Genomic DNA, 72,089 nt, shown 5'->3' with positions numbered 1-72,089 from the left:
TGACTCTCTCCAGAGCTGTGTTAGTCTCTTGCTTTCATGAGCACCCTAGCAAGCCACAAAGCCGAAAAAAATTAAATCATAAAGTGAAAAACAAAACAACTATCTCCGGCTTACTGCCGTAATCTTGAAATGGCAGATGGGCTCCCCATGATGGGCCATCTTCTGAGGTCAGCCCTGGAACCTGGGAGACTGGTGGCAAGGTGGCCACACCACCACCTCACCCTGTTACCTCTGAGTAAATTCAGAACAGAAGATGCAGCTGAGGAAATTCATTTGCATTTGCTGTTTGTTTATTGAGTGACTAGTAAGGGACCGTGCTAAATGCTGGGAACTAAAGACAACAGATATGGAGTTTCCAGCTTCAGAGAGGCCAAAGATTTTTTTTCTCTTCCTTTTTTTTTTTTGAGATGGAGGCTCGCTCTGTTACTCAGGCTGGAGTGCAGTGGCATGATCTCAGCTCACTACAACCTCTGTCTCCCAGATTCAAGCGATTCTCCTGCTTCAGCCTCCAGAGTAGCTGGGATTACAGGCATAGGCTATAAAGCCCATCTAATTTTTGTATTTTTAGTAGAGATGGGGTGTCACCATGTTGGCCAGGCTCGTCTTAAACTCCTGACCTCAAGTGATCCATTTGCCTCAGCCTCCCAAAATGCTGGGATTGTAGGCATGAGCCACTGCGCCTGGTCGGCCACGGATATTTTTAAGCCAGTAACAGGGTTTCTTACACTGTTTTCCTTAATAATTATGTGTATTTACACACCACTTCTGCTGAATCTATTAATTAACCATTCGATATTTATTCTGTTGTGAAGCATTACTTTTCACCCCTCCTTTTGTCATTTCTTATCCTATAACCAGAATTAATATGTTCCGTGCTCTTTTGGCCATTATTATAGCTCCCATTTTGTCTTCATTCTTACCTGTTGATTTGCTTAAGATTTGCTAAAATTTCAGAAGACATGAAGCCATACCAAAGGCTTTGCTTGCTGGGGGTGGTATCCGCTGCTTATTTCTGACTTTGGGATATAGTCTTGTTATTATCCTTTGGTTGTGAAGATCACCAAAGGAGAAAGCAACGTCTGGGACTGACTCTCTCGTCCTTACCCAGAAGACGGCATCATGGTCTCTCCTGTGCTCCGATGCTGTCTATCCAAACCCAAACATCACTGCTCTTCCTTGCTGTTCTGCCATTTGTAAACATCGAAGTCATTTTGGGGCTACTTTTATTTTTCATTCACTTGTCAGATACTTCCTTCACTTTTTCAACCAACATTAATTAAACGCCTGGGGCCTGGTGATGAATAAACAGACACTTCTGCCCTGTGGATCTTAAAATCTCAGGAGTTCTGAGCTATCCTTGTACTTGACTGTGGTCAGACAGTCAAGTCAAAGGTCATAAGCAGATCCTTTAGATATGTGTTACCATCTATGTATTGTTACCCCCCAGCCTTTAGTGAAGGAGGTTTTATATATTACTTTGGTTAAAAAGGGGCATTTGCACTTCTTTTCAAAAAAGAAAATTATATAAATTTTCTATGATTATTTTGTTTCCTTGGTCAGAAGCCTTTGCTGCCTGGTAAAGAAACCAAATGCTTTTTCTTGGCTTTTGAGTCTCTTCCCAGTCTAATCTCAACCTAATTAATCCAGCCTCTCTCTTTGCTGCCCCTCCTGGCTCTGTCTGTCTTCTGTGATCTGGCCACTGAAACCTATCTCTGTATCTTTGTATATGCTATTGCCTCTGGGTCTGTAAAAACTGTATGCAGTCTTCATTGCTTTCTGTACTCCCTCTTCTCTCCTCTCTCTCTCTCTGTGTAGATCTCTCATACAATGCTTCGTACTGTCCTAAACATAGCTTCTCATTCTTCATGTCCTATACCAGACTGGAAGCTCCCCAAAGGCAGGATTCATGTCTTCTTCAAAAACTTTGTATACATAAAATATCTCCTGGCACATCTCAGTGAGGTTACACGAACGTTTTCCAAATACAGCTAAGCTTACCACCTCATTGACTTTCCAAGTATGATTCCCATAGCTTTGGGATGACCTCCTACAGGTCATCCCAAAAAATGCTGCCGAAGCCTTTATTTTCTTCAGAGATCATTCTTTGAGTGGAAAATCCAGTTCCAACATAAAGACTTTTTCACATTCCTCTAGTTGGATCCCAGTGTTTTCTTTTGAGAACACCGAAGAGCATTATTAATATCTTTATTGTACCATTACTTTCTACTTTGTAATAAAGTTATTTGGGTACATAACTTATTACCACTACCAGATATGAAATACCTGGAACGCAGATGGTGATGGTATATAGCTTATGTCTCTCATGTAATAAAACATAAAAGTACAATGCCTATTACATACTTGGTGGACAACAAATGCTAATGGAAGGGTTAAATAAATGAATTAATGCATGGATATATTCACAAGCTACTTCAGTTTTAAAATCAACTTTTAGCATGTCACATTTTAGCAAGCAGGTCTATATACTTTTTAATTGGATATCCTCTTTCTTCTCTTAAAGGAGAAGAGACTAATGGATGAGATAAAAGTTTGCTTGGACTCGACACATTCTTTGAAACACCTCTCTTGGACTCTCACTTAAATTGCTTTTAACTACTCACAAGATCCTGGTTTCAGTAACGTCTGACCACCAGGAACATTAGAGTTATGAAGGTTACAAGTATTCTATAAAATATACAATTAAAAACAGAGAGCAAAGCAAAGGGATCCATGAAAGAATGGCGGTAGCATGAACAAGTCAACACAGCAGGCACGTTCCTATGAGCTAATCGCAAAGCAGTTGTCAAGCAAGGATGTTTATTTTAAAATCTTATGGGTCACTTTGACATGTAGGAAGTGTGTGGGGATTTATGCTTAGTTTGGGTCACTCAAGCCAATGGTACTATTTGTTAGACAGGCACATGGGACTCTGCTAAACACTGTGACTGAAAGGGGAATGATTAACAACATTTTTGAGCTTTTTCAGGAAGTAATTTTATTCACATTTCAAGAACCACAGGCCATTCCAGAATCAGAGTTCTCCTTTTCTTGTTTCTATTAGATTTATTCTTTGGCCCTATTTTGGCCCTATTTTAAAATCACCTAAAAACACTTTTAACTACTGAAAGTGTCTCATCTCAGGTCGCTTACAGAGTCCCCATTGATCTGGCATTACCAGGGGTTAGAAGCTTGGAACTGGACCTACATACGCTTCCATCTCTCATCTAACTTTTAAAAATGTTCTTTATTTCTTCTGTTTTCACCAAGAATTTAGAGGAACAAATCTTCTTTATTGTCTTAAAACTGAGAAGCTCAATCAATGGATTTGTCATAGAAGGTCAGGAGGAAGAAGAGGAAACTGGATAAAATTCAATGAAGAGGGGAAAAGGAGAATGAAAGAAAACTGAGAATGTTTTTCTCTGATTAGGAGAGACCTGTGCTCACAGATGGGGCATTCCTTAATGCACTTCGTTATTTACAGTATCTCGTCAAACAGGTGAAAAGTTGAAAGTATTGGATTAGGAAGAGGTGAGATGTGTTCTTAGTGGAAGAAACTTAGACTAATGGAAGAATAAGGCCGAATAAAAACTAGATAAATGAACATGATGGCCAAGGAGAGGTCCTGTCCAGCTTCCTCAAGCAGGTCCCTCCTCTCCCCGGGGCAAACTGTCTTTGCACGGTGTTACGAGTGATGCAGCCCCGATTACTGAAATGCAGCTGCGTGTGCACAGAAATTCATTTGTGGTCAGATAATCCAAGCTCAGTCACTATTTTAGAATAACTCATTAGTAATTGTATAAAAGTGTTAATACACCAGCTCTTACTGCTGAGTTGAGAAAAGACCCTCACTTTGTAAAAGTTTCATTCTTTCTTGCCAAATTTAATTATTCTACTGTTTTACCATACTTTATTTTTATAGCCCACAGTTACTAGCATAAACTCAATGAAAGAATCTTTATTACCCTAAATCCTTATTCCTCAAATTTCTACACCTGTTTGTAAATAATCTATGTCCATTTGCATTGTGCAGTAAACTTATAGTATTTCTAACATTATATTTGTAAACCAAGTTAGAAAAAAACCCCATCGAATTGAAACAAGTTATATTGAAAGCAGGCAGTTTAATTCAGTCCTTTCCAAATGTCACAGTCTTGTGGTTATTATTATTTATTCCTACTTTTTCTGGAATACTTAACTATCCCCCTTCACTCATTGCTCTCATCCAGTCCTTGGGAGTTTACTCTTAAAAACAGGTATTGATGATACCCTAGATACAATTTTGATGTGTCCAAAGGTAAAGAAAATCAGAGGTGAAGCTCATGCATTGGTTTCCTATTTTTCACCAGCAGGCTCAGGGCACAGATTCTTAAAGCAGGAAGAAAAACGAAGTCTGAAACTACCCAGGGTAATAATGTGGAATGCCATCTCCTTTGTGGGACAGAAAACTGAACAGATAGATCATGTTGCAATTAGGAAAATATTTTCCTTACTTAATGGGTATAGGCTAAAGAATCTCAGAAAATCATTGGTGCATGTGGTGTGTGTGTGTACATGTGCATGTGTGTGTCTGCATGCTCATGCATGTTGTACATGTGTGTATGCACCTGCATGTGTGTTTGTATGCTTGTGTATGCATGTTAGAACCAATGGGTTTCTTCAGAAGATATAGACAAATTATTAGGAAATATTCTCACTTTACACTGGCATGGAGAGGAGATCCTTAGAAGAGATTAGCTATACATGACAAAGTACAGTTTAGATCACTCAAGTACAGACACCTCCTGCACTCAGCATCTCTCAGCCACCACTGGAAGATACTGTATTTGCATAAAGGGTATAGGAGTCCTGTGAGTTTCCTTCTTGGGGAAAAACAATTTGGAGGGTTGGAGAAATTTGAACTTCTTTGTAAAAGTTTCATTTGGCCTTTGAGAGGAACCACGCTTATTCTGGTGTGCTTTTCCATACATTAAGTTCCCTTAGCTACCTCCCAAGCCTATAGTAGAGGCTATGAAACACCATGACGTATGAAAGTGAAGCCTGGGCAGACAAAGCAAGAGGTTTCCACGTGTGGTAGGCAAAGACAGCGTTGGGCTGCTACTCTTGAAAGATGTCTCCTCTGTGTGTCCCACAACACCTCTATCACGGCACATGACTGCCCACTGAGGGGTTTCAGAAATGACCAGCGGCATGGGCAACAGTGATCCTAAGCCCTCTATGAGGTTCGGGAAAGAACACAGAACAACAACAACAAAAACCTAAAAAAACACCCAGTAGGGAGAACACTCAAGGGCTGATGTGAAACAAGCTGCTTCTTCCCGTGTGCACCAGAAGGCACTTTGGTGGTGATGGGGGTGATGAGGCCAAACTGGGCTATAGAATAACAGCCCTTACCACACGTCACGTGCTCACCTCTCTTCTGCTGCTGAACTGTAAGCTCCTGAAGAACCAGTTAGGGTCGTTTGTTTATCACACTATCTGAGTGCTCAAACCGTAGTAGGAACCCAATAAATATTTGTTTTCTAAACTATTGAATTTTGTTGAAATAGAAAAATTGAAATGTAAGCATGTTTCCAAGCAGTTAAAGGTGTGGAAAAGAAGACAATGTTTTTCTGGATAAATTCCCATGGACAATACTGGCTAGAATGACGACAGCAACATTGACATTGTGTTTTCTGTTCTATTCTCTCTTTTTTCCTTCAACAGCCCTTATGAAAAGATTCCTGTTTAGTGATACACATACAGGCGTGTGCATGGACAGGCGCATGCACACACATTCATTATCTTTTAGGGGTCTAATTCAGGCCATCTGCTCTTTCATAAAAAGTGATAGCTTTTAGATTCCTTTAATGTTTCTACTTATAAAGGATCATAGGTCTGTATAATAATTAGTCTTTTCCTACTAATTGGTGACAACTTGAATCTCCTTTTATCTGAGCATCAAAATGTTTTAAATATTAACTAAGCTTTACGGCCTCTCGGTATGATGTGTGCCGTGTGTCTGTGGTGGAGCTGGGTCAGCTGGCCAAGGGGAGCGGGCCAGCCAGGGGCCAGGGAGGGATGGCAGGGCCTGTCATGGGCAGCATCACACACAGGTCACGGGCAGCTCAGACCCAAAGCCAGTGGAAGCTGGCTGCTTCTGAACTTTGGAATTCCACTGTATTTAAAAACGGGTTTGACTCTAAACAATGCGACTGCCCAATTAGACTTTCAAAAGTCAAGTCAGTCAAACAACTCATCTGACATTTCACTAATAACGATCAGTGGAGTCAGGCAGAGGAACCTCGCCATGGATGTGGGTAGACCACTTCAGCAAAGGCACGATTTTGAAGGGATTCACACCACGTGCTTCATTTAAATGTTAAATGAGCTGAGCATCATTCTGGGGAATTGATCTATATGATAGCTGTCTGTGCTTGTAGGAGTGGGATATTTGTATAGTAAAATTTGTTTATTATATGTATTTATAACTTATTGTATTAAATTATTTAAATTTATTTACTATATAATGGATTTCATTAATCCATTTAAATTATATATGTTAGTGTCAGTATTAAAATTATTTAATGACCATGTAATTGCATTATTATATTAATTAATATACTGTAATTATTATATAATTAATTGAGGTAATTATGTAATTATATGATTAATATCATTGTTATATTTAGTTAACATATTCTATTTATATATTATATATTAAAATGAAGTCATTATAATAGCAATTCTTTTTTAAAAATTTAAATTTGTATATTGCTTTTTAAGTTTATAAACCGGAGTGATACCCACATCAACTATGAAGCAGTTCAGGTAAATCCAGAAATTAACATGAACTGGGATCCGCAGGACCCTGGAGGGCTATGTGATGAGGGGGGAGCTTGTCATGAGCATGACCGGAGGTTCCACCCCCTCCAGTCGCTTTACCCTTTCAAGGACACGTGCTTTTCCCATAGAGCCACGTTGTTCCTGACCCTGGGAACCAGCTATCCCTGGCAGTAGCACCTGTTGAAAATCGTGCTACTTCAGGAACAGTGAAATGCCAATCAATAGGAGACCCCATTGATCCTACACTGGCTGCGGATGTCAGATTTGCCAGCACCCTTCGAAAGTCTGCAACCTGCTTCCCTTGTCTTCAGGGTGAGGACATCGGGCCTGCCTGCAGGGCCCTTCCTTGAAAAGGCCACCACTGAGGCGAATTTTGAACAGATCTGCTGAAAGGCAAGTGTGTGGTGTGAGAGTCACGAACTGACTCATGATCACTAGTTAACAGTTTATCAGGTACTAGTCTGAAATCACAGAGCAAAGTTCTAGAGAAGACTGCAAAGGCCAGGGTGTGGGGAGAAAGGGTCAGGGAAAATAGAACTGGAAGGCCCTTTGTGGACGGATGGAGCTCAGGTGGACTAGTCAGATGTGGGAGGCCAAGGGGCAGAAACTGCAGAAAAGGAGCAGAATGAAAAAGGGGGCGATGCAGGAGAAGCCGGCTGGGAAGCGTGCCTGCTGTCCTGCAGCGTGGCTGGATGGGAGCCAGTGTGGGGCTCTCTCTAGGCGTCCTCCGTGACCTCCTTCTGCAAAGGACCTGGCGGGACTGCCCGCCTGTGTGTTCAGCTAGTATCCTCTCTCACTTCTCATCTGGCCATGACTGCACTAAGTGAGACTCAAAATGCGTGACTTAGCCACAAAAAAGCAGAGGTGCAAGGTGCACACAGGGAAGAGAATTCTCATAGCAATGCCAGCGCATTCCAAATAGAGGGGGCATGTGACATTTATAATTTGTGGGTGGGAAAACAAGTTCCGAACAAGAAAACAAAGGTAAGTGATAGAAGCTGCAGCAGAACTGAGAATTATCACTCCCCATCCACTCAGTGACAACGTCTTTAAACAAGTCGATTGTTGCATTGCAAAGGAATGCTGTGGAGAAACACAAATAATGCTTTGTTTTGGTTTTATAGTTTGAAAGGTTATTATTTAAGCTTCAAACATGATCCCCAATTTACAGAGAGAATGATCAATGATTTATGTTTTTATTTCAAACTCATACACCATGACCTGACCCCCGCTGTCCTGACCCCTCCCAGCACACAAGTTGTGTAGCAAGGCTCCCAGACGTTGAAGTCCCAGTTCCAGTGTCTCCTGGACTGATGAGGCAAGCATGTAAGTTGCTTGGATTAGTGCCTGCCTGTTAATGAGTGTTCAATCAGCGTTAGTGAATTATCACCGTTATTCTGGTTCCTGAACTGGCTGTGCAGATTCACTCCAGTCAGTGGGCCCAGTGACTCTCTGTTATGCCTGCTTCTGTTGAAGCACACTTTGACGGAAGCCAGAGGCCTGCAGTAAGCGGGCATTTTTGAAATACTGTGTTTACACTGTCAGGACCTTGGTATTTCGTTGTTACTGTTTGCTTTTGTTTTTAAGTGCATTTTACTGACTCTGAAAACAGTGAGCCACACAGGAGGAGAAATTCCAAAAACAGATGTTTTGACCACATAAAAATATTTTAAAATGTGAAAATATAAAGTTTAAAAAATTAACTGCTGAAAATAATAGCCAACAAGTCAATCATCTCAATGTGTGAAAGAACCTTTTAGATCAATGAGAAGTTAAAATAGGCAAAAGAGTGGAAAACAGGTCACAGAAAAGGATATCAATTGGCCAACGAGTCTATAAACTTATTCATCTTTACTAGCACCACAACAATGCAAACTTTGAAAGTTACTCCTTTTCGTCTATTAAATGTTGAAAACATGGTAATGCTCGTGATGCACATCAAATGTCAACAATCCATAGAAGAGTCAAATATACAGCAAGGAATGTTCATATGCTTGGAGATTTTTGCTTTATTCATTTATTTTTTGGTTTAAATAGTTTCATGTTTTAATTAATGAATTTTTAAAGTTACATACAAATTAAAAAATAGTCTAATGTCTCCCCTGGTGAAGCCTCCACTCCATTTCTTTTACTTTTCAATGGTATCTATTTGCAACTCCTTCAGCTGTTTTTTTTTTTTAGTTTATTTTCATATTTCTAAATCATATGTATATACTCTTAGCAGATGCACCATCTACAGACTTTATCTACTGACTTTTTATTTATGATAGGTGAAGATTTTAATAAAAAAAACTTTCTTCTTCTTCCCCCATACTCCAAAATATAGTTTTATCATCATTTTATGGTTAAATTTATTGTCAGCTTTTTCATTATCATGACCACGAATATGTTGTTTAGTGCTGAGCCAAATACAGTACTGTATTTGTGCTTTCTATCTCCTGCAAATTTTAGTGTTTCCTTGGAGTCACTAATTCCTTCTTTTTCACATTTGGTTAGTTTTTTTGTGAATCTCTGGCTGAGTATTCCCTCTATGATTTGCCACATAACCTGTCAGCTTTGTTTCTTCCAGAAGATACCCCTCTTGATCTAACTTTGGCCCCAAACCTTGAGCCATCTACCTCCCACTCCATTCTGGGATGCTTGTCTTCTGGTCTGGCTGGCATAGCAGTTTCCCTGGGACTTGCTTTTGTAGTCATCCAGTAATTCCTCTTCTGAGTTTGTTCCCATGTTATTTTCTTTCTGGGTTTATTTTATTGTTTGAGCACAGAACTTTTTTCCATAGCATAGAAAGTAAATGTTATGAGATTATACAAGTCTGGAAGTGTTTTCATTTCCTCTTTTATTAAAAGGTAATTTCACTGGGTGTAGAAATCCAAGTCAAGAAGCGTGATGCCACTTTTTGATTCTTATTATTTGTCATGTTACCGATTTGGCTCAGTCTGTCTCTCCTTCTCAACGCCTTTAGGAATATTTCTTTATGTTCAGTGTTTATTCTTTATTCCAACATTGTGCTTAGTACACAGAGGGCCTTTTTCATCTTGATTGTCATATCCTTCAGTCTGAGATTTAAAAAAAATTCCATGTACTTTAAAAAAAGTCTTCCTGTACTTCTCATTGACCTAAAAGGATCTTTTACACATTAGTTGGATATAAGTCCTTGTGCATTAATTTTCTATTTTTCTCATCCTGTCAGATTGTCCATTTTCTTGAGCTTTTTTCCTACTTCTTAAGAGATTACCTTGATTTATCTTACAACCTTTCCATCTAATTTTTATTTCAGTTACTGATTTTTTTATTTATAAGAGCTTATATTCACTGATTATTCCCTTTTTAATGTATCGTGTCTACATTTTCATCAATGCAATATTTTTCCTTTTCTCTGTGAGACTATTAATTAAATTTTCTTTATAATTTTCTTCTTACACTGACTTCCCACTATTTCCATTTGGTTCCATTTTGACTTTTACATCTTTTATTCTGTCTTCTTTAGGATAGAGGCTGTCTTCAAATGTGCAGTTCATTCCTTAACACTATAAAATATTGTATTAACATTAGTTTAAATAAAACCGAAGTATGGCAGTAAATAGTCCTAGCAGGATGGTTAAGAGCACAGCTCCTAGGGCAAGACTGTCTCAATTTAAATTCCACTTACCAGCCATACAGTCATAAGCATGTTTCTCAACCTCTCTATGTCTCTGTTTCCTGGTCTTTAGAGCAAGGCTAACGATAGTGCTTATAGGATTGTTGTGAAATTTAAATCATTGACTCTATCTAATGCTTAGAACAATTTCTCACACATAGAAAGCTCTCATGAAATCTTAGCTAATACTATTATTATTTTCTATTAGGTTATGTTTGGGCATCCAGTCCTGATAACTATGCAGTAAGTGAGGGTATTGTTAGGCTAAGAAATTTCAAGAGAATGATGGCCAGAAACTGTTGTATGAAGAATGGAGAAGAGAACCATGAATGTTTAGCCTGAAGAAGGAAAAATGGATTGACAAGGAAATATGATATTAATTTTTAGATAATAAATATATATTTTCCCACATAACTCCTCTCTTGTCTGGTTATAAACTTTGATAGTTTTATTAAAATGTATAAGACGGCACTCCTAGTTATGCTGGAAACAAAAGGGGCCAAGCGAAATAATATCAGGAGAGAGAAGAATTTGGAAAGCAAAACGATGTTAGAGCCTGAATGAGATGGCTGACTCAGTGTCCATCATCCTTACACCACATTCCACAATGACAAGAGAGGGCTTTTGTGGGTTTCCAATTGCAGCTGTGACAAACCACACACTTACTGGCTTGCACAATATACGTCTATTAACTTGCAGTTCCATAGGTCAGAAGTCTGACTGGACTAAAATCAAGGTGCCAACAGGGCTTTGTTTCTTCTGGATTCTCTATGGCAGAATCTATGTTCCTGTCTTTTCTGGCTTCTAGAAGCCATGTATATTCCTTGGCTCATGACCCATCTTCTATCTTCAAAGCCAACGCAGCAGCATCTTCAAATCTCTCTTTCTGACTCTGACATTCCTGTCTCTGTCTGTATGGGGGGTGTGCTGGAAATTGGAAGAGAAGACTCTTCTTATCCTCACAGCAGAGCCAACATGATGTTGAGTAACATCCAAGATGATGTTCTAGTTCAAGTCCATGGGTCATTAGAGGATCAAGCCCACAGGGCAGCCAGGAACCAGAGGAAAAGGAAACAAGGAGAAGAGGAAAAGGCGGCTAAGAAGAAAGGAAGAAAAGAAATTCTTCTCTCCGAGTAGAATCAGCTTTCCTGGCAAGGCTACTGCATATGCTGCAAACAACCCCAAGATGCCCCCCAGAAATAGATGCATGGTAAGAAGAAGGATTCCAGGAATTGCCCACAGTGTCCTCGGGAAAATGGAGGGCAGCTGCTAAAATGTCAGTGTTGGAGTGTCTGAGGCCTGGGGTAGATTACAGATACATAATTTTAAACATATATAATTATTAAAAGCAGTAAGTGATGATTATGGCTGCATTTTCCTACAGATCACACCAATGAAGAAGACAAAAACCTCACAAACTTCATTTTCAGTGAAATAAAAAAAAAACCATGATTTGTAATTTCCAGTATATGTGAAGAGCCTTTCAAAGGCATCTGAGATTGGGCAGAAGAAGAGGAAGAAGACAAGGGATGTCTGCAAAAAAATAGCAGACCAGAGGAGGCAGGTCTCAGAAAATATCAGCAAAAGAATATTTCTTGAAGGAGAAGAACTTGAAGTTAAAAAAAATCTGTATGTCTTCTCTGTAACAAAGAGTGTCAGACTTGGTGAGCAAGGCCAATAGCAGAGTCCCCTATTGGACACAAAGAAGTAGAAAAAATGGGTTACACTAAGAAGCAAGAGAGGAGCCATATTTGTGGGAAGCAGTGTGGAGCTGCGGCAGCATAAACAGAGAGAAACTGCAGGCAATGAATCCTAGAGGCAACCTTATAGGAAGTCATTCGGGCCGTTCTCTCCTACTTTCCACACATAAGAATCTCCCACAAATAACTACGTAAAAAAACCTGATTTTTTTGATGATGAATAATGAAAGTTTTCATAGCACTGATACAAAACTGTTATAAGAGAAAAAAGTGGGAAAACATAATGAAATCTAAAATCAGATAAATGTCACTAACCAAAAAATAAGTGTGCCTAATCAGAAAATGACGATTTTCCAAAAAAGATGAAAATTATGTAGAAATATTTGTCAATGCCTTGAGAGAGTTAAAACTGTAATTGTCTCTAGAAATGAAGACTAGAAAGAAGAAATGAAAGAGCCTATGGGCAGAGATATTAGACATAACAGGAAACCAAAAATGTTAGAAAAAAATCCTTAGAAATAAAGATTATATATAACTCCTCCTAAGAGGTATGGGTTTAGAATTCACTAATTCAGTGTTCATGGTGATTTGACAGAACATAACTGCTGCAAATGATGAGAACGCGCTGTGTGTGTATACCTATGCATGTGGATACGTGTCTATACAAGTATCTTTGCCCCTGTTTTCCTGTAAATCACTACTACAAACACAATAGTAGGCCTTGTTTAAGAAGAGAGTCTCAGTAGTTCTTTCAGAAGGTTATCAAGGGCATTTTGAGCTGACAGTAGGTCTTTCTGGACTATCATACCTACAGTTTCAACTGAGGTTTGTTTGAGGTTAATTTAAATATATTAATCCCAGCCCTCTGTTCAACTACTGCTTGTTTATGAGATTTGTGTAAACCCTTGAGAGATTTACTCATTACTTAATTTAGTTTGCAATATGTTAATTTTATTCATGTTATGTTTATTACCACAGTACCTGCATGCCAAGCAGATAAGAATTTCCAAAATACTAGTGGTTAACACTGTAATGCAATAAAGTCATTGCTCCATAGAAGTAAAGAAAAAGGTAGGTGCCAGATGCAAACAAGAAGACAAGAAGAACTTCTTGCAATGAAGGAGCAGTTTCATGGATAATCTGTGCTTTGTGGCTCTCAATACCAATTGTTGTCAAAGTGAGTATTGCTTTAGGAAAACAATACTCATGCTACCTTTGCCAAAGCATCCAAAAGCAGCTGTGAAAATGATCAGACAGCTCAGAGGATCTCTGTTTGCCAGGTAAAATTTCTGGAGGTCTCTCTCCAGCCCCTTTCTTCTAGTTGTGCCAACTCCCACCCTATCCTTAGCTTAGTTCAAATAAAGAATGGATTTCCTCTTTTTATCTACCCTCCCCTCCCAGCCCTTATTTTTATTCTTCCTGATACCTTTTTTTGGTATTCATTCACTCATTTAGTAAACATTTGCTGAACACTACTAGGTGTGAGGCACTGTCCTGAGGACACAGTAATGAAAAAGGCAGAAAGTGTTCTATGCACATGGAGTCTCCATTCTAAAGGGAGAAGACATATAATAAACAAGTAAAATGACTAAATAACTACTAAAATATCAAATATAAACTTGTTTAATAGAGAGAATTAAAGTTAGGTGTTGTGCAATAGCAAATACGTGAAATCAGCCCAAATGCTTATCAATGATAGACTGGATAGAGAAAACGTGGTACATATACACCATGAAATACTATGTAGCCATAAAAAGGAATGAGATCACATCCTTTACAGGGACATGAATGGAGCTAGACGCCATTATCCTCAGCAAACTAATGCAGGAACAGAAAACCAAACACTGCATGTTCTCACTTATAAGTGGGAGCTTAGCAATGAGAACACATGGACACAGGGAGGGGAACAACACACACTGGGGCCTGTCAGGGAGTAGGGTAGGGAGAGGGAGAGCGTTAGGAAAAATAGCTAATGGATGCTGGTGCTTAGTACCTAGGTGATGGGTTGATAGGTGCAGCAAACCACCATGGCACATGTTTAGCTATATAACAAAACTGCACATCCTGTACATATACCCTGGAACTTAAAATAAAAATACAAATTAAAATTAAGTAAATAAATAAATAAAGTTAGGTGTTGTGATGGAGAATGGCTGAGAAGCTATTAATACTTTAGATCGGGTGATCAGGACAGACATCGGAGGAGATAGCATTTTCTTTTATGTTGCAATTTTATTTTTATTGAATTCAAATTTCTTCCTAGTTTCCATTTTTATTTCTGCTTTGAACCATGCATTATTTATAAATATGTTATCTAGTTTACACATAATTTGGGACTTTCCAGAAATATGTCAGTTATTGATTTTTAATTTAATTCCATTTGGTAAAGAACATACTTTGTATGACTTTAATTCTTACAGATTTATTTAGACTTTTTAAATGGTTTCATGGCACAGAATATCTTCTGTTTTGATAAATATTCTGTGTACAACTAAAAAATGTGTATTCTGTTCATTTGGGGTGGACTGCACTATGAATATTGATTGGGACAAGCTGGTTGATAGTATTGTTCAAGTTTTTTATATCTTTACTGATTTTCACTCTCTTTGTTTTATTAATTATTGAGAGAGGGATAGTGAAATCAATGAGTATAATTGTGGATTGTGTATTTCTTTTGTGTTTTGCTTCTTTTAGTTCATGTATTTTTAAACTTTGCTATTAAATACATCAATATTTGGGAAAGTTTTGTGCTCTGAATAAATTGAGTTTTTTATTATTACAAAATAGCTTTCCTTTACTGGTTAAAATTCTTTGCTCTGATACCTTTTTTATGATAATAATGTCTCTTCATTTAATTTTTATTTTTGTTAGCATGCTGTATTTTTTCCCATCCTTTTACTTTTAACATATTTGTTTCTTTATATATTAAGTAATTTTATTGTAAGTGGCATGTAGTTGGAACTTGCTCTTTTATCCAATCTGACAATCTCTGCCTTTTAAATTGAATATTTTGGCCAATTACATTTAGTTTCATTATTAAAATAATTAGATATCAATCTATCATCTTCGAATATTTTTAAATTTGTTCCATCTGTTCTTTGTTTCCCTTTTATTATTTTTTCTGCCGTCTTTTAGTTTGAGTATATTTTATTAATCTATTTTCTCTTCTCTGTTTTCCTTTGTTTATCCTCCTTTATTACCATTTACCTTCAAGTGATACACAATTTCATCTATATTACATGAAAGAAGATTTCTTTACCATTACAAGTGCTCTTCGTTCCTTTGTATAGAACTATATTTCCATCTGGTATCGTTTTCTTTCTGCCTAAACATCTTCCTTCTTCCATTCACATTTCTTGTACTGTGGATCCCATGGTGAAGATCAACTGTTGGACTGACGTTCTACTGCTCTAGACAGCTTTTGCAAGTCTGCAAAGGTCTTTATTTCACCTGCTTTTTAAAAAGATATTTTCACCCCTGGTGATAGAAATCTGGGTTGACGGTTTTGTTTTGCTTGTTAGTTTTTCAGCACTTTAAGATGCTACATCACTGTCTTCTCACTTACCTCATTTCCAACAAGAATTTTGCTGTGCTCCTTAAGTTTGTTCCTCCGTAATTAACCTGTCCTTTCCCTCTGGCTGCTTATAAAAATGTCTATTTAGAACTGGTTTTGAATAATTTTGTTACGCTGCTACTTGATGTAGTTTTCTTCATGTTTCTTGTGCCTGGGTTCTTTGAGCTTCTTGTACCTGTGAATTTGTAGTTATTATTAAAATTGGAACATTTCCAATCATTTCAGTTGTTCCACAGTTCACAGTTCCATTTTTTAAAAAAATATTTTTCCTTATGTGTTTTATTAGTAGTTTTTTATTACTGTATCTGCAAATTTATTCATGCTTTTTTTCTCAAAATACCTAAGCTGCCATTACTCTCACCTAGTGTATTTCTGTCTTAGCCATTAGAGCTTTTAATCTCTCAAAATTACATCTTTTTATATCATCTATGTCTCCATTTAACTTTTTATACATACAGAATATAGTTATAACAGTGTTCTTGATGTTAATTATAACATATCTGGGTCTTATAGTTCTGGATAAATTTCAATTAATTGATTCTTAAATTCTTATTACAATTTGTATTTTTCTGCTTGTTTCTTTCTATTTCTGTTCATCTTTGATTGCATGCCAGTCAGACATTGTGAATTTTATTCTCTTTCGTGCTATGTTTCTATTCCAAAAAATATTTTTAAGTTTTTGTTCGAGGGTTCAGGTAAGTACATGAAAATGATTTCTTTCTTTCAGGTCTTTGTTTTAATATTTGTTAGATGGGCCAGAACAGTGTTTATAATAAGACTAATTATTTCCAATTCCTGTGGCAAGACTATTGTGAGTAGTCTCATAATTTATGACATTTTCCAGTCTGACTTTAGGGAAGAGGCACTATACTTATCCATGTGTTAATGGTTGTACTGTTCCTGCTCTATGTATTAGTAACCACAATTACTTTTGCACCAACCTAATATATCATTATATTGTTCACTAACTTCCAGAATAGAATGTAATGATTTGTAGTAAATTTAACAAGTTTTGAAAACATCATCATAAGTTTTTTTGTTTGTTTGTTCTTTGAAACAGGGTCTCACTCTGTGGCCCAGGCTGGAGCACAGTGGTGTGATCTTGGCTCACTGCAACCTCCAGCTCCCAGGCTCAAGTGATTCTCCTGCCTCAGCCTCCCGAGTAGCAGGAATTACAGGTGTGCATCACCACTCCCTTCTAATTTTTGTATTTTTAGTAGAGACGGGGATTTCGCCATTTTGTCCAGGCTGGTCTTGAACTCCTAACCTCAAGTGATCCACATGCCTCAACCTCCCAAAGTGCTGGGATAAATCACTCCCGGCCGATAAATTAGTTTCAGATCATTTCCACCACTCTAATAGGATTCTTTATGCCCATTCACTGTTAATCCTTGTTTCTTGCCCTAGGCAAATACTAATCTACTTTACTATAGATTACTGCAAAGAACATTCATGTGTGAGTTTGTGTGAATGTGTGTTTTCATGTCTCTGGGGTAAATAACTAAGAGTGGAATTGATGAGTAATATTACAAATTTATATTTAACTTTTGAAGAAACTGCCAAACAGTTTCCCATTGTGGCTGCAATTCTCACTAACAATATGTGTGGGGAGTATTTCTTCACATCCTTGCCAACATGTTTAAGAAATTATAAGTCTTTAAGAAAAATTGTAGCCATTCTTGCGGGTGTGAAATGGTCTCGTCTCGTGGTTTTAGTTTGTGTTTCCCTAATGCAATGTTGATCATCTTTTCATGTATTTATTAACTATTCAGATTTTTTCTATGGTGAAATGTCTACAGAAATCTTTTGCCTATTTTTTATTGGAGTGTTTTTCTTCATATTATTGAGATGTAAGAGGTTTTATTTGTATAGTCTGAATACAGGTATCTTGCAAGGGAGGTGTTTTGCAAATATTCCTTTCTAGTCTGTTCCTTGTTTTTCTATTTTCTTAAGTGTTATTTGAAGACCAAAAATTTTGAATTTTCAATGAGATCTAATTTATCCATTCTGCTAATACAAATACACTTTGATGGTTTCTCTCTCGAGCGCAATTAGTTTCCTTACACAAATATACTTTAACAAACACCCAAGGGAGACCCTACAGAGATCTCTTGGGTTCTTTCTCTGAACAACTCTCTTCTCTAGAAATTTGTCCTATGAGTCTGGCTGCTATATTCTCTCCTGAATTTCACTTTGTCTCCCAACTCAGGGTGTCATCTGGGCTCCTTCTGGGTTCCTGCTCTCTACACTATGGCCTGGAAACTCTCTTTTGGCAGTCAGCTGGATCTGTCAGAGAGCCCAATTTATTCATTCCTGGTCTCTCAAGAAACTCTTCCTTTGTTTCCTGATGTCTAGTTTTTTAAAAAACTGTTTTAAATATATTTTTCTGTACTTTAACTTACTTTTTCATTGTTTACGATGAGAAAATACATCCCGTTCCTGCAACTCTATCTTGGCCAACAGTGGAAGTTATATCACAGAGATGACACTTAGGCTGAGACCTCAATGTCAGAAGGTGTAAGAGCTACTACAAGAAGCTAAAGTGAACTCTAGGCTCTGAAAGGTAAGAAGGCCCTATTCCTAGCTTAGGAAGTTTTAACTTGTCAGAAGAAAGATCCTTGGTGGGAACAAGTTTGATATGCTTTAGAAACAGACCAAAAGGCTAGAGCGGCTGAATCTCAGTGTTGGGGAGAAGATGAGATAGGAAAAGTGAGTGGAGTAAGGTCACATAGAGGTTTATAACTGAAGCGAGGTACTTGGATCCTAAGTGGAGTGCAATGGGATGCCATTGGAATCTGGCCCCCAACCCAGATGTGATCCTTGACCCTCCCCACCCCTTTGGTTTCAGTGGACCTCTGGGCTCCCTCTTGGCCCTTTGACTTTGGTCTTCTTTATGATGTTCATCTTTCTTCACCTTCCCTTGGCATATCCTCCCTATGGCCTTGATAATAAAAGGCAATCTCTCATCTCTCTCCTTCTTAGAGAACACTAAAAAGGTTAGGTCACAATCAAAACACTTCCTGTTCTTACCCTCGAGGTACACACAAGTATATATGCACCATGACGGTGAGAGTGTGTATTTAGAAAAACAACAGAATGAAGACAAAGATAATTGAGGAAATCCATTTTTCCACTATCAGTCTCCAAAGAAGCATTTCCATGGAGAAGAGAAGTGTAAAAGACTACCATACCCAATGGTCCCAACCTGGAACCTTCTGCACCTTCTCATAGGATTTCTTGTAGCTCCACTAGACTAACTGGAACATTGGGAAATGTGGATAGAACTAAAATAACTTACAACTATAGGAATTATTATTACTGTTATTCTAATACATTCTCTTTGTTACCTCTCCTAGGGAGAAAATTGTTAGATGCTTAGTATCTGGAGCAGAAAGGAATTTACCCTGACGAGGTATTTTTTGTGAATTTGTTTTCTTTGGTGTGCAATGACTAGGACTGCTTCTTAATGGTCTCCTGATGTTTGACAAAATCTCCAAGCTGTAATTGTACCACTGCTGGTTGGAAAATTTTATTCTTGTCAATTTTGTTCCTTTGGTTATATTTTACTAATAAAAATGGCAATACAGAAAACACATTTTGTTGCCTTTTTTTCATCCCAAGCTTGCATCTCATTATAGTTTATGACTGTTTCTGCCAAACATTTGCAACTTGCTGACTGTCCCCTCATGCTTAGAGTCTTAAGATTCAAAGACTACCTAATAATGAGGGTTTTGCTAATTAATAAATTTGTGGGTTTATTGTAAATGAGACAGTGAAGACTGTATTTTCCACACAATGCATTTTACCAGTGTCCAGTTGCCCATCAACTTAGATATCACGGTACACATATATGCAACAAAAATGCAAACATTTTAAAATACTGTCTCCTATTAGTGGAAGCTTTCTGATAATGATCATCCATTTCTAGGCCCACCTCTTACCATAAATTACATCCATCCTGCCTCTTAGCAGGTTGGATATATAACCCACAGTCCCACAAAAGACACAAAAAGACGTGTGATTTAAGGGGCATGCTTGTCTCCATGAAGCAGCAATATACAGGGTAGGTGGAAGGAAGGGAAGAAGGGAGGAAGGAAAGGAAAAATTAAGATTAACAGCGATAAGTCATTTAAACACTATGTAATCTAGTGACTTCCAAATAATAAGAGAGAAGCCATAATTCTTTGTTGCTCTGATCCCCAGAATGCCCTCTTCAGCACCTAGTGGAAAACAGCCTTCTCCAGATCCAATTTACTTGGGCCTTATCACCTTCTATCCTTGAGAATAACTAAGTTTATAAAGATCCCCTCGCCTCCTGGGCTTCTTAATCGTGATAACTCGTATCATCACCCCTCCCTACTTTTCCCGACCTCCACAAAAGCCCATTTCTTTTATACCCCCAAGGAAAGAATAATTTTTACAAGGCAATCTGTTGTAATCCAGTCAATTTTCCTTCAGTAAACTGAGGCCACAGCTCAGTACAGCCTCTGGAGGGTCCCTCTGAAGGATTTACTCCTGCAGAACACAGGTTTCATGTACACCTGTTACTTGGAGTGCAGAACCCAAAGCTGCCTGTGTTTACAGCTCTGTTCAGGAGTCATTACTGATAACCTATGTAGTACACATGCAATCTTTCTGTTTTCCTTCTTCATCTCTGTGCATCTTCTTTATTGACTCATTTGGGTTTGAAAAAATTTACTGAATTAACAATCAAAATATCAAAAGGTCAAAATGATTGATGGGATCATGGTTCATTTCAACTGTACCACATATTGGTTGATACTTAAGGTGAGTAGAAACAACTCTCAAAGTGTTTCAAAGTTTGCTCGGATACTTCTAAATATTAAAAAAAAATCTTGCTTCTCATTCTTGGGAACCATATGAACACCATATAATCTTACTGTTTATACTGTAGTTTTATCATTCTCATAAAGCTAACCTAAAGACAGACCAGTAGACTACTTTTAGCCCTGTAAAACCCATGCTCCTGAACTTTAAGCCTGATCTCCTAGGTGACAATTTTGTGATAATAAAAATAATTTAGAATCTCAGAATTGGAAGGATCTTTACAGTTCTGTCTAAATGTATTACCCGTATTTGCCTGAACATCTCTGCTGTCAGATAACTCATTATTTCCCTATTCTATCTCTGTATTTATTTCTTTATTAGAAAGTTTTCCCCACACTGAAATGATGTAAACCATTTTATATTCTTCATATCCTATGCCTGGATTTCAACAATCCCTGTAATGTTGTCCAAGCGTGTTTCGAGCCCTTGTCTAAATCCACTTTCTTTCCCTCCTCCAGGCAGGCTTCCTCCAGCTGTGCCCTGGGATTCTTCACCTCAGCTTTGGCTCCAAAGTCTCTGCTGCCTATGGCTGCCTGGATAATGTCCATTGCTCCCCCAAAGACTGGATATGTTATTACATCTGGCAAAAAGGACTTTGAGGATACCAGGAAGTTAAGGACCTGGAGATGGGAAGATTATTCTGGACTATCCAAGTTGACATCATCTGATTGATAATGTAATTGATGATGTAAGTAGAAGGCAGGACTGAACTCCAGATGTGAGGCTTGGTGAGTGGACCAAATTGAGGACTAGCTAAAACAGGAAGGAGGCAGAAGCAGCTTTCCAGAAGACACGCCCACCAGTGTACCACGGCAGTTTACCATCGCCATGGTAACACCGAGGCGTTACTGCCCCTTTCCATGGCAATGACTCAATGGCCCAGAAGTTACTATGTTTTCCCTCAAAATTTCTGCATAAACTGCCTCTAAATCTGTATGCAATTAAAAATAAGTATAAATATGCCTGCAGAACTGCCCTGAGCTGCTACTCTCTGCGTCTGGTTCAACCGTGCTCTGCAGGAGCAGTCATGGAGATGTCACACTGCGGTTTCAATACCGCTGTTTTCTTCTACCACCAGCTCACCCTTCAATTCTTTCCTGGGTGAAGCCAAGAACTGCCGGGGGCTAAGCTCCAATTTATGATGCCCTTTATGAGCCCCACTGATGGTGCCCTGCATCGTAATCATAAGGGTCCTTATAAGAGGAAGGCAGGATGGTAAAAGTCAGATAATGAATTGAGGGGATGTGACAATGGAGGAAGGAGAAGGGGATATGAAGACAGACAGCAGGAAAGAGGCATTGGAAGATGCCAAGCTGAGGCCTAGCAGATGCAGGAGCCACAAGCCAAGGAGAGCAGGCAGCCCTAGAAGCTCAAAAACACAAAGGAAGGGGGTTCCCCACGGAGCCTCCAGGAGGAACACGGCCCTGTCGACGGCTGCAGTAGGGCTTCTGACCTCCAGAACCATCAGACAATGCATTTGTGTTTTTAAAAGCCATAAGTGTGTGGTAATTTGTTACGCAACAACAGGAAAAAAAAATCATGCCTAAGAGGCTTTCTTCCCTTCATTGAGCCTAGTGGGTCCCTACAACCCTTCCAGACCTGGTTTTATTTGTGACGTTGGTCTGAACTGACTGCTCTCCTCTTAAACACAAGGAGCAAGTGTTATCTCTGATCCGTTTAGTTAAAACATAACTTGCACTCTATTGCCCCTTCTCTTCAGCTGTGCTTGAATACTCCTGTAAGCACCTGGATTCTTTAACTTTTTCATACATTTACATAGTCTTTACTACCTCATTGTAGCCTCTTTGAGTGAAGAAACTGAATGAGTGTTTATCTTGCATGTTCCCCTGGCACTGAATATGAGTATGGACGCTTTATCAATTCCTCTTCTTTCTCCCCAGTCGAATTCTCCATCATTACATGAAGAGTGTGCTTTCATATGACAGGAATAATAACTTTACAGCTGAGATTTTCTCCCCAAGATATCTTAGCCAATGTGCTCAATGATACTTTTTTTTTTTTTTGCAATAGCCTTAACTTCTCTGTGTGCTCTGGGTAATCATTATCCTCAGGATCTGAAGAAGGGCTACTGTACTCCGAGCACTCACTCCATCTGCATTTATTTTCTCTCTTTCAGTGACTCTGATATCAATTAATTTCTTTTTCCAAGAAATTTCTTGGCTTCTTATTTTTAAAATAAGAATCTATGACATATGTAAGCTAAAAATATCTGACTTATTTTTTAACTAGAGCTGTGTCAAACTCACAGTTTCAGAAAACGGAAAACATAATCAAATTTCACAATACCTTAGACAGAAAGCACATTACAGAGAGAGCATATTTACATCCTGTTTTGCATCTTTCTCTGTGGCCGGCGAGTGCACTGAGGAGTAGGGGCCATTTTCCTGAGGCAGGTGTTGTACAAAGAGGGTTCTGCAGAAGAAACACAAAACCAGAACCATGGTTAGTTTAAAATAATTCAATTAAGTGGGAGTCACCCTATAAATAAGCATATTGAAAAGTCCAGTGGAACACTGGAGTAATGATTAATAGAGTGTTTCCATATCAAAATTAACCCAGTTTTTAAACATCTGCATTATTGCAGTACAGACATGTCTGTGGTTCATGTTCATCTTTGTGCTACAAACACATATTAAATATATATTCCATTATACAAACTTTTGCATATGCATAATCTTCATAGTAACATAATTTATATAGGGGAGAACATAAAACCTATGCCCTCTTTATATTCTGCTGATTTAAAAAATATGTGTTGCAATCTCTGCCTTGAATGTATTCATTTACTGAGATATAAATTTTCTTTGCTGTTATGGGTTTCACAGGCCCTAGAATCCACACAGGATTTTCTGGAGACAAAGTATAGTACCATTACCTTCTAAGAGTTTTTATTTTTTTAGTGCTTTTTTTTTTGGAAACAAATGTAGCTTGTGCTTCTGTCTTTGACGGGGCGACACTGTTATCCTGGAGCAACTCTGACATCTCTTTTCTGCCTTCTACCCTGGCCAGCACAATCGTCTCCGAGGCTCCTCCCGGCCTTCAATAAGGACAGGATGTGGTTGCGGAGCAGCTGCAAAAGGCTTCACAAATGCTGGTTGACGAGAAGTGACAGCCCTGTATATCTCTCACTGGCATTGACAGCTGACAGATGGATACCACTCACACACAGAAAAAAAGCCCCCAGGACGCTTCGCCAGCATTACTCTCTGTTCATGGGGCCACAGTTGATCGAGTGCTGCTCAGAATAATAAACCCTTGCCGATTCGCGGCAGAGCAGTTTTCTCCCACACAATGCCCGGGGTTTTTTTTTTTCTTTTCTCCTCTAAAACATGAACAAACATATACACTGCAGCTCTGTTTTGTGGGTTATTTTCTTTCTATTTTTGTTTTGAAAAGGAAAAAAAAATCAAAATAAAAGAAGAGAGGGGGAAAGAGGAAGAACAGGAGCTCCCAGCATTCGCATGGAGAGGAGAGCGGGAGCGAAGTGCCGGGACCTGCACACAGCCCTGCCCGGGTTTGCTTCCTAATAACTCCCTCGGCTCTCCAATCTGTTTGTTATTATCCTTTGGATTGCTTTTATTTCTTTCTATAAATCTGCCCATCTTTAGAAGCATGGCTGCCTGGTTAGTTGGAAGACAGTAACGTAAAACTGGACAGGAGGCGTGTTGATGCGGACTGGAAGGAGGTGGAGCGAATGAGAGGGAAAGGGGATGATCAACAAAAAGAAGCTCCATCCCTAAGGATAGATGGTGAAGACAGGAGGGAAGAAAGGAGGAGCCAGAAAAGCTAAGGTATCATCTGGAGCTGCAGGAGTCGGGGGGAAAACCCCTGCTTTTGTTCCACAGTTTTGAAGTGGGTGATCCCTCCAGCTTTTGCTATGGTTCTTTTATTGCTTAAACTGCTCCATTCCATGCACCCCAGGAGTCTGGCTGTGCTGCAGGAGCCATTTTTCCCTGGGAGAAAGCAGTCCCTTCCGACGCCTGAACAGAGTGGGAATAGAAGATGCATTCTCCACGAGGGATGAACCTGAAAACTGACAGCCCCGAGATAAGACAAAGGGAGATCCGACGCATTTATAACCATAGATGTGCTCTTAGCATGTGCTAGTGAATAGGGCTGATTTGCATTTAGATTCTTGGGTGAGTTAAATTGCAGCATTTCAGGGCATTCTAGCCATTCGGCCCTATGTTCAGCAGCATTATCAATAACCCATGACGCCTGGCGAGGTCGAAACACTATCAGGTTCCCAGAATCCCTTCTTACCTGGGGGAGAAGCTCAAGGGTCCCTGTCTTACAGCACATGATTCCTGTCTTTCCTTCGGCTGCTGTTTCAGTACTGCATATTTTTTGGCAACCTGGAGGTTCTGAGAGGGAGTTGATAGGGGTGCTGAAGTTTCAGGAGGCTTTCATAGTTGTCACGGAAACCTCAGGTTAGGCTTCTACCGGCTGTCTAGGCTCTCTATCTCATCCTGGGGACAGAGGACGTGGCACTTACATCTGCACGTAGATTCACTTCTGTGCCCTTGCTGGATAGGAGGGAAGAGGGGCTAGCACCCGGTTCCCATGGGCCCATGCCCGGCAGTCCACCCCTGGACCATCCACTTGCAGTGGGTGCACTGAGCAGATGGCGGCGGCTTCCCAGGCCAGGGAGCTTAAGCAGTCCCCATGCAGGGGAAGATGACTCTGCTCTTCCAACAGAGCCCGGATGAAAAGGTCCTCTTCTGAGATAATCTCCCTCTAAACAAGATGGGGCCCCAGCCCCCCTGAAAGAGTAGGTGTGTAGAAGCTGCCTTGCAGGAGGAGTGGCACAAACAGAGGAAAATGATACCAACCGAGATGCTTAATGAATGCCTTCCTGTTCCTAGGAAGAGGAAAGCCCATTGGCCATCAGCAGCAGTCAGGGTGGTCAAATTTACAAAGATGAATGAATGTACAGTATTTTCAACCTTGAAAATCGGTTCAATACGTTCTATTGGGGTCTAATCGAAATACTCTGGAGTAATAAGTCCAATTTTGCAAACTGTGCAGGAGTAATGCTGTATATTTTTATAATGCCATGCTCTGGTTTCCTTTTTCCATTATGGGGTCTGGTGTCATTCCACAAACTGACTTAGCTTACAACTTAAATATCTCTGCCTATTATCAGCTAAGTTCTTCCAGTATGGCCTCTTGATTAAGGATCTGTAAACGTTTTACAAAATCTCAGCTAATGAAGTATTGCATCAACCACAAGTCGAATAGCATATATTACTTATGCTCTGTATTGTGATCTACAAAGCAGCAAATATGACGTTAACTTATTCAAATCACCTAATTTGTCTCTTGCAACTTCATAAAAAATTCCTGGAATGGAAATTTCCCAAGTGGATCTTGGCAAGAGGAAGTTTCCAACAGGAGTAAGCAAGAAAAAGAAAAAAAAAAAAAAAAAAAGGAAAAAGAAAAAGAAAAAGAAAAAATGAAAGATCACTCGCACTTTATGATTTCTCCCCCTTTTAATTAAATAAAAGCAACAGGGTGTGCAAACCTAGATTTTTGCCATATTAATCAAGCTGAGGAGAGAATGATGTAAAGTCATAAAAATCTAAAAATATGCAGGGTGTATCATTTAGAAATTAGGACAGTGTTGCCTATATATAATATATTTCCTCTATGTAATAACTTTTTGAATCAATACATGGAACCTACTTGAGAGGTAGGATATGGAGGCTTGCCTGGATGACGGGGTGAGCCCCATCTGAGCGTGCCTGAGCCGGGTGCACTCTGCCAGCACTGTCTGCCCAGCCAGTGTCAGTGCTTGTCCATGCTTTTCTAAGCACAATGCCAGCAGAAGAGCCAACATCCAAAAGAAGAGACTCAGTGCCTGCAGAGCCTGCCTTCGTCAGGGCCTGGGGCTGCTCCGGGATTTGAGCTGCCGTCGGCCTTCTGAGGCGGTCGCTACTGCCAGCCCCAGTTTGCACATGGGGAAGCTGAGGCACAGAGAAGTCGCTTGCCCAGGGGCATACAGAAGTTTTGGGAGTCAAACGTGTTCCTAAACAGCCTGCTCTTCCTCACTATCCTGGACTGCTGCCATTAGGCAATGTTCTTGAAGCAAAATTGATTTTTATTTTTATTTATTTATTTTTTAAATTTTTATTTAATTTTATTTTTTAAGAGACGGAGTCTCACTCTGTTGCCCAGGCTGGAGTGCAGTGGTTTGAGCATAGCTCACTGCAGTCTTAAACTCCTGGGCTCAGATGATCCTCCTACCTCAGCCTCCCTAGTAGCTAGAACTACAGGCATGAGCCACCACACCTGGCTAGTTTTTGTATTTTTTTTGTAGAGATGGAGTCTCACCATATTGCCCAGGATGATCTCCAATTCCTGGCCTCAAGCAATTCTCCTGCCTCGGCCTCCCAAAGCACTGGGATTACAGGCATCGGCCATTGCACCTTGCCACAAAACCAATTTTTAAACAGGTTAGTTTTATTCTTAATTTTCTAAGTCCTTTCTAACTCCAGTAAATGTAAGGCTAAATGAAAGTTTGCTGAAGGGCTAGGTTGCAGTGAGAGCCTCACGAAAAGACAAGGAGGCAAGAGTGAAGGAGAAGGAGCTGGGGCTGCCAGGCAGGCAGAGGGGACGGACACAACACATGGAATCTATGTATTCTCGCCCCCAACTGGAGAAAGGGCCAAGAAGCAAAGGGGCAGGATGAAGCTGGAACAGAAAACATGAGCCCCCTCACTGGACTCCAGCTGGAGCATGAATCAAGGCTGTTTCTGTGGGAGATGACGGGGCATCTAAGTGAAGCCCAACCTTATCCCACAATGCCCCCGTTTCGCCTTCTAGGGAGCCCAACGTCCTGGGCTCTACCTGCTCACTGGGGCTGGGTGTAGTGGCTCACGCCTGTAATCCCAGCACTTTGGGAAGCTGAGGCAGGAGGATCCCTTGAGCCCAGGAGTTTGAGACCAGTCTGGGCAACATAGCGAGACTCTGCCTCTACAAGAAAAATTTAAAAACTAGCCGGGGATGGTGGCACTTTCCCGTAATTCCAGCTACTTGAGAGGTTGAGGCAGGAGGATTACTTGAGCCCAGGAGTTCAAGGCTGCAGTGAGCCATGATCATGACACTGCACTCCAGGGACTGGGGGGTGGAGTGAGAGCCTTTCTAAAAAGAAGAGAGAGAGAGAGAGACAGAGAGAGACAGAGAGAGAGAGAGACAGAGAGAGAGACACACACACAGAGAGAGAGAGAGACAGAGAGAGAGAGGCAGAGAGAGAGAGACAGAGAGAGAGAGACAGAGAGAGAGACAGAGAGAGACAGAGAGAGAGAGAGACAAAGAGAGAGACAGGGAGAGAGAGAGACAGACAGAGAGAGGCAGAGAGAGAGAGAGAGACAGAGAGAGAGAGAGAGAGACAGGAGAGAGAGAGAGAGACAGGAGAGAGAGAGAGAGAGAGAGAGACAGGAGAGAGAGAGAGAGAGAGAGACAGGAGAGAGAGAGACAGAGAGAGAGAGAGACAGAGAGAGAGAGAGAGAGACAGAGAGAGAGAGAGAGAAGGAAACCTGTGGGTGTGGGAAGAGCTAGAGAGCCAGGTTTAGCTGGAATCGATCTTGGGATAAGCAGAGTAAACCTGTTGCCCAGAACCTGATACAGCAGTGTCTCCGGCCTGATTGTTTATGAGCCCTTCTTTGGGAACAGGGACACAGGCCTGGCCAGTGCAGGGTGTGGTCCTGGGGAAGAAAAGGCAGGAGCCCTAGTCCTCACTCCTCCCAACACGCCATCCCTCCCACCTTTCTAAACTCAACTGCTTTTGTTTTTAAAAACCTAACAGTGAATGGGCTGGACCAGTTCTACGAGGAGTGAGAATGAGGAAAATATCCTCCCAGGAGCCAACTAAGCCTAGGAGGAGAATTAATTTCTCTGGGGACACTTAATTAAATGAATCATTATATGCCTTGCAAGGAGCACCCAGAGGCCTTATCGTGTCTGTGTACCTGGCTCTTGATGCCTGGGGAGAGCAAAGCTCCACCTGCAGGGAGGGGAGAGAGGGAGGGAAGCGAGGTGGCTTGCGTCCATCTTTATCAAACTTTTCTCCCAATTCAATTTTGATCCGGTAATAGTCAAAGTAAAGAGTCGCAGACATGTAAACTGGTTACATGCCAGTTTTGGAGCTGAACATAATCAAGTTCAGAGATTAAGAGATTAGTGTTCAGCTAATTGGGGACTTTTTCCCCCCAGATATAAGCACTTTGCTTCTCTCCTAACCATGTCTCAAATGGAGTATGGCACTTTTTCCAGGGGCCTGAGACAACTGACATCCACTTCACTTCCTTTGGTTGCCTCTTCCAGGGGGCCTTGCAGTCAGTTAACCTCTGTGTGGAGGGGACATCTTCCCTTCCACAGTCTTCCACAGTGTATGCATTATGATGGTGTCCCACCTGCTCCTGCCCTTAGCTCCTGTGTCACCTTGGGTGCAGCGTGCCTGAGGCATGTTAGGTCCTGAAACTGATGGGATGTGAGCTACCTACTGCCACACTCCTGGGAAGTGTGGCCACCTTCCCCTCATCCCGGGAGTGGGAGAGCTTGGTGCTCCCTGCAGTCTAATCCTGCACCCTGTGTGAGCTGCGATCAATACCACAGTCTTCCAAATCCACCTGCTCGTCAGTGAGCATTCCTGGGTTCTTTCCTTGCTGCTACAGTTTGAGGCTGTTGATTTTAATAAATTAAGAACAAAGGCATGATATAATGAAGGTACAATATAGAATATATGGATATGCACAGAGGCATACATATAAATTCCCCCTTGCGTGTTGCTTTACATCTCAAACCCCCAAGAAATAGAAAATTGAAACAAAGCTGGTGCTTCTTTTGCCTAAGTGTGCATTCTATTTGTTGTGAATTCTTCTATGCAAAGCAGATTCTAACAGCAAAAAGGATTTGAGAAGGTAAAAGGGGCAGGGCTGTCTTGAATTCCGCTAACATCTTCCTTATGTGTTATTGTGGACATTACTCCATCAAAAATTAGTAAACAGCCTCAGATATCTCTGTCATTCTAACTACCCCACCATTTCTTCAAAAGTTTCCACTGATGGGTTGGGTAGCATAAAAATTTTACCAAAAGGATGTCAAGAAGTTTTCAAGGAGTATTTTGTGTTCAGTGTTCCCTTTGAATAAAACTTAGTATCATTCATTAGAGAAGAGAGATCATCTTGTAATTCTTACACATTCATGTTTGCAGTGAGGATTAAGTGAACCAAAATTAGGTTACCTGTCGGAAAATTCTTTGGAAATGGTAAAACACTATGCAAATGGCACTACACGTGATACTCAAGTAAATTTCTAAGAACAAGGATGGTTTTGAAAGAAAGAAACCAATACCCATCTTCTAGCACCCAATAGGTCAAAAGATTGTAGATAATCATGGATTAATTGTAAACATAAAGAAAGAGACTTAAAAATATATATCAAAGCTACTGCTTCGGGGCAAACTCCAGCGCCATGAAAGCTGAAATGTTTTCTTTTATCAGAGATCCTTTTCTGGCACCTGAAATTGTTTCTTTCACTTCTGATAGTGAAGAAGGAAGTGGCGCGCTCCCTGGAGATGAGCGATTGTTACCATGGTCTCATAACATATTGGCAGCTGGTGTGGCATCCACTACACCTGTCACTCAAGCGGCACTACCTGCAGATGTGGTGGCAGGCTGGGGGTCCCTCCTGCCCCCGCCCCCACCTGGCACTGGGCACCAGTGATACGTCCTGGCTGCCCGTCCCCCGGCACAGGGAGGGCTCCGGAGGCCACAGGACGGGAGACCTTGAGTATCAGTACTGGGACCCAGGACCAGCAGACTCGCAGAGCACCAAACAGAAGCTGTGGGCTGCGGAGAGACAGAGCCTCTGTGCTGGCTTTCCAAGGGAGATGAGTGCCAGAGCAAACGCTATTCCACCAGGCACAGGATTGAGTGGTGGATTTCTAAGTTTGGGGAACACGTCCCTAGACCTCAGCACGTAATATCATCAAAGTTATCAAAGAGATCAAGGAAAACCTGAAAGGCTTCTTTTTAGTACGGAAAGAAGTTAGGTGGTGGATACGAAAGCATCAAACAGGGCTGGGTGTTTAGTCCTTTTCCACATCTGGCTCCCCAAGGTGGGAGGTGGCTGGACCAGGCAGGCAGGACTGTCACCGAAGTGGGAGGTGGCTGGAGCGGGCAGGCAGGACTGTCCTTGAAGTAGGAGGTGGCTGGAGTGGGCAGGCAGGGCTGTCTCGAGGTGGGAGGTGGCTGGAGCGGGCAGGCAAGACTGTCACTGAAGTGGGAGGTGGCTGGAGCGGGCAGGCAGGGCTGTCCTCAAAGTGGGAGGCGGCTGGAGTGGGCAGGCAGGGCTGCTCCCCAGGAGACACTGCGCTGGTGGCTCTGACCCTCTGCAGCCTCCTATGCTCTAGAGACTCCAGTGTCTGAGATTACAATCGTTCTTCTCTTAGTGTTTTTATTAAGATATCCACAATATTCAAATTTTTCAACCTCAAGAAAATCAGTCCACGTTGATTAATTTCACCAAATTCCTAACCAACTTGCTATTTAAAATGTAGGTTTGGGTCCTATTTAAAAGGCCAAAATCACTTTGCATTTCTTCCTTCTCCCATTCCTTTTTTCCCTCCATAGGCCCCAGGGATCTGAGGTTTAGGTTATCTCTTTGCCTGGTGAGAAAACCCAGTAGGATGGAATTAAAATGCTTCTACTTACGTTTCGTGACTAAAATCAAGAGCTCTGTGATCTATCTTCCTGGAGACTTAAATTTAAGCGTCATTTTTTTTTTGTCATGAGCCAAACTCAAAATATACTTTTAACATATAGTCATTTAAGATTAACAAAGAATAATTTTCAGGATACAGTAAACATGAAAATGTGTGTGTGGGGGTTGGCAGGGGATGAGCGTGTGTGTTCAACTGATGTGTTGGCAAAAAGAGACCCTGTGCAGATTTAAACAGATGAAAAAGAAGAAAGGAGAGACGGAAAAGGGAGGCAGAGAATGAGGGAGGAGAGAAATCACCCTTTGCTAAGTGGCTGGCAGGATCAGTTCCCTGCCTTTTTTCTTCCCAAAGATCCTAGAAAGTCAGATGTCAGTATCCCCAATTTGCAGATGAGGAAACCAGTCATTTGTCCAGGCCACTCAACTAGTAAGACACAGAGCTGGATTGTGAAACCAAGTCTTCTAACCCAAACCTGTAACCCATTTTCACTGTAGCCCATTAATACAGGTCTTGCCTATTAGGGAAAAATAAACTTTGAAAGCATCAAATATTTGCTGTTTGTTGTTGGTCATGGCAAATTCTGATAACTAACAAATACATGTTCACATTTTTTTTCCATCATCTCTGTGCAAAGTGTCTTTCGTGAACCCCAGTGAAGACGGCCTGTTTTGCAAATGTGTGAATCCCAAACTGTCAACCCTGGACTGCTATCTTTATTGTAACATTTTATTCTTTCAGGCTGGTTAGGTTGGGCAGATATTATTAGCCCTTCCTTCCCTACTTAGTGAACGTTGCACAGCGGAGAAGTGCAGACCCAGGTCCATGCCTATGTCTCCCACTGTGCTTTCTTGCTTTTGCACCATAGCTATGGCCACATGTGGGGGATGAGGAAGAAACTGAGAAGGTAAGTGGTCACACCGGCAAGAGGCAGGTTACCCAGATTCAGTCCTGCAGTGTAACTTCATGTTTGTTCTTTCTACACATCAGACACTGGGCTTTTCCCCTGTGAACCTGTGGTGAAGGTAGATTTGAATTCACTCCGGGTAGGTGTAGGCATTCGCCCTGTGATCTAAGGGGTTACTCATAGTTTTCCACCAGGAAGATTAAAAAAAAAAACACTGAGACAGGAGTAGCCAGTGCCCTCGGCAATTCTGTCCTGTTGTCAGACATCACAGTGATTTTGTGCGTTCTCCATGGAAGCCTGCAGCCTGGGGAGTGGGTTTGCATGTATAACGATGGAGCTGTGTTTGCAGATGCAGATGCTGAGAAGGTTGAAGGGAAGGAGATTTCCAGGCACCGTCAGATGCAAATTGAGGCCATGCTAGAATCAGGGCCACAGTGACGGAAGAGCATGAAAGATTTGAAGAAGCAAATCATCGAGTTTAATTCCTCAGCTGGTCTCAAAATAGCAGGTTTTAAAAAGTGGGAAATATTAGAGGGAGTGCAAATATCTTCATCTTAAGTCTGTAAATGCATCACTTTATTGACCCATTTGTCCACTTTTATAAGCTGATTTGTGGTAACCGTAATGTGATCCATCATGTCGTCTTGTAAATAAATGTGACACTTCATTAAACAAGGTAATCAAATTGAAGCAGTTCACTTTTGTGTTAATAACTGAGACCTTCCTGTTTCTATTGCTCTAGAGATCCACCTACTATTATGAATGCAGATTCTAAGAATAAAGCACCCGGGTATTTCCTAAGGGGTGGGAGAGAGTACTTTTGGAAGCAACCAATAATGACATTAATAGCAACAAGCAATTTGCTGTAATAAAATATTTTAATATCTGGACTTTTTTAGGGAGAGGAGGGGGTATCAGTTATGTCCATTAGAATGGGAATGTTGGAACATCTTGGAGTATCTGTTATTAGGCTAACAGAACACTTTCAAAGACTGCATTTCAGGAGGAAATTTTTTATGCTATTTTTGTATTTGCCATCTGGAATGACACTGCAAGCTGGCAAATACAAAAACAATGTGAGATATTTCCATCACATAGCGTTTGTTATGGATTCATCATGGAATGTGAGTCTCTGAACATCACTCCAATAACTGTAATTATCCCAACTTGACCTTCTTGACCGGTTCAAACAACTTCAGTGCTGTGAATGTTTGTGTTCCTGTGGAGGAAGGAGATGCCTGTCCCCAATTCCAAGGAAGCTAGCTGAGATCCTGACTCAAAGCTTCAAGCACACGCTTCCCCCATGGACGTGGCTAGCTATCATGCCTATTTATGCGTAGCTTATTTCCAATTGACAAATGTCTAGTAGAGTATCAGAAATAAATACCCAAAATATATGGAATGGATCATGCCATAAGTTGTCCAATATAGAGGGGCAACCTCTCTGTTCTGCTGACAATACTGCACATTTTGAAAACATGAAAGTGTTTGCTTTCTGGTGAATTTACATTGTCAGTGATTGTGAATTAGGAATGCATTTCTGGAAAATGAAAAAGATCTAACTATAATGTCTCCTTAAACTGCCTTCTCAAAAGTTTTAACAAAAGTAGAAAAATTTGAAACTTCTCAGGGTTGATTTTCAAGACAACAGTAATTCAGAAACTTTAGGATTAAACATCTGAAAAGAAAAAAAGGAGTTGGAACATTCGATGTGCTCTTTTCTAACACGATGGCATTGTGAAATTTCCATAAACTATTAAAAATAGTTTTAAGTGGAATGACTTTTAAAATATAGCCTAAGCATGCCTGTCTTCTTAGAAAGAGGGCAGAACATGGTCCAGTGGTATGGTTGTGCACAAAACACAGAGAGGACCTAGAGGCTATGGAAGTGCATGTAGCTATTTGCCCCAGAACCAAGTGACACCAGGCAGTGAACAATTCTTATTGATTGGATTTGGTTTGTAAGAGATTTTCCCTATGACTTCTTCCTAAGGTCAAGGTACTTGCCCACATTCTCTCTGTCCTTAGCATTTTCTTTTCCAAATATGTTGTGGTCTGGAAACAAGATAATCAACACTTTGGAAGGCAGACTCTGTAATTTATTCCTCTTTGTGTCCCTGGCAATTAGCCTAGTATCTGGGCTATACAGAAAAACCAAACTTTTCCCTAACTGATAACAGAAAATTAAGAAGTTTAATTAGAACTTAAGATTCATGTCACCTCATCTGATCAGATACTCCTAAAATAAGCCTGGCATTGGCTGTGTAACCTGGTCTGTTCTCCCAGGACACTTGTCTAATGACCCTACACTGAGTGAGCATATCTGGCCTGTTCCATCGGGGTGCTAGGGCACCTCTAAACCTGGCTGAGCACACCTGGTCCATTCTGCCCTAACATTTTAAAAGGCTGAAGAAGCAAACACACAAGTAAAAATGAAACTTGAATATAATGATCTTAAAAATAACAGAACATCCATGTGACAATGAAAGGTGTAAGCAGGAAGAAGCTATATCTAGTTTTACAAGAGCTTAAAAACATACAACAGATGATGCAATGCAGAACAACACCATGCCACACTCTACAACACAGCGCAGTTCGAGAGCCTGTTATTGGACAGTATGTTTGTATTCACTGTGCTACTCTTAGAAGCATGCTGGCCAAGCCCACATGAGGGCCCTGCTGGGTAACTCTTCCATCTTGGTCCTGTAACATCCATTTCTCCACCAGAAACATTTCGAGTCCCAAGTTCATGCACACTAGGAGGGTTGTTTTCTAGTGTTAACATCCTGCCTTTCTGGAAGTTTTGTACTTAAAGTGATTAAAATATAGTCACTTAAAATAGAGATCTTAGCTATGGAAAATTCATCCATTCATTAAGCAGATGTTAAGCATCTACTGTAACCCAGGCACTGTTTTTTCTAAGTGCTTTGGGGTTTATTAGGGGAAAAAAAACAGAAATTGCTCTCTTCCTGAAGCTTACATTCTGTGGGGTGGTAGAGACTGTAAATAATGCACTAAATAATAAATAAAATATAAATAAACATCATATCGTGTATTACAAGGTGTGTCTGTGCTTTGGAAAAGAGCAGTTTAAGGAGAGGATCATGATTCTAGGGAGGAAAGAGCAAGTTATAGGTATAAACAGGCTGACAGGGCTTGAAAGAGGCTGGACTCTAGACACTCGGATTTCTGGGGAAGGGGGTTCCAATCACAGCAAACGTCATCAAATGCAAAGGCCCTGAAGAGCTTGGCAGATGAATTCCAGAAATAGCAAGGAAGCCAGAGGTGGATGAATGCAGAGGGAGAGAGGCCAGAAAGGAAAGGGATGAGGACTGATTGTGCAGGGCTGTAGGGCCTTCATATGGATTTGGCTCATGCTTTTTAAGAAGACCTGGCTTCTGTGTAGAGTATTAACAGATTGAAGGGGAAGAGAGATGGGATAGGTGGTGAAGGTGAGAAGCTGTTAGCTACTGGTCGTGTGTTAAACAGAGAGCGAGCTTTGCTAATGTGCTGGCTGTGGAGTGTGAGGGAAGTAGAGTCAAGAACAGCCCCAGGGTGTAGGGAGAGGGGGTGGAGTTGAGTGTTTTCAGTGGAGATTTGGACATGTCACATTTGAGACATCTTTTAGACTGGCAAGTGGAGATTTGAGTTGTTCAATGGAGGTCTGAAGTTCAGGAGAGAGATCCAGGCAGGGGACATAAATTTAGAAATGTAGGTGGAAAGATTGTGTTCAAAGCCAGAAAATGACTGTGATCACCAAAGGTATGAGTCTGGATACAAGACTGAGGACTGAGGCTTGGAGACTTCAAAGCAAGAGAGTGAGCCGGGCACAGTGGCTCACGCCTGTAATCCCAGCACTTTGGGAGGCCAAGGTGGGCAGATCGTGAGGTCAGGAGATCAAGATCATCCTGGCCAACATGGTGAAGCCCCAACTCTACTAACTATACAAAAAATTAGCTGGGGGTGGTGGCGGGCACCTGTAGTCCCAGCTACTTGGGAGGCTGAGGCAGGAAGAATTGCTTGAACCCAGGAGGTGGAGGCTGCAGTGAACCGAGATCACAGCACTGCACTCCAGCCTGGGTGACAGAGCAAGACTCCACCTCAAAATAAATAAATAAAATAAAAATAAAAATAAAAATAAAAATAAAAAAAGCGAGGATGGAAAATGAGAAAAATCCAGCAATGGAGCCAGCAAGGGAAACATGTTGACTCGTTTTCTGAGTCTCATTTTTATTGTGCAAATCTCTGCAACACTTAATAGTAGAGGGTGTTACTTTCCTAAATGATTATTTCTCAGGACTTTCACAGTGGGTTACCTGAGATGCCAACTAAGTTTTTTATTTTCTCTTTGGATTTAAAAGTGATTCATTGGGGTAGGGAGATTATCTGAGGAAATGGCTGGGGGTACTTCTCAAACATCTTTTCCTCTTAAAAATATTTTTGACTGTAAATATCCCTGGCTTTAAAGGTTAGGAAAAGGTAGGAATAAAAATGGTTAATGACAGGCAGGGCATGGTGGCTCATGCCTATAATCCCAGCACTCTGGGAGGCTGAGGCGGGCAGATTGCTGGAGCCGAGGAGTTCGAAACCAGCTTGGGCAACATAGTGAAAACTCATCTCTACAAAAAAATACAAAAATTAGCCGGGCATGGTGGTGTGTGCCTGTAGTCCCAGCTACTTGGGAGGCTGAGGTGGGAGGATTGCTTGGCCCCAAGAGGTCGAAGCTGCAGTGAGTGGTGATCGTGCACACTGACTGCACTCCAGCCTGGGTGACAGAGCAAGACCTACCTCAAAAAAAAAAAAAAAAAAGTTAATGATAAAATGTCACTGAACTGTGAATCAATAGTTGCACAAGGAAGCTGTGTTTCTTCTTCTCATGTTGACCCCAAACCTCTGGGTTCCCCAGGACATTTGGAGTTGTTCACCCAGAAGCACTTTTACGAGCTTCTAGGTCCCAATGTATACCCCAAGTGAAAACTGAAAGCCGTGTGCTACGCTGCTGTATCTAGGCATTTGGCATCCCAAACCCATCTAGAAAAATACATTAGGTAAATGAACTTTCCATTTCTTCATTTTATACATGGGTGCCACTCGATAATGTAACCTGGACCAAAGGTAGAGGGGTAATACAGGTAGTTCTATAGGGAGTTGAAAGTCTGACAATGGACTTTACATTTAATGGAATCATACCCACTGGCAACAAGGTGACTGAGAACTGTCTAGGTGGGATGACAGGAAACACTAGCATTTCTCCACCAGACTCGGTAGTTACCAGGAAAAGACAAACTTTTTCTCTGAACAACCTCATCTGGAAACATGGGCTGAGTGCCTACTGTGTGTAGCCCTGAGGCATGGCACTGAGAAATAGATCAATTCTGACTCCTGTGAAATACTTGAGAAGCACTGAGGCAACAATTTCCTAGAAAGAGAATAAAGTAACAAGAAAAAGACAGAGAGAGAAGGGATACCTGAGTAACCACACTTTAATAGATCTTTAAGGAATCCACACTTTATACATCTATAAGCAACCACACATTTATGGATCTGTTTTTCTTTTCTTCTTAATGAAGGTAGAATAGATTTGAAGCGCATGTGGAGAACAAATACAAAGAAAAAACCCTAATTTAAAAAATGACCCAAGATGTGGACGGGTTGGGTGAGTAGATCTTGGTTCACTACTCTGGTGAACCAAGAGTAGTTAGAGATTCAGGATGGGATGGATGAGGACAAGGTCTATGTGGGACACGGGAGGAAGCCGGGACCATCCTGGGGAGTCACCAGTCCCACGGTTGCAGATGTATGGTTGGAGCTAAGACTCCTGCTTGACTTCAGCCCCTCTTCCTACCTGTGAGGACAGAGATTGGCCCTCATCAGTACACTAGCTTATTAAGATTTTATTTTTTTCTTTTAAATTAACATTTTAATTTAAACTACAGAATGTTATTTTAGAAAATTAAGCAAACACATATTTTTTTAAAAAACTCCTAGACCCACTATCATGAGATAAATATTTTCAGTGTTTTGGGATTTTTCCTTTTTGTCTTTTTTCTAGTAGCATGTGCATATAGACATGTATTAACATATATTTCATGTTTATATATAACTTTATATTTGAATAATATTATCCGGGCCTTCATTTTCTATGACTTTATAGACAGAAGCATTTTGCATTTCATTAAACCAGAGTTGTTAGACCTTTTCAAATTCATTCCCCTTTTTGAAAAGCATGAAAATTATACACTCCCCAAGAATGTCCTTCCCAGTTGAGAAGACAGAAGATAGACTCTGTTGTCTATGTAGCTCTGTCAGCTTTACCATTTTCATTTTATATGAGAAAAACAAGAGGTGTTTTGTTTCATTCACAAATGTATTGAAAAGTTGTTTCAAATTTCACATGTGTACCCCCCACCCACCCTATGTTAATATGTATCCTAAAGAGAGCTACACTACCATGATTGGAAATTAAGGAAATAAACATTACAGAAATCATATTTTTTTAAAACAATCAAATTTTCAGTAGTTGCAATATTAGCATATCTTATCACATGTTTAGCCCCTTACAGTTGAACCTGCCGTCTTGTTAAGGAAGATTCTTACAACAATTCGTAAGTGGACAGAGATTCAATGCTACCGTAGGAAAATTTTTGCTTTCTCCCCAGAACAGGTGAGACTGATGATTTGTAGTTTGAAGCAAGAAACATCACTGTTTCTGTTTTCTTTTGCCAAAGTTAGACTGTAGCTTTTCTGAGCTACACTGAGTATCCTTGTCATACACCCTCCTGGAGCCTCTTTGGTAAGGAACACTGTCTGCTTATGCTTTCAGACATACTTTAGTAGACAGATTTGGTGGATATCAGTCCTTTATGTCCATAGTAGAATAAGACGGAAATTGTAATTCAGTTTAACCAGGAATCTGCACATTTCCCCTGGGTAAAATAATAAAACGGATGAGAGCCCATGATTCTAAGTACACACGTGCACATACACTCACACAGATGGGTATTGAGTAACTCTTCCTTTCTCACTAATTTGAGAGGCCATTTTTATCACTAACAGTATGTTTCCAGGCATTGCTGCATGCAAGATTGCTTGCATAGTTTGTTACCTGCCCTCTGAGCCACGCAGGTCGAGTTTATGCCGATGCCTAAGCCAGAGCACACAGACAAAGGTGGGACAAAAGGGCCCCCAGACACCTGAAAGATGTTTGCCATAAACTCCTCCTGATTGTAGTATTCTATAGAAAGTGGCGAAAATTTGCCCAATTACAATTTTTGATTTAGGGAAGTATAAATGCTATGCTTAAAATAGAGGGCTGTTTAGTTCCCCGGGCAACTGGCTTCACATCCTATGCAATCTCTGAAAGTCTAGGGCCAGAGGCCACCACAGCTGCTGTTACTGCTACGTCCCTGTGCTTCCTGCACAACCAGCATAGGAGGAAACTTTGTTTTAACTTTCCCATATAGTCCCAAGGATTTGCAAACCAACGGACTACCATCACAGTTTCTGGCATATGGTAAGAGCGCTAATAACAATGTTAGTATGAGTCTATGGAATGTTTAACTGGCCTAATTTCTGATAAAGTTTATTTTTATTTTTATTTTTTATTTTATTTATTTATTTATTTATTTTGAGACGGAGTCTCGCTCTGTCACCCAGGCTGGAGTGCAGTGGCTCAATCTCTGCTCACTGCAAGCTCCGCCTCCTGGGTTCACTCCATTCTCCCCCTCAGCCTCGCAAATAGCTGGGACTACAGGCGCCCGCCACCATGCCCGGCTAATTTTTTGTGTAGTTAGTAGAGTCGGGGTTTCACCGTGTTAGCCACGATGGTCTCCATCTCCTGACCTCGTGATCCGCCCGCCTCGGCCTCCCAAAGTGCTGGGATTACAGGCGTGAGCTACTGCGCCCGGCCGACAAAGTTTCTTATATTCTTTAAATAAACCTTACTTGGTTAAGAATGATTGATATTAAAATATATTGCTGAATTTTATTTTAAAAAGCTTAATATAGAATTTATGAGTCTATATTTATAGGTGAGATGATTATATCTCTTATTTTTGCATTTTTCAATGAATTTAGATATAAATTATATGCCAGATTTACAAAAGAAATTGAGTACGTGTTCTATTTACTTATCTAAGCTATACAAATATGTACACATAAAGTTATTTATTGATGGATGGCTTAAACGTCCTCACTGATAAAAAAAAACCTTTTGGCTTACAGCATCATTTCACTTTAGGTTTTTAGTTCACATTGTAGAGAATTAACATTTGCATTTTTAACGTTCTTACTTTATTGAGATATTCTAATTTTTTTGAGTCAAGAGTGTGTTACTTTTTAAGATATTTCATGGTTTAAAATGTCTTTATTCTTATTTCTCCCTTGCTTAGTAGTTTAATTAGTATAGAATCCAGGGTTGAAAGTAATTTCCCAGAAAATTAGAAGATATTTGCCCATTATTTTTAGCAGCCCTCATTGCTATTGAAATGTCTTGTGCTCTTCTCATTCTTGGCTCTCTGTATGAATCACAGTTTTTTCCCTTTTGCAATTGTAAGATGTTGTCTTTGTCCCCACTTTTCTAAATTTTATGATAACCTTGTCTTGCCGTGTGGCAATTTTCATCCACGGTGCTAGCCACTTGGTGGGCCCACTCACTCTGGAAGCTCATGACCTTTAATTCAGAGAGTGTTTCTTGAATTATTTATTGGTTTATTTTCTCTCAAGTCTTTCAATTACTTCCGTGGAAGCTCATTCTAAAAGTGCAGAAGACTCTTGAGGATGTTGGCGCTCCTGGAATTGTCCTCCAATCGTCCTGTCTTCTCTCTGTTTTCCACGTGTTGGGGTATCTGTGTGTGCTTTGGCTCTGCTCTTTGGGGATCTCATAGATGTTGTATTTCAGTTCACTCACTAATATTTTAACGGCGTCTTCCGTCTTTCAAAGTTTGTACTTTCCTGACTTCAAAACGCTGTCCTGTTTTTTGGACTCTGCTCTTGTTTCGTGAAATGAATAGCTACTTTTATCTCTCTGATAATATCAGTAATTAAAAAAAAATTTTCTCCAATCTCAATTTCTTTGTCCTCCAAGATTCTTTTAATCTTTTGCTTATTTTTGCTCTTTGTCTTTCATTTGGAACTTAAAAAAAATTCTGTTAATCCTCGGCTCACATTTAAGAGAAGAACCTTATGAGCCTTGCAAAAGGGACTAGAGGCCACGTCCCTGGACGAGACCAGGACACACATGGAGCCTCTTGGACCTACAGGACCTGCCTTACTTCAGTCCAGGAATGTTTTCTCAGCTGTATCTCTGACAGGCTTCCTCTTCTATTTCTTTTTTTTTTTTAACTATTTTTTTTTAGGCTATGCAGTTGCATTTGAAACTTTCCACCTTTTATTTATTTACTTATTTATTTATTTATTTTCGAGACAGAGTCTTACTCTGTCACCCAGGCTGGATTGCGGTGGCATGATCTCGGCTCACTGCAACCTCTGCCTCCGGGGTTCAAGTGATTCTTCTGCCTCAGCCTCCCGAGTAGCTGGGATTACAGGCGCCCACCACCACACCCAACTAATTTTTTGTAGTTTTAGTAGAGACAGGGTTTCGCCATGTTGCCCAGTCTGTTCTCAAACTCCTGAGCTCGAGTGATTCACCTGCCTCAGTCTCCCAATGTGCTGGGATTACAGGCAGAAGCCACTGCGCCCAGTCTCTTTTTTTTTTCTTTTCTGTTGTTTTCCCCTCCTGAATATATTCTTAAATTTATTCTTCATACTACTAATAATATACACTATAATATAACATAAGATAATATATAATAAAATAATAATAAATTCTTCATACAAATAATTTTCTGGCTAGGGTTCATTCTGACATATACCACCCACTGTATAAATTTCATCTATCATCATGCTTTTGAACTGAACAGATGCTGAAGAGTTTTCTAAATAATTCTTTGTCCTAATAGAAATGTATTTTAATACCTGTACTTCAGGTATTCCTTTCCTCTTCTCCTGCAGATATACTCTTAATTTATCATAAGACCTGGGAATGCCTTATACAGACCTGGGGCCCACACTTGACCATGTGACGGTGGATGCCTGCTCTTAGCCCAGTCAGCCGGCTGATGAGTCCACCTGAGATTCCCGTGAACTGTGTCTGCCTATCCACTGTGTTCTTTAACCCAGTTTCATAGGCAGGGATCCAGTAGAAAATTTCCCAAGATTCTGTCTATAAATTTTCTTGCAGTCCTTGTTCTTGTGGTCATTTTGAGTGTCTGTAAATGTTATTTATTTCTCCATAGGTGTTTAGTGGGAATATAAAGGGGCAGCTATGTCAGCAAATTTTAACAGAGGCCATTTTAAATGAAAAGGTAAATAGGTCTTTGCCTATCTCCATGCAAATCCACTTTTCAAATTTCCAAAAATCCTCTGCTTTGTGAAACAGGCCATACTGTGCAGTATTTCTCCATTTCTTAAGAAAACAACCTGCAACTTTTATTTTTCCATGGATTGAGCTAGTCTACGTACAACTTCTGCACTTGGCTTTGCATTCATTAAACCAATGACTGGCTCTGTTCCATGTCTCCCTGATGATGAGAAATGTGATTCCAGGCTGAATGGATATACACGCTGCGATCAAGCACTGCTGCTTAGTGGCATTACTATTGCTATTATTTATTATTTACATATTTAATGACCTTATTGATATTATGCACTGTTAGTGCTACTAATTATAACACAATAAACATAATTTATAAACACAGTTTATGGTGATATACATAATCAACCACTAGTGACAGTACCTGGAACAGCTGCAGATATTTCTCGTCATCACTGACTATTCTATGGGAAAGAGCTATCTGCTCACAGAAAGCCTTTAAAATAAATATTTTAACAAATTAGAAACGGATTGTGGATAACTCGAGTGATAGTTTCTCCAAAATAAATCCAAATGATCATTTTATGGGAATGGTGTGCATCCACATCCTTGAAACTTCACAAAGTTCCTCCTATAAATAACATCATAGTAAGATTTACGGTGCAGAGTGTCAATTTAAGAACTGTGAGGATCCCAGGATAACATCATGGTCAAAAGATAGAAGTGGCCAAGGGGTAGCAAGTGCGGGGAGGGCCCTTCTTGTCCTTGGTCTCTGCGAAGACAGGTGCTAAGTCATGAGAACACTTTTCTTGGATCCAGAGATACAGTAAGTGTGGGGTGAATACAGATCAGAAAATAGATATAACCAAACGGGTCATATTTCAGGTCATTGTATCCAAAGGAGCCAAAAAATATTGGAGAAAATAAGCTTTGACCCATCTCTTTACCCCTGAATAGCAGTCGCCAGGTGTTTGGTGATGCCACAGGACTTGGCAATAGTGGATAATAATTTCCTGAATTTCTTCTTCATGGAGGCTCATTGCAGTTTGAAGTATATCTGTAGCTCATGTCAATAGTGTGTTATTGTATAAATTTTTTAATCTGGGGACAGATTTTAAATGAACCCAATAAAATTTATTTCTAAGTGCTAATTGAATCATTTTAATAGAAATAAAATTATTTTATGTTCAATATTTGTTATCTAGAACCATGTCTAATGTTCAAATCAATCACTTCTTCATCTAGTTGGACCCTACTTAAAGGTAATCCCTTACTTTCTCCACTCGTGGTATCTGAGCATTGAGAAGCCAGCCCACAGCATCTATCCTCACTTCGATTGCTTCGTTCAGTTATTTCCAGTGGAGCTTCACTCCAGCCTTTAACTAACCGTGTGCACATATTAGAAGTGTTTAACATGTCTTCATCAGTCTCAATTAGCCTCCTTGTCAGGGTGCTTCTTTATTGTTTTTTACTGCATCTTTTCTCAAAGCATATGTGTGTTCTGCACATATCTCTTCACTCTTACTCCTTTAGGGTCTGGATGATAGCAACATCTTTAAAGTTTGATTTTATTTGTTTTTGTTAACAAGGCTTGTGTTTCAATCCCAGAAAAAAATTTGTTAGGTGGAAGAGTGTGAAATATTCCTAAGTAGCAAAACACCACTGAAGGCTGCTGTCTTAGCTATTAAATTTTATTCCAAATACCATTTGAACCCTTCCTAGATATACTCATTACACTAGCTTGAATTCTGTCCCCAAATCCCTAATATTTTCCCATCCAACCAGGCTAAATGGGACTCCCTTGATATAAATGCTGTCACCCAACCCCCTCCCCAATACAGTTTTGGGGATACTTATTGCAATCAGTACATATATTTGATGTTTAACTTTCTTCTTCACATTTATTCCTTTCTTATACCCACAGATAAACTTGTATTTAACAGACAAATCTTGAAATGGAGCAAACAGGATAATTTACCTACCACACTTCACCCAAGCTCCTAATTTGTGAGGGGCAGAAAGAGGTATGCTGCTTTAATTACTTTACTAAAGATTATTCATGAACTAGTGTAGCAATTCTGAACAGATCTTTTAAAAGGCAGCTTTTGGCTAGAACTTATTAAAGGCAATGTGCCATTCTACAACTACCTGGGCAAATCAGAATACTAACTAATATCCTTTGTATTAGCAAGCATTATTCTTCATTTCTATGGAAAAGTTGCTTAGGGAAGAAGAATAAAAGGATTCCAAAGTATTAAGTTGAACTGCACAAAACTGCTAGTATTGGATGATACTTTTACATACATAAAGCAACTTCATATGACTTAGTCTAATATCAGAGCATTAATGGTGCTTTCCAGACGCAATAAAATTTGTCCCACACACCTAAGCAAATAGCAAGGTGGTAGGCAACCAGTTAAGTACCTTAAATGGCAGACCCTTTTTTGCAATTGTAGCTTTGTGATCTCTGGAAGAGGCAATTTGGTTCTCTGAAATACTGATCCTCCCACCCCTTCCCCCAGAGGAAGGGAGCAAGGTCCCCAGCAGCATGAGCCAGGTAAGAGCTGAATAAAACAGAAACGGAAGATTCTAATGCTTCTGCTATGCAGCCATTACTCTCTGGTACCATTTTTAAGCAGTGACCCCAAAGACTTTTGGAAGTTACAACATGCATCAGGATGTACTTTACACATCTTTACTTTAGGTCACTTCCCTTAGCTGAAACCAGAAATATTAGATAGCTGCTACAGGCTAAGGAAATGGGACTAAGCAGATGTATGCAAGATAGATTACTTTTTATGTACCCCAGAGAATTGCATTGACAATGTATTAAAACTAAATTATCTTTAAAATGAGTATGATTAATAACAGCCCAACCCACAGAGTGAGCCAGGATTTCTATGGTATAAAGAAGTTACAATGGGTTTGTTTGCCTTGTGGTTGGTCTCCAGATACCCTCATGGTAAAATAATCAACATGTGATAGCAGGACTCTTTAGAGTTAGGAATAATCAATAGGTGAATATGGCTTTTCACAGGACTAGTTCCAGGTCTTTCAACCCATATTAGAAGGTGATGGACCAGCTTATGTTGCAATTAATCACGTGATATTTCTTGTCCTTTGTTCCTGGGAAGAGTGGTACCAGATCATGACATTTTTCCTGGATCTAGAAATAGAGGTTTCAAATGGACACACATGATACAGATCTGCCAATGTGGAAAGTTTAATATTTATTATCAGCCCCACCACTCATAATCTTCCTTTCTTTTACTACATCAATAGCTTCCCAAAACGTGAAATTCCAATGAAGTAGTGATTCTGTTGTTTTATACATCTTTTCGCCAAACATCAAGAATGATTACAAAGCAACAAATGATACATTGTATTTCTTTAAATAGCTAAAATGTGCAGTAAAATGCATCTTCATAGATGGAAAGTGAGAATGTTATGTTTTATTTACATAACGGCAAATATTTAAATAACAGAAAGTTGCAACGATTTTGGCGTCATATACGCATAGACATTACCTGGAACACATTTCTAACTGTGAAAAGGAAATCGCGATACTAAGCACAGTATCTTCGTGATTGTTTATTATTAAGATTTTTAAATAGGTACACTCTTTTCTAGGATGTGTCACATATAAATTAGTAATTTATAATCAACTGAATTTTCCATGTTAAAGAAATATTGACCAAAACAAGTTTTTGATTATGTTGTTAATTATGATGATAACTTCAGTGATAATACTTTGTATTTGTAAAACACTTTATGTATATATTTTACTAATTTACTAATTTAAAAGTTTATAATTTTAAAGCATTTCTGTACTTATTATTTTTTCTTGTAATTGACACACTGTAGATAGGACAAGAATTATTTCTATATTACAGCCAGTGAACTTAAGGCCTCAAATCGAATATTTGAGAGAACTTGTATTTAAGCACAGATTCTCCAATTTCAAGAGAAATACGTGTTTTTGTAACTCCTGGAAAGAAATGGAGAATAGTTCTGTATATTTCTGGAGGCAAAATCATAACTTAGGCTACTTGGATGATGGCATTTTAAAGGGGTTAGTAGATATACATCTTCCATTTTGCACTGGTCTAGTTGATAAAGGCAGGTGGTCTATCACCAGGCACAGTTTGTCATTTAACGTTGCTAGCTAGCCCCCTTTTGCCTCCCAGACATTTCATATTCTATGTGGCCAAAAGTGGAAGAAACATTTTTATTTTAGGCAATGCATATCATTCATTATTTGGAGCCCACATAAATAGACTTTTGATTAGTGACTAGTATGAGAAGCAAGAAAGATAAATTGCAATGTAATAAGCAAGTATTTGCTAAGCCAGTGAGTGAATTTTCATGAAAATAAGTGAAAATAGGCCAGGCACGGTGGCTCATGCCTGTAATCCCTGCACTTTGGGAGGCCAAGGTGGGCAGATCAAGAGGTCAGGAGATCGAGACCATCTTGGCTAACACACTGAAACCCCGTCTCTACTAAAAATACAAAAAATTAGCTGGGCGTGGTGGCAGGCGCCTGTAGTCCCAGCTACTTGGGAGGCAGAGGCAGGAGAATGGCATGAACCTGGGAGGCGGAGCTTGCAGTGAGCCAAGATTGTGCCACTGCACTCCAGCCTGGGCGACAGAGCGAGACTCCGTCTCAGAAAAAAAAAAAAAAAAAAAAGAAAAGAAGTGAAAATACAAACTTTAAATGCCATGTTGAAAAGGAAGAATAAAAACCTATTGAAATCTAGAATCAACTTATTTATCAGTCTATATCCCCTCTGAAAAAGTAGATACACAATAAAATGTTCCCTATATTACTTTCTTGATGAAGAAATTGCCTGTATGTCTTCTGTGAGATTATGTAAACAAAGATGAAAAAGATCCGAATAGACATGTCCCCAAAGAAGATAAAAAATGGCCAATAAGTATATGAAAAGGCACTCAACATCATTCATCATCAGGGAAATGCAAATCTAAACATTGTGAGATACCACCTCACACCCATCAGGATGGCTATCCTCAAAAAGTCAAAAGATAACACATGTTGGCAAGGGTGTGGAGAAAAGGAAACTCTCGTATCCTTTTCTTGGGAATGCAGATTGGTACAGCCATTATGGAAAACAGTGTAAAAGTTCCTAAATAAATTAAAAATAGAATTGTAATATGACCCAGCAATCCTTCTTCTGGGTATATGCCCAAAGAAAATGAAATCACCACTTAAAAAAAATATATATATATTATATATATATTTTAAAGATAGTTCCCATATTTATTACAGCATTATTCACAGTAGCCAAGATATGGAAATGACCAAACTGTCCAATGATGGATGAATGGTTAAACAAACTGTGATACAATGGAATAATATTCAGCCCTAAAAAAGGAATGAGTTCTTGCCATTTGCCACAATAAGCCTGGAGGACATTATGCTAAATGAAATGAGTCAAACACAGAAAGAAAAATGTTGTAAGATCTCCACTTACGTATAGAATCTAAAAAATTCAAACATACAGAGATAGAGAACAAAAGAGTGGTTACCAGAGGTGGCAGTAGGATGGGGAGATGGAATGGGGAGATGTAGGTCAGAGGTTCCAAAATAGCAGATGTGTAGGATGAGCAAGTCTAGAGATCTAATGTACAACAGGAAGACTGCAGATAAAACAGTGGTGCTGTGTATGGGCTTCATGCTAAATCAGTAGGTTGTAGCTGCTCTCACTACAAAAACACTGAAACAATGTGTAATTGTGAAATAATGAATATGTTCATTTGTTTCGCTACAGTAACCCTTTTACTATTTATATGTATTCCATATCGTCATGTTTTATTTATTTATTTGTTTATTTATTATTTATTTATTTTGAGACAGGTTCTCCCTCTGCCACCCAGGCTGGAGTGCAGTGGCAGGATCTTGGCTCACTGCAGCCTCAACCTCCTGGACTCAAGTGATCCTCCTACCTCAGCCTTCCAAGTAGCTGAGACTACAGGTGTGCACCACCACTCCCGACTAATTTTTTTTCTTTTTTCTTTTTTTGGTAGACAGGGTTTTGCCAAGTTTCCCAGGCTAGTCTGAAATTCAAACTCCTGGGCTCAAGCCATTCTCCACCTCAGCCTCCCAAATTGCTGGGATTTGGGAGGTGTGAGCTGCTGCACCCAGCTAACATCATGTTTTATTACATTAAATCTACTGTACACAATAAAATTTGTTTTAGAAAAATATAAGTAAATAAATAAGGAGATGCACCTGTGTCCTCTGTGACATATGAACAAAGTTGCGTAGGAGAATGAGCTCAGGTGATACAAACAGGAAAATACACACCTGCCCCCCAGCCCCCTGAATTAACCTGGGTTTAATAAAGTCAGTTATAGTAACAGAATTGTTTATGCGATGGTAAGAATCTGTGCTACAACTAAATAGCCACTCCATGATAATATCTCTTGGGACTGTGAGCTGAGCTCAAACCCTGCCAAGCAGCATAGTCAGAGCTGCGTGGGTCCCAGACAGAGCTCCTTTTCCACAGTCAACCTGCATTCGTTCTTCTTGTTTCCTTCTTCATGGCATTCTTACTTCAATCATGGAATTAACAGTGTGTAATGACAATTAAGCTTGCTCATTGGAATTGCCTTCCCCATGGAACCAAAATCATCAATGCTGATACCATTCAGTGAACACTTTATTCACTACACCCAATGTCTATTTGCTGCTGGCCAAATATTTTGTTAGTTTGTGTCTTCCATGAGTCAGGGAGCTCCGCAAATGCAAGGGTCCAGTCTTCTTTGGCCAGGTGTCCACCATGTGCTGGCCTGGAGCCTGCATTCAACAACTAAATTTTTAATAATATGAATTAACAAATGAATGAAAATTAGTTGAACAGGTGAGGATATATACTTGAATAAAAATTTTGAATTAAGAGAAGAAAATTTAACAAAATGAAATGTCTATGGCTACTAATTTGAGGGTAGTGATTTGCAAAGAGAAGTGATCAAAGTCATAGCACAACCAAATCAATGGAGTGGGAGAAGTATCAGCTGGGAGTGTTCTTCAGAAATTGGCCTGAATCATCAAAACTGGTTTGTATTGTGCTTGGAAGACAAATACTAGTATTTTTCATCAATGTGGTCCAGGCCGCCCTGTCAAGCTTGTGCTTATTTCCTCACTGACTGGAGTAGCTTGAAGAAGTTACAAGAGGAACCACAAAACCCAAAAACTCTATATCCACCATATTCAGCAAAATAGTTCATTCCTAATACAACACTCAGTATCTTGCTGAAAGCTGTAACCTGCAAAGCAATTTTTTCCCCCTAGGAAATGGTCAATGATCAAATATTTGCACAAATATTTGATTGAACAAATTCACTGAAGCTCATTGAAGTGGAATATGGTTTGCATGTGAACAATTGAAAAGAAAAAGAGGTCATTAGTTTTGAGCAGCAAGTCAAAGAACAGGAAGAGCAAGAGGAGTAAACTCAAGCATAAAAGGAAATGAGTTAAATTTTTAAAAACTTGCATGGAAAGAGAAAAGTAAGGAGAAAGTAAACAAAATCATCCAGAGTCGCATTTAGAGATATACTACTGTCATTTAGACCAAGCTGCACCTGATGCGGAGATCTCCACAGTTCCTGCGGAAATAGTCCCCATCCTTCCCTCTGCACACTTGCAGTAACAGGCAGCTTGTAGCTGTCAAGGTAGCCTCTCCATGAGACAGCTCTAACTGACCTCAAGAACATCCTTATAATGAGCAGAAAGCTGCCGCACCAAAACTTGCTCTCAGCTCATCAGTTTGAAGCAACACAAATTAAATATCTTAACTTTTCCTATGAACAGGACACCAACTATTTGGAAAGATGTGTCATGCGCCACCACTGAGCAGAGGGCGCTAAGCAAATTTTCCCATTGGTTCCTTCTGTCAGTCCCCGTAAGAAGTGGTTTCCTTCTCCTCACCCTCGCAGAAGTAGTGACTCATCATGCAGACAAGGACGCCTTCCACAGGGACCCAGGCTAGGCTGCACCCTCCAGATGTGGGCTGCACTGTACGAGTGCACTGGACAAACAGTGGCTGTGCTTGCAGTCATCACTATAATTCTATTAATGCGGCTGCAATCTGCAGTCACTTGAGTGAATATATTATGAACTAAGACAAGTGAATTGCCACTAAATTAGGGCAAATTTTTGGAGGGTTTTCCTTTATAGCTCAAGGACATAATGGTGAAGCTCATTCCCGCCTCTTCAGAGAGAGCAAATAATAAGCACTTCCCACCTCGTGGCTTTGGAAATCCAGTTCCATCCTTCCTCCCCCTCAAAGCCCCCTACACCCTGAAAACTTCCTCCTATCTCTTCAAGGAATCCCCCTGATATCATTACTGCTTAGTAATCATCAAAAAACAGGTTAAACCTCTGTGAAGTTACAGAACTTTTTATACTCAGTCTACTTCTCACCACATGATGCCCTGGGTTCCTCTCTGTCCTGAGAAGCTCACCTACACTGAGACCCACCTATGCCATCTACGACTCCCTGTCGCCCAACTCTCCAAGCAGACCCTGAGGCCAGCCTTCTTGCAAACTCTCACAAGCCTGTTCCTTCTGACGACCTTAGGTAGTACACGCCCAATCTGCAAATCAATCTCATCTAACACAAAGTAGTTGTTAGGTTGTGTTACTGAATGCTTGGAAGAGGAGACCTCTTTTGTGATGTCATCTTAATGAATCAATCAACTTATTCAAGCAGGCATCAGTTCATTGATTAAACACTCACTAGATGCCAAGCCTCACGTATGTTCCTGATAACATGAAGGCGTGAGTCAAAGAGCCCTGACTTCAAGGCCTGCTTAACTCCACTCTCAAGAAATGCTGCCTCAGAGATTTGCTTCCTTCAGGGTAAAAATTTACAGAGAGTTTTTCATTAAAATTAAATTTCAAAGATAAAAATTATTGAAAAGTGCCTGTTTAAAGTTGGAGTTTGAATCAAATGATTTCTCTGAAGTGAAATCGTTCCAGTATCCTAATTTTTCCCGGCATAATTTTAAAGATTAACGCTCTTTCCCTCCCCACCCCCAAGGAGAACTGATCATTTATGAAGATTTATATCTATCATATTCAGGAGTAGCTCTGAGTAGGGGTGGGCATTTTTTACATAAGTGTAATTATACGTAAGTGCTATAATTTAATTACCATGATTCCATTCCTATTGATTTCAGATACCCATCTAGAGCCTACAGATATGGTTGTGTGAAGCTGACAGATAGGATCATCTATTTGAATGCTTATGGACCCTATAAGAACACAGAAAAGATCACTTGTTAAATAATACCAAGAATTTTGTTCCACGAGATATTAAGGTAGCTGTATTAAGGTAAGTACCTGATTTTTAGGCAAAGAGGGTGGAATGGGGCCTAGCCACAGAAGGTTACCTAGGCAACATCTAAGGGAGATGATGGCAAAGGAGCAAAGTGCAGATGTACAAGTTAAATATCAGGATGCAAATTGGTATATACAACCTAAAACTAGCTAAAGTGTGCCAGCAACCACCATTCAAGTAGATGGGATTGAGGTGGATAAGAAATTAAAGATTCTGAACCATCAGTGTGAACATTTCAGTTCTACCCCTGGCTCCTAAAAGCCATGTTCAGAATATGAGTAGATAAAATCCCCAGAATTCTCCCAGTATCATAGTTTGGAGAAGGTGTCTCTGGATAAAAAGAGAAAGAGAACACCCCACAAGAGAAAAGTCTGGACCCGCAACTGTGGGCACAACCAGGAAGGCAAGAACAACTGCCCATCTTCCAAGGCAAGGGGCTTGAAGTTCACTTCTTGAGGCTGGGAAGATGCTCCAGGTTGGGCGAGAGAGGCTTCTTTACAAGCTATTACATGGGGTTCATTGTTGAGTTGACTTTTTCTGCCTCTAGGTATAGGGCTTATGTTCCACAGGTGCCAGGATTCTGTCTGACATCCGTACCGCTCTATTCCCAAGACCAAAATAAAATACAATAAATCATATATTAATGGCAAAAGTTAATTAGTTATTGAATTTTTTAAAAACATCATGTAAAACCTGGAGAAGAACACAGTTGTGGGGGGTGGAGAACCTTTTCAAGAAACATCAACAAATACCTTTATGTGCTTAAGAATTTAATAAAAATATGAACTCAATAAAAAAGAACCCCAAAATAAGTTGACAAAAGGAAAGACATGAAGGAAGGAACCAACATATATACTAAGGTCAATTTTAACTGTTTTCCTCACTGAATAGTAAACAGAATACAGTATAATTTTATATTAACAGTCCACTGAGTACAGACACATTTTATCCACACTCAACAGATGTTGAGACTTTCAGCTGGGTTATAGCAATAAATTTTTGGTGCATGTTTTGGAAGACGTTCTCAAAAACTGTAACATTTAATTAAACCAGTAAACATTTTCCTTAAAATTGATTATTTTATTGTTTGATGACCGCTGGTTTTTAATGTTCATCTTTATTAATTTTGGGCTGAATTCACACATGAGGCATTTTGGATCAGAGACAGATTTCTGATTAAATGCCTCACAGTAAATAATAAGTGTATCCATCCCTCTTTTTGCCTCTAGCATTTATGTCTGAAGAGATATGGCATGGAATTCTTCCTCCACAAATGACTGGACACCCACAGTTGAGTATGACACTCAGTTTTACATGTTGACGTGGTCAGGCTATAATGTTGTTCAATTAAACACTAATATAGGTGTTGCTGGGAGGGTATTTTGTAGATGTGCAGATATCTACAAACAGTTGACTTTAGGTGAAGAAGATCATCTTCTATAATCTGGGTGAGCCCCATCTGATCAGTTGAAAGGCCTTAGGGGCAAAACTGAGATTTCCCTAAGGAAGAAGAAATTCTGCCTGTGGACTTAGCATCAGCTCTGCTTGAGAGTTTCCAGCCTGCTGGTCTGCTCCAGAGATTTCAGACGTCCCGAGCCAGTACCCAAAATTGCTTAAGCCAATTTCTTGCAATCTCTCTTTCTATTAATGCATTATTTTATAAACAGTAGAAGACATAATTCATGATTTTGAAAATAATTTTATTTAACAAATTGTAAAGCTCATACAGGGAATTTAGGATTGTGGTTTGCTTGCACTTTTCTGTACACACACACACACAAACACACTTGTTCTATTTCTCTAGTAGAGCTCTATTAGTAGAACTCTAACAAATGCACATTTTGGTATTGACAGTGGAGTGGTGCTGTCACGAACACATAGCAATACTGAAACGGCCATGGAGTTGGACAATGGGTAGAGGTTGAAAGAAATTTTTGAGGAGCATATAGCAAAAGTCCAGATTGCCTTGAAGAGGCAATCGATAGAAATTTGCTGTTAGAAGCACTTCTGGTGAGGACTTCGGAATAAACGAGGGCCATATAATTGGAAACTGCCCCCACCTTTGCTTCCTGCATCATGTTCTGTGCACAGTTCTGAAGGTGGACCAGGTCACGTGACTCCTCTGTGACTCCTCTGCTCCTCACCCTCCAGTGGCCCCTTGTCACTAAGAGGAAAAGCCAAGGTCCCTTACCGCTTGCCAAGCCTCCAAGAACTGACCACAGAAGGCAGCGACCTTTCTTCCTTCACTTCCTTCTGTTCCTCCCTCAGCCCTCAGCTCCAGCCTCACCGGTCCCTGGCTCTTCCTTGATCATGCTAGTGATGGCAGCAGTGGCCCATCTGGAGTGGCTACTACCATGGTGCCAGCAGCCTGTCTGTCTGTCTGTCTGTCTTCTCAACTGAAATTTTAGCTCCATGAGAGCAGGACTTGTGTCTACACAGTGCCTTGTGGGCACACAAAAAATATTAGTAAGTAAATCTAAGAAGAAAATGGCTTAACTTTTCTCAAAAGTCAAGATTCATATCAGAAAGCAGAAAAGTTTATCTTTGCTGTTAGCTACCGATTATTTAAAGGGGACCAGTTTATACCACCTTCCAAAAGGCAATAGAGTGAGATGTAACAAAATGTAAAATGTGCTTATCTTTGATTCTGCAACTTCTAGGACTTTACTTGGAAGCAATAATTGCTTAAGTCTAGCAACATGTTTACATAGGAATGGTGATTGCAGTGCTGTTTCTAATAGCAAAAAAGTGGGAGTAAAATTATCCATTAGAATAGTAGTTCTATAAGTTATAGTAGAGGGGCACAACGGAATATTAGAAAACAATTATAAATATGATGCTTGAAACCAAGGGAGGAACAATGGAAGTGGTGATAAGAGGTGAATAAGTGCTTATATATGTACATATAAGCAAGATTTCTTTAGAGATTAGATGTAAGAAAAATTAGTCAGAAATGACAAATGACTCCAAGTTTTGTTGTTGTTGTTTGTTTTGTTTTGTTTTGTTTTTGTTGTTGTTGTGGTGGTGGTTTTTTTTTTTTTTTTTTTTTTGAGATGAATTTTTACTCTGTTGCCCAGGCTGGAGTGCAGTGGCACAATCTTGGCTGACTGCAACCTCTGCCTCCTGGGTTCAAGGGATCCTCCTGCCTCAGCCTCCCAAGTAGCTGGGATTACAGGCACATGCCACCTGGCCTGGCTAGTTTTTGTGTTTTTGGTAGAGATGGGGTTTCACCATGTTGGCCAGGCTGATCTTGAACTCGTGACCTCAAGTGATCCACCCACCTCAGCTTCCCAAAGTACTGGGATTACAGGCATGAGCCACCACACCTGGCCGACTCCAAGATTTGTGATGGGCAACTTTGACATCAGATGAGAAGAATATCACCAGAGGATATTTCCAGTTGGGAAGATCAGAATTTTAATTTGGACAGGTTAAATTTAAATATTATGGAACATCTCTCTTATGGACAAAATTTTGTGTCCCAAAAGATATGTGAAAGTCCTAGTGTCTCATACCTGTTAATGAGAACTTATTTGGCAATTTGACCTTACAGAAATAAGCAAGTTGAGATGAGGTTATTAGGATGGGCTTTAATCCAGTATGAGTGGTGCACTTATAAGTAGAGGTGAAGACACACAAGCAGAGGGAGAAATGGGAGGGCCACATAATGATGGAGGCAGAGACGGAGTGACAGAGGCACAGATGGAGTGACGGAGGCAGAGATGGGAGTGATAGAGGCAGAGACAGAGTGACAGAGGCAGAGACAGAGTGACAGAGGCACAGATGGGAGTAACGAAGGCAGAGACAGAATTGATGTGCCTGTAACCAGGGATTTCCAGCAACACAGAAGCCACAATGCGAATGGACCACAACCCTGCCAACACCTTGATTTCAGACCTCTTCTCTGCAGAATGATGAGAGAATAGATTTCTGTTGTTTTCAGCCACCAACTTTGTGGTAATTGGTTACAATAGCCCTAGTAACCTAGTACAGTGAAGAACAAGAATACAGGATTATTTCTGCTTGTGAGGGGAAAGGAAGTAACTGGCCCCTCCTTTCTGAGAGGTCTTCTGTTCACTGCTGTGCTTCGGTGTGTAAAAAAAAAAATCTCCCCACAAAGCAGCAGACATGTGTGCTTTGGGTTGTATGAACCAGAGATGTCTCCAATGTCCTACACTTTATTTATCTCTGGTGACCTTCAGGCAGTGTTGGCCACTTGAAAACACTAGAGAAGGCTGATTGCCTTTTTGAATCAGAGCAATTAACTAGAAAATGACTTCAGTTTAGGTTTTCGTGAGATGTAAAGAGTGTCAGGGGGCTAGCACTTTTTCAAGAACACTGGGAACTATAGGCAAGATTGAATTCTCCACAATTACAAATGACTAATATTGGAAATAAAAACGAGACTAAGTAAGTTTTATATGATTGAAATTATGCAAAGTATATTTTCTGATCACAATTGAGTTGAACCAGAAATCAATAACAAAAAGATATGTGAAAAAATCCCTAAGTGTTTGCAAATTAAATAATACATGTCAGGATACATTATGGTCCAAAGAAGAAATCATAAAGTAAACTATCAAATACTTTAAATAAATTGAATAAAAGTCAGTGTTCCAAATATGTGGATGCAGTGAGAATGGTGCTCTGAGGAAAATCTGTGGTATTCAGTGCTTACATTTTAAAAGAAGAAACATCTCAAGTCAGTTATCTAAGTTTCCACATTAAAAAAGTCAAAAAGAGCAAATTAATTCTTTTGTAGGGAAATAAAGATAAGAACAGAAATAAATAAATCTACACTGCCAAGGTAAAAATCAGTGAACTTTAAGTTAGGTCAATACAAAATATCCAGGGGACAACAGCAAATAACCTGAAATATTGGTAATTGGCATCCCGGAAGAAAAAGAGAGAGAACAGGGTAAGATAAATATTTGAAGGAAAAAACGGCCAAGAATTTTCTAGAATTAAAGCAGACACTGAACCATAGATCCAGAAGTTTAGATAACACCAAGCAGAATAAATTCCCCCAAGAGGTGACAGCGAAACAAAACGAAACACATATGTCCCCTGGCATGCACACGCACATACACACAGACAAATATTATCTAAGTATATTATATTCAAATTGTTTAAAGTAAAATCAAACAAGGAAATCTTGAAAGCAACCAGAGTATAAGGAAACATCACACACTGAGAAACAAAGCTAAAACCAGCTGACTCCTCATCAGGAACTGTGCTAGATAGAAGACAATGAGTGGACACTTTTAGAGTGCAGAAAGCAGACAAAATAAAAATAAAATAAAAATCCTATCTCCAGTGAAATTATCTTTCAAAAATAAATAATTCTGCCAAAAAAGTAAAATTCAAGAAATTCATTGCCAGCAGACTATCTCAACAAAAGTCATCAAAGAAAGTTTTTAAAGTCGAGGAACTATGATTTCAGACTAAAAATTAGGGCAACAAAAAAGAACAGTATTGGGAATGGAGTAAACAAAGGGTGCACACAAATTTCTTTTTGCTTATCATTAATTACTATACAAGATGATTACTATGTGAAGCAAAAATCATAGTACAGGTTGAGCATCCCTAATTAGAAAACTTAAAAGCCAAATGCTCCAAAATGTGAAGCTTTTTGAGTACTAACATGACTCTCAAATAAAGTGCTCATTGGAGTATTTTGGATTTCAGATGTTCAGATGAGGGATGCTAACCTGGTAAACATAATGCAAATACTCCAAAATTTGAAAAAATCCCAAATCCAAAATTATTATGGCCACATGCGTTTCAAAGTAAGAATACTCCACCTGTAATACAGTATGTTTACAGGTAACGTAAGGGTAAAATATGACAGTAGCAGCACAAAGATGGTGGGAAAGCACGGGAAATATACTGCTGTAAGGTTGGAAAGTGGTTTAATATTACTTGAAAGTGGACTGTAATTAATTAATTATTGCCTACACTTTTAAAATTGTACTTTAAGTTCTAGGGTACATGTGCACAATGTGCAGGTTTGTTACATATGTGTACATGTGCCGTGTTGGTGTGCTGCACCCATGAACTCATCATTTACATTAGGTATGTCTCCTTAATGAAAATAAGTCAATATACAAGATAGAAAAAAATCCTAAAAACTGTTTAACTCAAAGAAGGAACACAAATTAAAAATAAGGAAACAAAGAATGATCAAACAATTAGAAAGCAACTGGCAAGTGGGTGTTAGCTTTTACTCTCATCAATCATGTTAAATGTGAATTATCTACTTTCCTCCAGAAAAAAATGGCATAGACTTGTCCCTTTCTACATGTCTGAGCTAAAAATTGTATATACCCTGGAAACAATGCAAAAGACAACCAAAGGAGAACTCTTAAAGGTGAAATGCAACAGACAGTTTGGTTAGGGACCCAGGGACTGGAGGAGAAATGTAGGATCAGGGCGTCTTAGAACCTTCCCATCCAACAGAAGAAGCGACCCAAGCCCAGCATTTCCCAACCTCAGCTTAGCAATAGAAGGCCACTCAGAGAGGATCCTCCTTCTTCCAGATCAAATAGAAGTCTTTAAGAGAATGAAACAACAAACTACAGATTGGTAGAAAACAATATATCCCTCAAAGGATCTGTATGTAGAATCTATAAAGAACTCTCAAAACTCAACAGTCCAAAAACCCCACAAATAATCTAGTTAGAAAACGGGCAAAACATGTGAAGAGACATTTATTGAAGAGGGCACACAGATGGCAAATAAGCACATAAAAAGACGTTTATCATTAGCCATTAGAGAAATGCAAATTAAAATTACAGTGGATATAACTGCATACCCATCAAAATGGATAAAATAATAGTGACATTAACAAATGTTGACAAGGATGCAGAAAAACTGCATAGCGGGTGGGTACGTAAAGTGATACAGTCACTGTAAAAAATAGTTCAGCAGTTTCTCATAAAACATGAAATTAACATACAACTCAGAAATTGCACTCTGATGCATTTCTTACAGAAAAATAAAAACTTATGTTCACACAAAAACCCATACATGAAAGTTCATTTCTTACAGAAAAATAAAAACTTATGTTCACACAAAAACCCATACATAAATGTTCATTGCAGCTTTAGTACTAGCTCAAAACTGGCAACAATCCAGATGTCCCTCAATGGGTGATTGGGTAGACCCTGGGTACATGCATACTATGGAGAGCCATGCAGAAGTGAAATGGACCAGGCTACTGACACACATGGCAACTTAGATGAATACCAAAGGATTTATGCTCAGTGAGAAAATAAGCCAATCTCCAAAGGTTACATACTATACGATTTCATTTATGTGATTTTCTTGAAATGATAATACTCCAGAGGTGGAGAACTGATTAGTGCTTGCCGGGGGTTGGGGATAAAGTGGGAAAAAAAGAGAAATGTGGGTATGGTTATAAAAGTGCAACATGAGGGATCCTTGCAGATATGGAAAAGGTCAGTGTCTTGACTGTGGTGATGGTACATACAGAAACTACACCTAGTAAAAGAGTACGGAAGCAAACATTCAGAGAGAGCAATTACAATTAAAACTAGAGGAATCTTAATAAGATTAGTGGATTGTATCACTGTCGATATTAATACTCTGTTTCTGAAGTTACACTATCATTTTGTGTGATGTTTCTATTGGGGAAAACTGGGTAAAGAGTACAAGGACCTCTCTCTATTGTTATTTAATATTATTATATTTAATAATATTATTAATATTTCTTACATAAATGCATGTGATTCTACAATGGTCTTAAAATAAAACAATAAATTTGAAAAATGTAAATGGTCCAGTCACACCAGCTTTAAAAGACAAAGATTATCAATTTGCCTAAAAGCAAAATAAGACCCAACTATATTGTGTACATTTAAGCCAGTTCAAGTACAAAGACATTGGTCAGATTTTGCAGTAATATTTTTATTGCCTGTAAGTTGCAGAAATCCTGAGGCTTAGATTAGAGTTTATTTCCTTTGGAAATTTGTATTTGCTTCTTCTGGAAATCAATCAACACTAATAATCGAGGTTCACATTAAACCCCCTTCGGGGGTCCTGATTAAGGAAATGGGGGTTCCAGGTTTATCTCACCCACCACCACCCCTACGATTTTGCTGTGGACTTAGCAAATCGTTTCCTAGCAATTGATACAGTTACAGGCATCTGTCTTTACAGTAATCCTTGGTTTTATATTTATCCAGTTCTCACTTTTCACTGGTTCGTTTGAGGTTTGTGTTTGTTTGCTTTTGGAGATTTCCCTTAGTTTCCATTGAGCTCAACAAAGGATTAAAAAACAAGTTTGTGGTCATTTACCCTGGGATATGGTTATATTATAGCAGAAAGAGACTTCAGATGATCCAGTCAACTATGATTTCATAAGTGGAAGGACACATATCCACATACAAAGAACCAAAGCACCTGCTTGAAATTTGCTTACTAATTCTACCTGACTTTTCCAAAAGAAATAAATTACATTATTTTTTAATTCCAATAAATGTGATAGTTTATATGTATATGTTAGTTTAGGTCGATATTGGAAATATGATGGAAACTCCAAAATTTTATGACCTAAAATAATTTTTCATCACTAACATCGTCACCACAACCAATATCATCATTGTTATTTTCAAACGTTTATGGAAATCCTTTGAGATAAGTTTATACAGAAGTAGATTACATGACTTTCAGATTTAAAAAGGTTATATCTTCATGGTGAATCAATACATACAAATAACGAGGTGAAGAGGTGGAGGTGGTGAAGGGAGCTCTGAATGGAGAGTCAAGAGACTTGGCTATGGTTTCAAACGTATTGGTAACGAACCAGGGGATATAATAACGTCGTTCCATCCCTTTGTATCCCTGTTCCCTCTTGTATGAAATAAAGATGTTCACATAAATCATGTTAAGAGGCCTTCTAGCTGTGGCTTGTATTTGCATTTAGTAGCACCTTATGTTCACAGGGTACTTTACAGTCTATAATGTGCTTTTATTCATTGGTCAAATATATAAGTATCTACTATGTTATCGAATAGTTACTATTTGTTATTTTCCTCCCTTGGAGAAAACTACAAATGTACATAAGGCAAGTGTTTGTCTTTGAGACACTGAACTACCAAATAGGGAAAGCACATATGGAATAAACTGCAACGAAACCTAACCACGTCGTGATGGAGTGGAGCCCAACATGGGAGGCGTAGAGAGGAAGGTGAACCTGGAGGAGTCATGGAAACATGTTTTGGGGAGGTGACCTTTCAGCTGAAGGTCAACCGATTCACATGTTATCTCATTCAATATAATTCTATGCTCCAATTAAAAAGAAAAAAAAAAGAAGTTAGAGCTCAGAAAAATTAAAGAAGATGGCCGTAGGCGTACAGACCCCACACTGAAGGCTGGAAAACCAATGGGCTTGTGTCTTGAATTCAGGACCTCTGTCTGATTTTTCTACTTTAATACAACTGCTAATGTTCTGCAGTTCTGTGGTTTCGTGAGTAATTCTGTGAGTCACACAAGCTGAGAACGAATCCATAGCATGGCAATAAGGCAATAAGGCTGTGAAGCCTAAGAAGGGCTCAGGGAAGAAAAACGAGTGTCCTTAAGGACTTGCCTTGCAGGAGAGGTAAGGCACGAGGAGAGGCAGGTTGGGAAACCCTGTACAGAGGCGGAAAGGGGAGCCGAGCATGCCAACACAGCAGGTGCCAGGTGAAGGATCAGGCCCTTCCCACGGCTTGGTACTGAATAGGAAGAGCCTCCTGGAATCCGGGAAAGCCGTTCATTTGGAAAATAGCTTAATAAAAATATTCTGTCCAGAATCTCTAAAGTGAAACACCGGGTTCAATAGCCAGTTCCAAATTGCCGTTCAGCCTTGGGAACTCTGCAGTGTCGGTGCTTTGACAATCGATGCGGATTTTCTACCGCAATAGGCAGAAACTTTTTAAAGTGGAGGCGTTTTCCCTCTTCCTTCCACCTCCATCATCCTCCTGCCATATTTTCATGTGAGTTTTCCAGGCGGGTTTCAGATGGCAGAAATCACGGTTTTATTTTTTTAATTGCGTTCAGCCCTCCTGAGCACAGCGATGTGATAAAGCTGAAATAGAATAGGCCCCATTGATGGGTTTTTGTCACTAATGCAGCAGGAAATGGCTGGAAAGAATGAGAGCCGTTAGAGACAGAGGCATTCACGTTTTTGAGGCAATAAAGTGTAACAAAAACCGGAAATGGACATTCGTAATAAAACCGGAGGGAATCCCAGCCATTTGGTCTTTTTCTTCTATTAGGAAATAACTTTAGTTCTCGGTTGTTTTTGGAAGATATGTGTTTTTCCACCTCCTTCAATTTGATGTGCTTCTGGCTGCCTCAGTTCTTTACCACGTGAAGGATATGGATATTTCAAGAAATGACCCACATCGGTATTATATTTATTACCTCGTAATGTGGCTATTGAAGTTCTGAGGTTTACACTCTAAGAGCTCACTGGGAAGATTTCTGCCTGTCCTAGAAATACGGGTGGACCAAAAGCTAGCTACAGGAACCTGGCAACACGAGGCTCCAAGAAGCAGGAGGCAACAGATGTCTTTTTATGTTACGAAATTCCCTCTTTTTCTGTCCTCTCTCTGAAGCCGTGTTCAGCATGCTCATATACAGTGATGCGTTAGTTTAAAACTATTTAGCCTGGTTGTGTCGTTATTTTGAAGGCCATTGTGCTGTTTGGCTTGTATCAGCTGGAGGCAATGATGCTGTCTCCTGAGAAGTTGAGAACTTTCAGCCTATTACTTTGATTAGCTGCTGGAGGCACGTGTCGGCTACTGTAATTGCCCCCGCACCTCTAAAATGAATGTATATTTCCTGTGACGAGGAAAGTGTGAGAATATGTGCTTATGGAAACTTCAGATTCCTACAGTCCCGTGGAGATCAAATTTTAAAAGTACAGTGAGGATCTGTGGCAATCGCGGTTTATTAACTAAACATCGATTTAGAAAATACTGTAGAATAGGCAGATTTTAAGTTAGGTTGCTAGAAATGGTGGGCACAGATAACTCTTCAAGTTGGTGAAAAGGTGAGGTTTAAAAATGATGGTAATTTCAAGGCAATTCTTCTGCTCTAAATAGTGAGACTGAATGGTAGCTCACTTTCACCGCATTCCTCAGTAATTATCGTCCTCATCGGTGTTTTGTTCTTGAGTTCTATGCTGTGCTGAAGGAGAGGAAGAAGCCGCCATAGAGCCGCAATAAAGTGCCATTTTCAGCGCTGTCACCCGAATAGCAGCATGGGCCCCTGTGAAGTGCAGTCCTGAGAAAGTTCAGTTGAGCTGTTTCATCGCTTGTTTATTTCCATTACCTTCCCAGAGCAGTGTTTAACCTTGGCCTCCTTTTTCTTTCTGCTTTAAAGAAGTGTTTCTGTCTCCCCAAGAAGAGCTAGGACTGAAAGGTTCTAGTAGAGAGACAGTTTAAAGATCTCCTGGCTTCAAACACCAGCTGTATGTGCGCTGAATTATGAATTCCAGAATTAACGAACTCCAGAACTGGCTAGTTGACTAAGTAGCCTCTGGACCCTTTGAGCACTCCCTGGAGTCCCAGCGCTTCCAGAAATAGGTGGTTGTGTCAGTATCTGGGGCAGGTGCATGCCATTCTTCTCCCATTTTGACAGTCTTGTTTATTTCTTATCAGCCAGACACCTGATCTTGACCCGAAGTTGTCCTTGCAATTTGGAAGTCAGAAAAGCTATTTACCTTACAAAGAAGTAAGAAGTTACTGATTTAAACGAACAGCCACCAACAAATTATTTTTAAAGCTATACAACACATCATGGTTATTCAGATCCTCATTCTAAATAGCGATCAGATTTTCGCCTTAGGTATCATAAAAACAAACAAACAAACAACCTCTGTGTTTGAAGTTTTCTTGTATCTTAATTATGGCAATATTATTATTTCATTTCTTTGTAAGGACCTAATGATTAAAAACTAAAAGAAAAAATGTTTTTAAAAAAGGAAAATAACGTTTAAAAACAAAGGAAAATAACGTTTAAAACTATATTTCCCTGTGAACATGCCTAAAGAATGTTTATTGTTTGAGCCACGTAGAAAGTGTTTTGACAATGATTTCAGCAATGTCCCTGCCTTGGCTTCCTTTCAATCCAGAAAAATAACCTCGGTGATAAGGATGTTACTCTGCACAGTATAAATATACAGTTTTTGGAGTGCTTTTCCAAAGTTATGTTTCTTTTTATTTTTAATGTGTGTATGTAGTAAAAAATAATTCCAACAATATGTTGGTGATTAAATGTAAAAAATAAACATCGTTTCTACTTCCCAGTCCTACTCAAACATAATATCTTTAATTATTCTGGTGGTTAACACCATAACAAAATAAGTATTTGTGTCCCCTTGAAATTCATATGTTGAAGCTCTAACCCTTGATTTGATGGTGTATGGAGCTGGGGCCTTGGGGAGGTGATTAGTTTTAGATGAGGTCATGAGCTTGAGGCCCTCGTGGTGGAATCAATGCCTCTATAAGAAGAGAAAGAGATACCAGAGTGTGTGCTTGTGCATGCTCTCTCTTTCTCTCTCTTCTCTCCTCCTTCTCTCCCCCAACCCCTGCCATGCCACCATGTGAGGAAGCAATGAGAAGGCAGCTGTCTGCAAGCCAGAAAGAGAGTTCTCACCAGGAACTGAGTCACCTGGCACCTTGGTCTTGGACTTTCCAGCCTCCAGAACTGGGAGAAGTCAATGTCTGTTGTTTAAGACACACAGTCTGTGGTATGGCTATGGCAGCTCAAGCAGACTAACACAGATGCCTTTACCTCTCTTTATTTATTCATTTCAGAAAATGCCTATTTGCTACCTCCTTGGAATGATGAAAGATTTTAGTCAGACACACTGTTATCCATTGTTACTTTTTGTTTTCCAATTGTTTCAGTATAAATAATATATCTCACTTTATTTCTCATTGCATCAACAATAGAAAGTATTTATTGACTTCCTATTACGTAGGATCTGGAAACTAGAAACTCTAAATTGTCCCTAATTCCTTTATCTCCAAAGTTGGCTGAGTAACTCATTGTATTTTAATTTAATTATTACAATATTTACATTTTGCCCATCTGCCCATGGCTTCTTGTAAATTTTTTGAAAAAAAAATTGACCAACCTTACACAGTTAGGACTATAAAATTTTATTTATTTAAAAACCAAATAGTTTGGACTGGTGAGAAAAAAATGTAAACCTATTTTATTAAATCTGTGCCCCTTGAAAGAAAATGTTTAAAATATCAAAGTCAACTTGATTTCTTTTCTTACATGCCATTAACTGTTTTAAGGCATGTCATATTTCATTTATAGAAAACACTTTTATGGTGCTGAATACACACCAGTACTGTTCTAAGAGGGAGACATATGTTACTACAGAGTACTGTTATTAATGCTATTTCTCAGAAAAAAAAGAGGCACAAGTAAGATAGTAACTTATCCAAGATCACACAGCAAAATGCTTGGATAGTAAGCTATCCAAGATCACACAGGGAAATGCAAGAGCCATAATTCATGCAGAACCACGCTGGTTTCAAAGTCTGTGATTTTAACTATTATACTAATATTGGGGCCATTATTTCCTTCTATGGCTTTTTTTTAAGAGTTTCAAATTTCTTTACATTGTTGTTGTTATTGTGAATAGAAGATATGCAAACATTCTCCATTGCTTCATTTTCCAGATTCTTATTCAGACTGTTTAGATTCACGAAATTTATTTACCCTTTAAAGGCATTCCTATGAAAGCCCGGAGACTCCCTTTTCTAGTTTGAAATGAAAGATAACACAACTATCCAAGCAAAAGTATAATTAAGCCCCAAATCACTGAAAAACTGATGTGCAGCAATCCCTGAAAGCCTGTACACCAAGGATTTCCTAAGACTGGGAAAACCTAACCTGTGAGAGAGAAGAGTGATAGATGTTGACAAAGCAAAATGAAATGTTCTTTTTAACGAATATGATGTTGGATGTCTTTCCTGTGTCCTTTGAGATCCATGTTCCACTCTGTGCCTCAGGAAGCTGAGCCTCCTGGACCACATCTGCAAGCAGCTTGGCCTCCACCAGCCAGCTCAGTTCAGTCAACGGGGATCCCCACAGGACATGGGGCAGGTGCAGCACACAGGACCCTACGGAAACAGGACAGGGGAAGCAAAGTGAGGTTGTGGTGTTTCTTCCTCCTCCCCTCGCTGATGGACCACAGGTTGGGTATCTGTTGAATGAGGAAATGAGACCTGGACATGGATTGCATTGACGCTTCTACATGCTAAAATGCAAGGATCTTTTTTAAACAGCAGCTTCTGAATATGGCAAGGAGTTTAAAATACCTAAGCATTGTAGGTATAAAACTGTAAATTCACTCTTATAAGAGACGTTCAGGTGGATAATATCTCCTTTCTCTACTACTGTCATTCAACTAGAAACAAATACAGGAGCTTATACTTATAAGGGTTGCAAGCTGATGCAGTGGTGACAGGGAGGGACAGTCATGTATATTTAAATGAAACATAGCAACAGAAGTATGTGTCCTGACACTAGCTAATTAGTAATTTCTCTAGTTTGTTCCATTCCATTTTTTAAAGCAGAAATTATATTTGTTGATTATCTATTTTATTAAAATGTATAATACGGTTAAAGTTTTGTCTAAGCTATAACAAACAGTAAGTTCACATAAATTATTTTAAAATGAAATGTATTTGATTTATAATTCACAAAATAGAATCTTCCTTTTAGTGTATGGTTTTATTAGCTGTTTTTAATGCAGCCATATAACCACTACTACAATTAAAATATGGTACAGAACATTTCCTTCACTTCTAAAAGTCTCCTTGTGCCCTTCTGTGGTGAGCCCTTACCCTGGCCCCACCCCCTGACATGCACTGGTTTGTTTCTATAATTTATCTTTTTCAGAATGTCATATAATTACCACACGGTATGTAGCCTTTGGGGTGTGGCTTCTTTCTCACAGCATGATGCATTTAAGGGTCATCTGTGTCATCGTGTGTTTCAGTAGTTGGTTCCTATTTACACCGAGGAATATTTTCTTCTATGGATGCTCCGTGTTTTGGTTATCCATTCGCCAGTTGAAGAACATTTGGATTGGTTCCAGATCGAGCGATTGTGAATAATTCTACTCTGAACATTTGTGCACAGGTATTTGTAGGAACATAACTTGCTTTTCTCTAGGATAAAACCTAGAAGGGGATTGCTGGGTCAAAAGGCAAGTGTAGGGTTAACTTCATGAGAAACTGTCAAGCTGTTTTCAGGTGGCCATATCAGTAATGTTCTCACCAGCAGTGAATGAGAATTTCAGGAGTTCTTGTCCTCACCAGCACTCCAGCACTTGGCATTTCAGGTTTCTTTTTGAAATATTCTCATGAGTGTGAACTGGTATCTCGTTGTGGTTTTACTTTGCTTTCTCTATTTACTAGTGGTGTTAGACATAATTTCATGAATTTATTTTCCATTCATATGTCTTCTTTGGTGAATTACCCATTTTTTGTTACATATGCTTTTCCTTATTATCAAACTTGGGAATTATTTACGTATGCTAGACACAAGTTCTTTATCACATATGTATTTTGCAAATATTCCTCTCAGCCTGTGACTACAGTTTTCATTTTGCTAATGGTGTCTTTTAGAGAGCAGAAGTTTTAAACTTTTTGATATCCAACTTATTAATATTTTTATGAAACATGCTTTATATGTTGCATCTAAAATTTTTTCCCCAAATTAAGGTGGCAAAGATTTTTGCCTGTTTTCTTCTGGAAGTTTTGTAGTTTTCCATTTTGCATTTAGTTCTATGATTCATTTTGAGGTAAATTTGTTTTTGGTGTGTCAGAGAGGTCAAGGTTTTCTTTATGTAGATGTCTATTTGTCATAACATATTTATTGAAAAGACTAATTATTTTTCTATTAAATTGCTTTGCACCTTGGTCATAAATCATTTTACCATGCACATGTGGACCTGTTTCTGGATTCTATTTTATTTCATTGATCCACATGTTTATCCTTTTCATAATACCATATTGTCTTGATTACTGTAGGTTTACATTAAGTCTTGAATTTAGGTAGTTGAACTCTCAAACATTGTTCTTTTCCAAAATTATTTTGGTTACTCTGCTTCCTTTGCTTAACATGTACATTTCAGAATCACTTCTAAAAATAATCCTGCTAGAATTTTCACCGGGATTGCACTGAGTTTGTAAGTCAGTGTAGGAAGAATTGACACATCAACAACAGGGGGTCTTCTAGTTCATGGACACGCCATCTCTCTTTTTATCTTTATCTGTGATTTCTCTCATTCACGTATAGTTTACAGCATGCAGGTCACACACATATTTTGTCATATTACTCATATCATGTTGAATTTATAACAAAATACATTTTTAATGTTTCAAGGAGCTATTGCAAGAAATATTGTTTCAGAAATTTTAATTTTCATTTGTTCATTACTGAGATATAGAAATGCAATTTAGTTTGTTTATTGATCTTGTAGCTAATGTTCTTGCTAAATTTCACTTATTAGTTGTAAAAGGTTTTCTTAGACTTCTTGGGATTTTCTAAGTAGATTACTACCTGTGAATACAGAAAGTTTTATTTCTGCCATTCCAATCTATATACTTATAATTTATTTTTCTTCCCTCATTGCATTGCCTCAGACTATCAGTGTGATGTTGAATTGGAGTGGTGAAAGCAGTTGTATTACTCTGTTTTAATGCTGCCAATAAAGACATACCTGAGACTGGGTAATCTATATAGAAAAAAAGGTTTGATGAACTTACAGTTCCAGTTCCACATGGCTGGGGAGACCTCACAATCATGGAGGAAGGCAAGGAGGAGCAAGTCGTGTCTTACATGGGTGGCAGCAGGCAAAGAGAGAGCTTGTGCAGAGAAACTGCCACTTATAGAACAATCAGATCTCATCAGACTTATTCCCTGTCACAAGAATAGCACAGGAAAGACCTGCCCCCATGATTCAATTACCTCACACTGGATCCTTCCCACAACTTGTGGTTATTTAAGATGAGATTTGGGTGAGGACACCACCAAACCATATCATCCCATCTCTGGCGCCTCCCAAGTTTCATGTCCTCACATTTCAAAACCAATCATGCCTTCCCAACAGTCCTTTAATGTCTTAACTCATTTCAGCATTAACTCAAAAGTCCACAGTCCAAAGTCTCATCCAAGACAAGGCAATTCCTTTCCACCTATGAGCCTATAAAATCAAAAGCAAGTTATTTGTTGCCTAGATAAAATGGGGGTACAGGCATTGGGTAAATACAGCCATTCCAAATGGGAGAAATTTGCCAAAACAAAGGAGCTACAGGCCACATGCAAGTCTGAAATCCAGTGGGACAGTCAAATCTTAAAGCTCCAAAATGATCTCCTTTGACTAATGTCTCACATCCAGGTCATGCTGATGCAAGAGGTGGGCTCCCACAGCCTTAGGCAGCTCTGCTTTGGTGGCTTTGCAGGGTATAGACCCTCTCCTGGCTGCTTTCATGAGCTGGCATTGAGTGTCTGCAGCTTTTCCAGGTGCACAGTGCAAGCCGTCAGTGGATCTAACATTCTGAGATTTGGAGGACAGTGGCCCTCTTCTCAGAACTCCACCAGGTGGTGCCCCAGTAGGGATTCTGTGTGGGGGCTCTGACCCCACATTTCCCTTCTGCTCTGCCCTAGCACAGGTTCTCCATGAGGGTCCCACCCCTGCAGCAAACTTCCGCCTGGGCATCCAGGCATTTCCGTACATCCTCTGAAATCTAGGCAGAGGTTCTCAAACCTCAGTTCTTGACTTCTGTGTACCCAGAGGCTCAACACCATGTGGAAGCTGCCAAAGCTTGAAGCTTGCACCCTCTGAAGCCATGGCTTGAGCACTACATTGGCACCCTCCAGCTGTGGTTGGGGTGGCTGGGATGCAGGGCACCGAGTCCCTAGGCTGCACAAAGCATGGGGACCCTGGGCCCAGCCCACCAAACCACTTTTTCCTCCTAGGCCTCTGGGCCTGTGATGGGAGGGGCTGCCATGAAGACCTCTGACATGTCCCGGAGACATTTTCCCCATTGTCTTGGGTATTAACATTCAGCTCCTTGTCACTTATGCAAATTTCTGCAGCCGGCTTGAATTTCTCCTCAGAAAATGAGATTTTCTTTTCTATTGTATTGTCAGGCTGAGAATTTTCTGAACTTTTTTGCTCTGCTTCCCTTATAAAACTGAATGCCTTTAACAGCACCCAAGTCACCTCTTGAATGCTTGGTGGCTTAGAAATTTCTTCCGCCAGATACCCTAAATCATCTTTCTCAAGTTCAAAGTTTCATAGATCTCTAGGGCGGGGGCAAAACGGTGCCAGTCACTTTGCTAAAACATAACAAGAGTCACCTTTGCTCCAGTTCCCAACAAGTCTCTCATCTCCATCTGAGACCACCTCAGCCTGGACCTTATTGTTCAGATCACTATCAAATCACCTCAGTCTGGACCTTATTGTTCAAATTTTTGTCAAAGTCATTTAACAAGTCTCCAGGAAGTTTCAAACTTTCCCACATTTTTCCCGTCTTCTTCTGAGCCCTCCAAACTGTTCCAACCTCTGCCTCTTACCCAGTTTCAAAGTGGATTCCACATTTTTGGGTATCTTTTCTGCAATACCCCACTCTCTGTACCAATTTATTAGCAGTGAGTCTGTCTTTATTAGCAGTGTGTCTGTTTTCACACTGCTAATAAAGACATACCCAAGTTTGGGTAATTTATACAGGAAAAAAGTTTAATGGACTTACAGTTCCACATGGCTGGGGAGGCCTCATAATCATGGCAGAAGGCAAGGAGGAGCAAGTCATGTCTTACATGGATGGCAGCAGGCAAAAAAAAAAAAAAAAGGAGTTTAAGAGCTTGTGCAGTGAAACTCCTCCTTACAGAACCATCAGATCTCATGAAAGTTATTCACTATCATGAGAACAGCATGGGAAAGACCTGCCCCCAATGATTCAATTACCTCCTACCAGATCCCTCCCACAACATGTGGGAATTCAAGATGAGATTTTGGTGGAGACACTGCCAAACCATATAAGCAGTCATCTTTGCTGGGTCCCAGTCTGTGGGGGAAAGCATTTATTCCTTCTCAATTAAATACTATTTTAGCTGTCGGTTTTCTGTAGATGCCGTTTATCAGGTGAAGCTCCCTTTCTTGAGAATGATAGATTTTATTGTGAATGAATGTCAACATTTGTGGATGACTATATTGTTTTCCTTCTTTTGTCTGTTGATGTGGTAAATGACATCAATTGATTTTCAAATGTTGAAACAATCTTACATTTCCAGGATAGACTCCTATTGGTCATGACACATTCTCTTTCTATTTATTGCTGGATTAAGAGCGCTAAACTGTTCTTTTGAGGATTTTTGTCCATATGCTCATAAGGGATGTTGGACTCTAGTGTTCTTGTGGTTTTTGTCTACTTTTGGTATCAGAATAATTTTGGCCTCATAAGATGAGTTGAAAAGTATTTCCTATGCAAATCAAAACCACAGTGAGATACCATCTCACACCAGTCAGAATGGCTATTATTAAAAAGTCAAAAATAGGCCAGGCGTGGTGGCTCACACCTGTAATCCCAGCACTTTGTGAGGCCAAGGAGGATGGATCATGAGGTCAAGAGTTCAAGACCAGGCTGGCCAAGATGGTGAAACCTGGTCTGTACTAAAAATATAAAAATTAGCCAGGCGTGGTGGTGGGTGCCAGTTATCCCAGCTACTTCGGAGGCTAAGGCAGATAATTGCTTGAACTTGGCAGGCAGAGGTTGCAGTGAGCTGAGATTGTGCCACTGCAGTCCAGCCTGGGCGACAGAGTGAGACTCCGTCTCAAAAAAAATTAAAAAACTAAGAAAAAAAGTCAAAAATAACAGATGCTATCGAGGAGGTTGTGGAGAAAAAGGAACCCTTATATACTATTGGTGGGAGTGTAAATTAGTTCAATCATTGTGAAAGACAGTGTGGCGATTCCTCAAAGATCTAAAGACAGAAATACTATTAGACCCAGCAATCTCATTACTGGGTATATACCCAAAGGAATATAAATTGCTCTATTATAAAGATACATGTACTCT

This window comes from Pongo pygmaeus, chromosome 17 (genome assembly GCF_028885625.2).
Source record: "Pongo pygmaeus isolate AG05252 chromosome 17, NHGRI_mPonPyg2-v2.0_pri, whole genome shotgun sequence".
In the NCBI taxonomy this organism is placed as follows: Eukaryota; Metazoa; Chordata; class Mammalia; order Primates; family Hominidae; genus Pongo; species Pongo pygmaeus.
Note: the sequence above shows the minus strand (reverse complement) of the source record.